At 41.7% G+C, this 70221-nt stretch overlaps 3 protein-coding genes across 7 annotated transcripts; 1 reads left to right on the forward strand and 2 right to left on the reverse strand.

The window, feature by feature from the left end:
- Positions 1-9426: 9426 nt before the first annotated feature.
- supt7l (SPT7 like, STAGA complex subunit gamma) lies at positions 9427-15341 on the reverse strand. Of its 4 annotated transcripts, none has more exons than XM_010892369.4 (6): positions 15253-15341; positions 13045-13524; positions 12209-12533; positions 11237-11474; positions 10328-10616; positions 9427-10183 (listed from the first exon to the last, which is right to left on the reverse strand). In XM_010892369.4, the coding sequence occupies exons 2-5, from the start codon at positions 13485-13487 to the stop codon at positions 10336-10338; spliced, it is 1287 nt and encodes a 428-aa protein (XP_010890671.1). In that variant the 5' UTR covers positions 13488-13524; positions 15253-15341; the 3' UTR covers positions 9427-10183; positions 10328-10335. The 4 variants fall into 4 exon arrangements, with proteins under 4 accessions (XP_010890671.1, XP_019909869.1, XP_010890670.1 ...); XM_020054310.3 differs by lacking the exon at positions 15253-15341 and adding an exon at positions 14573-14754; XM_010892368.4 differs by lacking the exon at positions 15253-15341 and adding an exon at positions 14652-14753.
- Positions 14797-26942, forward strand: slc4a1ap (solute carrier family 4 member 1 adaptor protein). 2 transcript variants are annotated; one of them, XM_010892370.5, is made up of 14 exons: positions 14797-15881; positions 16382-16580; positions 18345-18473; positions 18572-18632; positions 19379-19518; positions 19808-19968; positions 20177-20246; positions 20541-20730; positions 21039-21147; positions 22832-23054; positions 23398-23493; positions 23604-23689; positions 24535-24604; positions 25833-26942. In XM_010892370.5, exons 1-14 carry the CDS (start codon positions 14976-14978, stop codon positions 25880-25882), a joined length of 2490 nt encoding a protein of 829 aa, XP_010890672.2. In that variant the 5' UTR covers positions 14797-14975; the 3' UTR covers positions 25883-26942. The 2 variants fall into 2 exon arrangements, with proteins under 2 accessions (XP_010890672.2, XP_010890673.2); XM_010892371.5 differs by having other exon boundaries at positions 14978-15060.
- Positions 26943-27831: 889 nt separating this feature from the next.
- On the reverse strand, positions 27832-54915 carry si:dkey-16j16.4. The gene is made up of 5 exons (XM_010892367.5): positions 54240-54915; positions 45068-45149; positions 44395-44897; positions 39204-39257; positions 27832-29287 (listed from the first exon to the last, which is right to left on the reverse strand). The coding sequence occupies exons 1-5, from the start codon at positions 54306-54308 to the stop codon at positions 29162-29164; spliced, it is 834 nt and encodes a 277-aa protein (XP_010890669.2). The 5' UTR covers positions 54309-54915; the 3' UTR covers positions 27832-29161.
- Between the last annotated feature and the right edge of the window lie 15306 nt (positions 54916-70221).

The following is a 70221-nucleotide window of genomic DNA, read 5'->3' on the forward strand; positions in this document are numbered from 1 at the left end:
AGACTCATCAGACCAGGCAACATTCTTCCAGTCTTCAACTGTCCAATTTTGGTGAGCTCGTGCAAATTGATTAAATCACCTTTCTAAGAAATGTCTGCAATCAAATGGCAAAATTCAAAAAAAATTCTGGTTTCCTTGGTCAAACAAATAGACAAAAATACCAACAGGACTTTTTTGCAGATGCTTCCTTTCTTAGAAGAAAATACGTGAATGCACAAACATATGAGTCCAGAACAAGCAGATTTTATAAAGATATTGTATAAACATAGCTGAGGCTGATGTAACTAAATCTGCCATGTGGTCTCCATGGATACTATAACTGGCAGCAGAGTGTTTCCTGCCATTTTCCTTATGTCTAGAGACTAATTTATACAGAAACAACATTTCAAGTGTAATACCCTGTTAGAAAACGTATTGAAAGCACGATATTTCCTACAATCCTAGATGTTGAGCTTAACTGTCATTGCATTTCATCATAGAGTAGTTCCCTGTCATGTGTTTTATATTTTAGTAATTTAGAAGATGCTCTTATACAGAGCAATTTAAAGATAACAAGGTGGGACACCCACATATTAGCCTGGTAATGGTACATACATTTTACTCAATGAAATAGCTATATGCAATGTCAATGCTAAGAAGAAATATGTGAAATTCATACATTAGAACTTTGGAAGGTTGGACAGTGGGCGGGTTGCAGCATTCTGGATAACATGAAGGAGTTGGAGGACATATGCCAGGAACCCCCAAATGGGAGTTCCAAGAGTACCTGAATTAGGAGCTGGTTATTGGTTTAATGTTTGTTGAGAATAACAGGGGGTTGTCTGAGGTCATGCCAAAGTTATTTGTATTTTGGGACGGCCACCATGGAGGTGTCGACCATGTGGAGATCTTGGAGTCAAAAGTGTTTCCCTCGAAGAACGGAACTCCATCTTGATGTAGTTAAGCTTGAGGTGGTGGGCCTACATCCGAGGAGTGATGTCTACCAGGCGCCACCTGGGTGTCAGAGGCAGGGAAGTTGACAACTTACTGAGTGTCATCTTCTTAGCAATAATAGTTGACAGACCAAGTGAGGATATAACAGAACCAAGTGACATGATGTATGGAGAGAAGAGGAGAGGGCCTAGAACCAAGACCCAGGGGAAAACAAAAGTGACAGAGCCTCTCCATGTCACCAGGTAGGAGTGGCCTGCCAGGTAAGGGTCAATCCAAGAGTGTGCAGAGCATTAGTCACCCAGACCTGAGAGGGTGAAGAGTAGGATCTGATAGATTAAGGTGTCAAAGGCATGTAGGTGGTTGAGGGTGTCAACTCAAATACTCTCTGTATTGCCTAACATTTTAGGGAAGAGAAGATCATTCTGAGAGAGATGATGGGGGAGTTGTCAAAGACAGCAGAAGTCAGAGGGTTGATGGTCAGGGATAAGTTAATGCAAGAAGTCACAAGCGGGGGAACCTTCAGAGAGAGTCTAGAGGAGGGTGGAGAAGATAGGTTTGAGGGGGCTGGTTGTCGGGTTGCTCAATATCACTAGTTACAGGATTTATTTTACAGAAAGTGTGGGAAAGAAGCATACAAAATTCCTGTGTATTAAGAACAATGTGGAATCATCAGGCTGAATGAAAGAGGTGCAGATATCATCAACCACATAGTATAATAGAATATTTTAGCTGGCCTTATTTTTTTTAATTGGCTGGTTTAAAACCTGGGTGAGATTTGAAATTGGGAGCATCTTTCCTCTCTTAACAGATGCATTCTGACATTTTTAGACACTGGTTGTAGAGCCAAAACGAGCCCATTCCTCTGCATTAGCCAATCCAATTAAAATATCATTATTTTTTATTATATCAATATTATTTTTACACTAACGTAAGCCTCTTTACTGGTAAGTTAACAGGAGGCAGCAGGCTGATAGTAGTTAGCCTAGTGGTATTTCATGAACCCAAAAGGTTAAATCTTCAGCTGGCAAGGGGAAACATTTGTCATTTAGTCCCTGAGCATAGCAGCCTGCTAAATGACAGTGTAATATGTTATCTTTCAATACATTTAGCTAATTTTGCATTGCTAGCAGTTCTGTATGTGGCTCAACATGGCAGTTTTGTTCCTATATGACTTTATTTAGGTGTGACATTAACCTCATGTGAAATCATCACCAACAGCTGACACTCACGTTAGCACTCCCTTAATCATGGTCTCCATCAAAATAGGCCATAAACCTCACTGAACTGTCATTATTGCCTTAGAGTACACTATGTGTTAGAACTGAAATGCACCTTCTGGACCATGTCTGAATTTAAAAAAGGAGTGGAATGTAGTCAATACAATACATAGTTCTCAAATGGCCATAGTACCCAAACTGACTCTGAAGGGTGACCAGTCCTCTTCTGGCAGTAATGGGTGAAGATTATAAGAATACATGACCTTTTCGATGTTTTTACATAATCAGAAGGCAAGCAGGTCAATAAATGCAAGTGGGCTATGACCAGAGTCTGGAATTAGAAACTGTCTGCTGCACAACCAGGTGGACTCAGAAAGGGACATTCAGGTTTTGTGTGGGTTAGGGTTACCTGTGCCAAACCTGAGAGCAGATACTGGGACAGTCATTGACACAATGTGCATCTTGGAGCTTTTAGTTTCACTGCGTAAGGTATGTAAAGCATCATGTTTTCCCTTACATTCCTCTCTCTCTAAACTAATGTATTCAGACACTGAAAGCCCCTTTTGCCTACAGGTTGCCTGCTGTCTCTCCCATACAGTTCCGGATGTGTGGCCCTTGGTGATGTTGTCAAGTGGAGCCCAGGGGCGTGTTCCAGGAACTCAGTGTGTGATTACAGCTGCCGATTGCATTCAGCACAAGAGTGTTGTTTGTAATGCTCTTAATTATCCTTTTAATTCATTGTTTGCAGTGCCTTCCCATGATTTGACTAGTTCCAGGGCCATCTCAGAATATTTCAGTGAGGGGTTTGGACAGTTCCACTTCTGTATGCCCTACAGTATGAGGGAGGGTCTCTTCTGTGCGCATGTAGTCTGGAGAATTGTAAAGTTGGCTATGGAAGGGGGAGAACAGATCTTAATAAAACTGTTAAATATCTTTTTATTTTTTAATAAAATAAACAGACCTGAGTCAGGGGAATTTATTCAGCTGCAGTACGTGCCTTCAGATGTTCCTTCCCTTTTAGACATTGTAAGCTTCCCCCCATCCTTTTGACAACACCCACAACCAACTGTTCTCTACTCAGCTTGTTTACTGACCATTGTACTTGGTATTGATCTTTGCATGTTGCAGAATTGGATTCACAACAGTGTTGGTTTGTGATTGCCGACTCACAGAGGCGCTTAACTTGTGATGTTCTCTGTGACTCATGGTTGGACTCTGCCCTGTGAATAAAAATAAGCTGCAATATGCATACATTTCTTTCCTGCAAATTAAACTATGCTAAGACAAACAAAGTAGAAAAATGAAGAACTACTGGAACACTGTGCTGTAGGAGAGCAGAACTGAATGTTAGGGGATATTGTTATCAGGGGATATCAGGGAATTCACTGTTGATCTTTGCATGCGGATTGCAGGTGGAGTTCATTCTGTGCAAATCAAATGGACTCTCAACAGAAGTGTCTTATCTAGATTGAACACACCACAGACTGAAAAACCAAAACCTCACCTGTGAAACTATATAAAATAACTGAGGAGGTGAAAGCCTTTTGTGAGTCCTCATAGATTAAGGAGAAGTTACTATAGTGGGAATGTTAATAATTTAGATCTGTCTTCTTCATTCATTACTGGACTGCTGAATTTTCATTAATTAAAGGAATGGCTGCAAATGTAAAGCCACATATATGTCTGGAAAAAGAATTCCTCTGATGCCAAATACAATGCTCCATAAGTATTGCCAATCACTCCTCAAACCCTCAAGCAGTCTGTACAGAAGAAGCTGTTCAACAGACAGTGACAAAGAAGAGTAAGTCTTTGAAAAGAGTAACATAACATAAACATTTGTTTATTTAATTAGAGTTTACACAATACACAGTTATACATTTAAATGTTTTCTCCACATAGCACATGATATAAAGTTGGGTAGTGTTTTTGTGAAAGCTGGAAACAAAAATGTAAAGATAAATTCTGGGATCTTTGCAAAAACAAACTAGTTTTTATGTCTCCCATTTTAGATTGGTTATGCAATGTTTATTTGTCTTAATATTTATTTGTGTATAATCTGTAAGTACAATCAGAATCATACCTCAGTAAGCATGAAATTCCACGTTTCATATTGAGTGGTTGTGATGAGATGCTGTGAGCAATAATGAAATCAATTAATTCATCTCTGTTGTACAGCAAAACACCGGCGGCACTGCGTTTGCTGATAGAATCCAGCTGAAATCTCTTGTCATTTTCCTGCAGGATACAGAGAGAGTTGTTTCAATATTTCTCTCTTGCATAGAAAATTGAAAGGATGTGAATGTTATTTAACATTTCAAAGCATATCTACATCCTTTATTTGATCTCACCAGTTTCAACATAAATATTAACAGATCAGATGACTTAGATACATTAAAAAAAAGAAATAATCCTGCACACTGCTCTTGATCCCACTAACACGGCCTCTATAGTGGAGGCAGAGCTGGAGGCTGATGGGGAAGCATCGTCAATCTCCATGGCAGAAGTCACTGAGGTAGTCAAACAACTCCACAGTGGCCAAGCTCCGGGGATTGACGAGATCCGTCCAGAAATGCTGAAAGCTTTGGGTGTGGAGGGGATGTCTTGGATGACACGGCTCTTCAATATTGCGTGGGAGTCGGGGACAGTGCCAAAGGAGTGGCGGACCGGGGTGATGGTTCCCTTGTTCAAAAAGGGGGACCAGAGGGTGTGTGCTAATTACAGGGGTATCACACTTCTCAGCCTCCCTGGGAAAGTCTACTCAAAGGTAATGGAAAGGAGGGTTCGGCAGATACCCCATGCATTCTACATGTGTTTTTTGGATCTGGAGAAGGTGTATAACTGGGTCCCCCGGGAGATACTGGGGGAGGTGCTGCGGGAGTATGGGGTGAGGAGGCCCCTTTTGAGGGCTATCCAATCCCTGTACGTCCAAAGTGAGAGCTGTGTTCGGGTTCTCGTAGTAAGTCAGACTCGTTCCAGGTGGGGGTTGGCCTCCGCCAGGGCTGCGCTTTGTCACCAAAACTTTCATGGACAGGATATCGAGGTGTAGTCGGGGGGAGGAGGGGTTGCACTTTGGTGGGCTCGGGATCTCATCGCTGCTTTTTTTTCACCATGATGTGGTCCTGATGGCATCATCGTTCTGCGACCTTCAGCACTCACTGGTCTGGTTCGCAGCGGAGTGTGAAGCGGTTAGGATGAGGATTAGCACCTCTAAATCTGAGGCCATGGTTCTCAGCAGGAGACCGATGGAGTGCCTCCTCTGGGTAGGGAATGAGGCGTTACCCCAAGTAAAGGAGTTCAAGTATCTCAGGGTCTTGTTTGCGAGTGAGGGGAGAATGGAGCGGGAGATTGGATGGAGAATTGGAGCAGCGGGGGCGGTATTGCATTCGCTTTACCGCATTGTTGTGACGAAAAGAGAGCTGAACCGAAAGGCAAAGCTCTCGATATACCGGTCAATTTTTGTTCCTACCCTCACCTATGGTCATGAAGGCTGGGTCATGACAGAAAGAGCTAGATCTCGAGTACAAGCGGCTGAAATGGGTTTTCTCAGAAGGGTGGCTGGCTTACAAGCTCAGTCATCCGTGAGGAACTCGGAGTAGAACCGCTGCTCCTTTGCATCGAAAGGAGCCAGTTGAGGTGGTTTGGGCATATGGTAAGGATGCCCCCAGGACGTCTACCTAGGGAGGTGTTCCAGGCACATCGAGCTGGGAGGAGACCTTGGGGTAGGCCAGGACTAGAGAGATTATATTTCGAGAGATTATATTATATTTCACCTGGGAATTCCCCGGGATCCCCCAGTCAGAGCTGGCAAATGTGGCTTGGGAAAGGGAAGTTTGGGGTCACCTGATGGAGCTGCTGCCCCCGCGACCCGATACTGGATAAGCAGATAAAGATGAGAAATGAGAGACACTGCTCTTGACACAATTACTTTTTTTAAAATACCTTTGGTTCTTCATCACCTTTCGTGCCTGCAACTTTCTGTGTTTTGTAAAGCAGGAACCTGCAGAAGTAAGTCACAGCCTTGTTTGGATACAATTTAGTACACACCTTAACATTATCAGTCCTAAATGGAGGAAGCCTACACACTAGCACCCTACCCCTCCCAGAGACCCTGTCTCAGGGTTTATTTGAACAGGATCCAAAGTCTGTAAGAGCAGAACCTGTAACCAACTGAATACTGATTTTTTTTTTGCATTTCATAAAGGTCATGCAGACAACAGACAAATGTTTTCTTTTGAAGTATTGTCAAAGGCATTTTCTGTGTTGATCATTCGTTTTGATTGAAAAACCTCACTGGGCTTAGACACCGGCCCTTGGTTTCAGAATTATCTCAGCAACAGATCTCGTTCTATTATTAAAGATGATATTGAATCTAAATTTGTTGCTGGTCACAAAGGAGTTCCACAATGTTTTATTTTGGCTTTTATTGTTCACTCTTTATATCAATGGTATCTGTGAAATACTGTAATTTTCATATTTATGCTGATGACACTGTACTCTTAGCTATAGCCCCATCTCTTGCTCAAGAATTCTCAATTCTGCAGTCTGATTGTCAGATACTGCAACATTCACTTATAGACCGTAGGCTGGTGCCAAAAGCAAGTAAAACTCTGTATATGCTATATTCAAGTTCTAAAAATCTATAACTGGATGATCTCAATATCACTATATTCGATGATTCTATTATAGAATGTGTTCTTACCTACAGATCCCTTGGAATTTGGTTAGATGATCATCTCTCTGGAAAACCTGCAGTTATCAAACAGAATTTCTCATGACTGGCTAGTCCTTAAGATATCATGGGCTTACTTAGTTAGCAAGAACTGCTTTTAGCAATCACACACCCCACTCATGGAATGCCTTGAAAATCTGCCTTAAGTTTGATATTCTGGTGCCCACAAAGAATAATTACCAGTGATGTGCTGGGCGATTTTCACTACCTGTTGCAGGGCCTTCTGGTCGGCTACGGAACAACCACCAAACCACACTGTCGCGCAGTTTGTCAGAATGCTCTCTATTGTGCAGCAGTAGAAGTTCACAAGGATCCTGGAGGACAGACGGGCATTCTTCAGCCTCCTCAAGTAGAGTCGCTTCAGCACCTTTTTGACCAAGAAAGGACCATGGAGATGTGGAAACCCAGGAATTTGAAGCTGGACACACTCCACCTCAGTGTCATCGATGAGAACTGGGGCATGACTGCAGCCTTTAGATTTCCTGTAATCCACAATGAGCTCCTTGGTTTTCTGTGCGTTGAGGGCCAGGTTGTAATCAGCGCACCATGCAGCCAGGCACTTGACCTCCTCCCTGTAGGCAGACTCGTCATTGTCACTGATCAGGCCTACCAGCGTGGTGTCATCTGCAAACTGTTTAGGAACGCAGTCATGTGTGAAGAGGGATTACAGGAGGGGGCTCAGCACACAGCCTTGTGGAACACCGGTGTTCAGTATCAGGGTGGAGGAGGTGAAGTTGTCTAACCTGACAGTCTGGGTCAGTTGGTCAGGAAGTCCAAAGTCCAGTTACAGAGAGAAGGACTGATCCCTAGGTCATGGAATGTGTTGACCAGCCTAGAAGGGATGACTGTTGGATGCTGAGCTAATGTCTAAGAACAGCATTCTGGAAAGATTTATTTGATCCCCTGCTGATTTTGTACGTTTGCCCACTGACAAAGAAATTATCAGTCTATAATTTTAACGGTAGGTTTATTTGAACAGTGACAGACAGAATAACATTTATAAATTGATTTGCATTTTAATGAGTGAAATAAGTATTCGACCCCCCTGCAAAACATGACTTAGTACTTGGTGACAAAACCCCTTGTTGGCAATCACAGAGATCAGAAGTTTCTTGTAGTTGGCCATGGGGTGATGGTTTGGGGTGCCATGTCATCTGCTGGTGTTGGTCCACTGTGTTTTCTGAGGTCCAAGGTCAACGTAGCCGTCTACCAGGAAGTTTTAGAGCACTTCATGCTTCCTGCTGCTGACCAGCTTTATGTAGATTTCATTTTCCAACAGGACTTGGCACCTGCACACAGTGCCAAAGCTACCAGTACCTGGTTTAAGGACCATGGTATCCCTGTTCTTAATTGGCCAGCAAACTCGCCTGACATTAACCCTATAGAAAATCTATGGGGTATGGTGAAGAGGAAGATGCGATATGCCAGACCTAACAATGCAGAAGAGCTGAAGGCCACTATCAGAGCAACCTGGGCCCTCATAACACCTGAGCAGTGCCACAGACTGATCGACTCCATGCTACGCCACATTGCTGCAGTAATTCAGGCAAAAGGAGCCCCAACTAAGTATTGAGTGCTGTACATGCTCATACTTTTCATGTTCATGCTTTTCAGTTGGCCAACATTTCTAAAATTCCTTTTTTTGTATTGGTATTAAGTAATATTCACATTTTCTGAGATACTGAATTTGTCAGTTATAATCACAGTTAAAATAAATAAACATTTGAAATATATCAGTCTGTGTGTAATGAATTAATATAATATACAAGTTTCCCTTTTTGAATGGAATTACTGAAATAAATCAACTTTTTGATGACATTCTAATTTTATGACCAGCACCTGTAGAGCAGTGACTCCCGGTTTACGTTAGTGTCTGTTCACAATGCTTTGCCCTAACACTGGCTGTAACCACAAGAGATCTAGGTCTCAATCTGATTTCCCTGTATGAAGAAATATAAAAAAGTGAACAGATAATCAAATAGCTTAATCATTAAGCATGCAGATGTGTGCCTCCTGTAATAATTTGCCATTAAGCATTGATTTATGTCCCTTTACATTTTGAAGTAAACAACAGGCTTTCATTATGTTCTCTTTCAGCTTAGGTAAACAGAGACTTACGTAGCCACACAGTCTCAGCTGAAGAGCACAGGAAGAAGTGTGTAGAATAGGACCATTCAACCTCTTTCCTGCTGTGAGTGGGCTGTGCAGAGCATCATAAGACACGGGTGAGGAATTTATCAGGGATTGTTAAGAGTAATTCTGCTGTGTTGTGTCCTCGTGAGCTTATGGATTCCCTATGTTGAGTGTAATTACTGCTAATGACCACCATGATTGTTACATAATGACAAGCGTTAGGATGGTAATAATTACTTACACAGCTTTGATGTTAATGGCATTGACACTAGCGGTAATGATGGTAATGACTGTTAATAAGCATCTGAATTGTGGCATAAGAGACATAGGTAGTAGCACAGGGAATGAAAATTCAACCACTTGCTTGATTGGCTTTTGATTTTGCTGTTAAATGATGTGTCAAACATGAACACATTTGACATTCCCAAATAGCATTTATTCATTTTTACATTACCACAATTTTCTAGGGTGGTCTTAGCCACTACCATTCCCACTTTCACTTCTCTAACAAAAAGTATACATTTACCAAAATTATTACCACTAATTCAAAGTTCACATTCCAAAAAGGGGAGATACATTCCTTTGTAGTGTCTACATACTAAAATCATAGAGAACTACAAATAATAACGTTACAGCCTTTTTGTTGGTAACAGAAACAAAACTAAGAGCCATTAAATCATATCAAGCACATGAGCCACAGCCTGAAAAAAAAAAAAGTTTGATCTGGTTAAATTTGAGAACTATCCAATGAACTTCCAATTTGTTACCTTGCTGCAAAATGGCCACCAACTATTTTCACTAGTTATATTTTAATCAATCACAATCGCTCTGAAATATAATTGATGTGAAAGTCTCAGGTTATTAATCAAAAGACGAACAAAAGAATAACTGGTTTAAGCAAGGACATTGGAGTTCTCATTCTGTAAATCCCCTTTCAAATTCCTCGATATTTGTCTTTATAAATTGAAAAATGTTGGGACCCATACCTATTAGCGTACTTTCCTTGATGATGCTTAAATTGAGATTATTATGAATTGGGAGCAAAGACAGCACTACATCAAAGTCTTCTTCAAATTGCGCAATAAATTGTAATGTGGTTATAACCTGCCACCTAGTGGCAACAATTAATGTATGAAAAGACATGGTTCAGCACTCCACTTCAAGTGGTGATCTGAAAAAAAAGAAGAAAAAAAGCTTTACACTTTTTTTTCTTTTTTTTTAAACACACACACAAAAAATATTTACTACTTTAAATTGGCACAGTCCATGCTCTCAGAGACCCAATAGCGAATTTATAGAAAAGAGGTCTTTCTACCTCTTTTTTTATATTTTCTTCATGCGCTTCCTGGGCCTCTGGTTAAACACAGGCGACGTGCCCATGAGTGAGTCGGGTGAGTGTGAGGCGTAGCTGGCGTCCGACGCCACCCCTCCGGGCGAGGGTGCCATTGTGTCTGGCTCACTCATTGTAGACATGGGGCCTCCCTCTTCGAACACATCTCCTCCCAGGACCCCGTGGCCTGACACCTGGCCCTCCTCACCGTCTTGAGGTTCCATCTTCACCTGTGTCAGGTGCCACAAGGGCGAGCTGTTGGCCACTCCACCACCTGTCAGGTATCACGCAGGCCCAGATAAAAACCGGAACATGGTTAGTTACTGTAGACACTATGGTATGAACCAGACCTTTACAACCAAATCTCATGAAAGCATGATATTGAAGTATGAAATGAGGAAGGCAAACACAAGCATGCCATATACATTTCACACTGGAGTATCATCACATTACCCAGGTCAACCTTTGAAGACGAGAGTTTGTAAATAAGGTATAAGCTGTATAAGTATGTAATGTTAAATATATGTAATTGCCACATTAGAATGCAAATTTGCTAACTAAGTGCAATTTGTATTGTAAACTGTTGCTTTTGTATTAGAATTGCAGGGTTATTTGATTTTGAGAGAATACAATAAATAAAATATTTTCTTTGGGACCAGATATTGCCTCAGTAGATTGCTAAGTTAGACAGCTACACTGGATGGATACTGTAGCATTTTAAATTAATTGAAATGCTATTTAGTCAAATTTAACTTGCACCCAATGAAAAAGTGTCATGAAAATGCAAGTGCTATGAAAATACCCTAACCTAATAGATGATAATCTTATATAAATCACTTGATTACAGTTCACATAAATATTGTTATAGTATTATAGGAGGCATATACACAGTACCTGAGGTGTGTGGTGAATGGTCCCCTTCTAGGCCCCCGGCCAGCCTCTCACTAGGGGGCCCCAGCACCCCCATGGGTAGTGCCTGATCCCCTGAGGACGAGTCCAACTCGGTCTCCTCGTTAGTAGGGAAGGCGATGTCACTCATGGGTTCTTCCTTGATACGTGGGGGCTTGGAGTCCTCCAGGGCCTTCTCAGGGTTCACCAGACGCTCATACTCCTCCGACAGCTCTTTGCTGAGCTGGGAACAGCCCCAGGAGATGGACGAGAGTTAAATGGTCAGTAGTGACCTAACAATTGTGCAGGAAAAACCTGTCAAACAATTCAAGAACCCCCCTCCAGAAAGTAGGCATATATGTGTATTGTGAGTACAATAAAAGGCTGTTCATGCGGCATGGAACGTTTGGCCCAAATGCCTTCAATTTGCAATGATTAACATTAATCCAATGACAATTCATTTGGTTGAGGGGGTGGGCTCTTTACCACCCTTTCAGACCTATGAACTGCCCTAGGATAATATCTAACTGCTCCTTGCTAAACTAGGAATAGCCTGGGATAATAGATTTCACAGTGGACAGTGGCAGATAGCTCATGGTGGAACTAGAAATTAGACCATGCCTATTTCAAGCTTATATTTAAGAAAAATCTTTGCATTATATTAGAATACTGCCAAGGTTAGTGAGCTGACTAACTCAATAAAATTGCTTTGTACTACATAACCCTGGGTGGAGTTCATTACGCCCAATTTAAGAGTTTCATTGCAAAACATTTCACAACTAGGATATTATGCAAGTAACCAATGTTCCATTGTACAAATACAAGCAGGTCTTTCCCATTTCATTTCTCTGCAGTTTAACGAAACGCCTTGCCATGTGAAGGTCAAGTTCATGTTCAGGAGGGAAAAAAGTACTGAACATTGTCAACTCAATCAAAAACCAAGCACAGGTCAAAACAACACCATCAACATTTCCTCACCTGGAGCATATGGCTGTGGTAATCTTTGATCCGCACCTGCCAGAAGCGCTGCAGGGCCAGCACGCTTCCGATGCCCACCTCGTGGAACACCTGCTCCACAACATCCGGGAAGGGGGTGGAGCCCAGACGGGCCTCCCGGTCCACAGCTGTGCGCAGAAGCCTGCTAAGGCGCAGGTAGTGCTCATGGGCCAGATCAGTTAGGGTCTCCAGCACACTCTCCTGGGCCGACTCGAAGCCAGCGTGGGCCAGGACCGTGGCCACCGACTGGTAGAGGAGCTGTCGGCAGGAGGGCCAGCTCAGCTCAGTGACCGGCTCGCCTTTGCCCCTGCATAGGTTAAAATGTCAGAAGTACAGGACACACAATCGGACCATTAAATAAAAAAGGGATTTCACCCCAACATTTCAATTAAAAGTAAATACAAGTAATGAAAGAAAAATAATATTGTATAAGGACACTAATCAGATGAAGACAGTAGTCCAAAAAAGCATAAGGATGCCATGTGCATTCGGTGGGCGAGTGAGTATTTAAAAAACTGTAAATCATTTTGATTGTTTTATAGGTTAATATCTTTTGAGACGCACCCTCATATTTTATAGTGTCCAACTTTTTCATTTGTAAATAGTAACAGAGTCTGAGCAAGTAAGGAAATGGAGTCAGGAAGCAGCAGTAATGCAGTATTGGATGAATCTGCCTGAATGGGTGGGCACGGTCAGTCCCGTACAAGTGAGTCTAATAGCTTGAAAATAGAAGTGGGTTTTAAGTCTATTGATCTACCCAATTGGTTGGCACAACATCTGACAGTTTCAGACCAGACTGGACATATTTTCTCCCTTACTTGTAGAAGTCGCTCTCAGGGTCGCTGTGGCGGAGGTGAAAGGGCTGCCGGGGTGCCTTGCTGTCCAGGGGTAGCAGGTCATCAGGGGCTGCCGGCGGAGTGGGCGGCCGTGGCGGCAAACCCTCCCCTTCCTCCATTCGGCTGCCTCCTCCGGCACCACCGCCCTCTGAGGAGCCAGGGCCATGCCCCTGAGCATGGGTGGCTGCCAGAAGGCTGCGGAGGCGCCGGGTGTGCTGGCACAGCTGCACCGTGTGGATGGTGAGACTGCAGGGCTCTGAGGGGATGTCCAGCATGGTGGTGGGTCTGGGCCGCTGGGCTGACGGCTGGTGCAAAGGTGGGTCCTGCATCTCCACAGAGCGGAACTCCCGCTGGAGAAGGTCAAAGGAGCTGCGGCTCTGTGGGGCACCCGCCGGGCCCGGGATTTCGCCCCAGTAACGCATCATGGCTCCCTAGAAAGCCGCTTCAGCCTCTCATGTGTTTCTGGCGACAAAGAACAATAGAGCAAATTACAACAAACACATACTACAGGTGCGAGGCTCTGATAAAGTGGATTTGTTTTTATGTTCAGTACATTGCATCCTCATGAACATGACAAACATATTTAGGCTCGGGGCCAATAGTTGCTAATGGATTCGTAAACCATATTTAAGCAAAATGTTTATATGAATGCAAAGGACAATGCATTGTGTAGTTTGGTTAGCTGTCTACTAGCCCACTAATTAAAATGTTTGCTGGCATCACCCCAAACATTGAGATCTGTGATTGCAAGGCCACATTTTTATCAGCTTCCCATCTTCAGCAGCATGCTACAAATAATGGCCAAAGCGGGACAGGTAATTTGTTGCTAAACAGGTACAATCCTGTACAGTCATATGCAAAGTGGTATGCAATTACAATTAAACGAAACGTAACTGTTTAAAAAACGGTACTTACAATTGTAGGGCTTACTAGCTGCAAAGCTACTATTAGGTGAGGTACAGTACATACGTTTTTACATTCAACAGTTATTTTACTACGGTAGAGTACCGCACGGGATAAATTAATTCACTACATTACAGCAGGGGTTCTTAAACCTCTCATTGCTTGGACCTCCAGCCCTCTCGCACTGTTGCGGTACCCTTGAACTAGCTTACCTGAACCAAGCAGTCAAGGTCTTGATCATTAGTTTATTAAAGAGTGCTTGAACTGGAATACATCAAATACATGGAACGAGTGGGCAGGAATAGATTTGATGACCACTGCGTAAAAGCGAATGAAAGTATCCTGTGCGTTATAGCACAGCAGTTTTTTTTTTACTCTATCAGTCGCTAAGAATATATTTTTGACCCGAGCTGTAATTTAAGATATTATAGTTATATTCATTAGCGAGAAAACGGTCAATTTACTTTCAATTAAATCTTGGAAACTCGGACAACAATCTAATCTAACGTCGTTAGCTAGCTAACATCAAAGCTAACTTGGAAAAGCGAGACTTTTTGGGTAAAAGTATTGCTATAGCTTGATGGCCAATATAGACAACTTTTCTCACCGTAATTGTAGAGGAACAACCCGTAGGTAAAGTTTACAAACATATATGTCACTTTTAGAATAATCACTTAGCTAGTTACCTACTGTACGTACTACAGTAACTCGTTCATCTGCTTACTTATGTTCCAAACGTTGCTTATGGTCCCTGTCATTAAAAGCACCGTCGCGTGTACATGGCTTGCAACAGTTCCTCCATCTAATAAATTATTCAAATGCGCACAGTAGATGGAAATATAGACATTAATTTCGTTAAACATGGTTCCGCTTTAGTGGCACTTTATGTTCGGATATTTAATCACGTTTGCCTAAAATCACATAAACTATCTATCCAAAGCTTTTGGCGGTACCATGTCATATAGAATTGTGTTGCCGTACGTCCGATTTGAAAGCAGAACCAAATAAACATGGCGGACTCTTCAATCTCGTATGAAAGTGAACAAGATATTCTCGAAGAAATTGATACACCTGTGAAAATGGAAGAGCTTGTAGGTAATGAAAATGGTTCTGAATGTGTTAAGAAAACAGACGTCACTAGCAATACTAAAGAAACCGAGGACACTTTCAAAAAACCGACTCTTTTTGCTGCGCCTTCGTTCACTAGTAAACGAGGTCCTGTTGCGAGCAGCGCTACAAGAAAGCCTACACAGGAAGCAAATATCGACGAAGAACAACCAAAAGCACCTGCTTTGGATACTAGCGAAACGTCTGCAGATGAATATGCGGCTCAACCCAAGGCATCCACCCCTTCTACTTCAGAAAACGTCAACACTACTCCGGGTCCAGAGGAAGATGAACAATGCGGCAAAGATAAGACTATTATTATTATTAGCAGTGGTGGTGATGGTGCACCCGCTAAGACCAAGCTACAAGACGTCAAACCACCACCAAGATTTCTTGTCAAAGGACCACCTCCTGGCAAATTTAAGCCCCACCCTCCTGTGCCATACTCCGAACCCCCCTGGGCAGGACTGTCAGATATTCCCTATTCCTTAGAAATTCTTAAAAATGGTACTATTGTTGATACAGTCCCACTCACCCAACAAAGTTATTTTGTAGTGGGACGTTTACCTGTGTGCGACGTGTCCCTGGAACACCCCTCAATCTCCAGGTATCATGCTGTCATTCAGTACCGCGGGCTAGCAGGTGACGATGAGGCTGTTGGAGAGGCAAGAGGGTTCTACATACATGACTTGGGCAGCACACATGGTACCTTCGTCAACAAGAACAAGATACCACCAAAGACCTATATCAGATTGCGGGTTGGGCACGTCCTCAAATTTGGGGGAAGCACTAGACTTTTCATCTTGCAGGTGAAAACATACAAGAACAATTCTGTCATGCTAGAATATTACATTGCTTACCCCTAAGTCAATCAATCAAGCGTATTTATACAGCCCTTTTTACATCAGCAATTGTCACAGTGCTTTTACAAAACACCCAGCCTTAAACCCCAAGGAGCAAACAACAGTAGTGTTGAATTTCAGTAATAGGAATACCAAATCAAATGTTATACATAGTGCCCTTTCTACCATAAGTAGGCTGGATGTAGTAAACCAGAAGATACATTCTTATTCCTGTGTATGTAGTCCTCTACTCTAATGGTTCTCAGTCCTGGTAAATGGTGCACATTTCAGTTTTTTGCCCTAATACCACAGCTGATTCAACTGTTATCCAGCTTTGAATAGTTGAATCAGGTTTGTAGTGTTAAGGCCAAAAACTAAAATATGCACACCTTTGGACTCCCAGGGGCAGGATTAAGAATAATTTCTCTGCCATTGCATTTCTTCTAAGTTCTACCGTACATCTGCAGGGTCCAGAGTTTGACGAAGAGGCGGAGTCGGAGCTTACGGTCACTGAGCTGAGGGAGCGAACTAGGAAGCAGCGGGAGGAGTTGGAGAGGAGAATGATGGGAGAGGGGTCAGATGAGGAGGACGAGGAAGAGGGGAAAGAAGAGAGTGGTGTTAAAGGAACAAGTTCCAATGATGATTCAGGCTGTTCCTGGGGAATTGGTAAGCTTTTCTTTGTCACCAGCGAAATATGTGGTTTGGAAATGTTCAATTTGCCATTGGCACCAAATTGGAGTGACTTTATATTATGGCTAACCTTGGTTCACTAAAGGAGGGAAAGAAGTATGGCACTTAGATGGTCAGCTTCCTAAGGTGATGTGCCCCTGTACTGCTCCCCCAGGGGATGTACCCCTATCGATGGCCCCTCAATTCCTGCATGACACACTGTAACTGCAGTCAAGTAACCTCCAGAAAATAACCAAACCTGCTCAATGAGTTCTTTACGAACATAAATATTTAAACAATCAAGCTCTGAAATGGGACGGTTCTTGTCTCTGCAAGATTCTAGATGCACTTATCCAAGCCACTCACCTTTTTGAGCTAGTATGGTGGGTCAATCTAACAATCCGGTAAAAGTAAGTACACATTAGTACTTGAGTGCTTGAAGAAAAATGAACAAAGGGCTAGCCTTGGTTTAATAATAGGCGAAGGGGTGTGGAGTTATTTTAAAGCTAGAGTTTTCTAGGTTTTTGGTGTAGGGCCAGGGATTCTGCAGTGTGGGCTGGAGTCAGGTTGTCTGGGGGAAACTCATACGGGAGGATCTGCAAAGGCTGGTATGCAGGTGCCTCCAGGCCTGATGGAGTACTTCGATCAGTCAAAGAAACATATCACAGTCAATGCATGATTTCCTGCATAAAGATCTGTATCAGCATTGTCAAACAGTTCACAAGTCTAAGAGATGATCAGCGGCTGTATCCTTCACTCCAAGAGCATAGAGCGCTCCTGGATAATAGACAGTTGGCAATAACTGGGAAGATACAGTGAACTCCAAAAGTACTTGGACAGTGGCACAAATGTTTTTGGCTCTGTTCACAAGAAGCACAAGAAGAACATGTTTTTGCAGAAAAAGTAGAGGATCAGGTTTTTCTTTTTTACGTAAGAGGCTGCAGAGTTCTGGAAAATTTTATTTAAGGAAGAAAAAACTAAGATTAGCAAGTACCAGATGAATGGTAAGTAGACACAGTGGAGAGAAAAAAAGCAACTCAACTGTGAAGTGTGGTGGAGGGGCTGTTATGCTGTAGACATGTATTACTGTCACTGAATCATCATACAGCAGGACAATGACCCCCCCACTCAACCTGAATCCAATTCAGTAAACCTTTAACAGGTTGAAAACAGGTCTGAAGTCAAAAAAAAAATAATTACTTTGAAACTGAAGATTGCTGCAGTACAGGCCTGGCCGTGGATCACCCGGGGAAGATTCACCACCCAAAATCTGTTGATGTCTGTAATGTACTGTAGGTTGCAGACTTCAGCCCTGGTCAAAGGTTACAGAGACCTGTGGCCCTTGTTGACTTATCCCACCGCCCTCCATTTGTCAGTCCTCGCCAGCACATGCAAGTCCAATCGTGATGTGTTCAAGCATGTGATCTGATGGAGTCCATGACACATCAATGGGAGTAATGGCGATCAGGTGGCATCCACTCCCATCAGCCAGAGGCATGTGCGGGAATGCACTACAGCCCCCCAGTTGAAACTGGGAATGGCAGAGGCCAAAGTAAATCGCATTTAGGAAAATCGGGTCATCTAGTGGTGGCAAACCAGCTGAAACTGGATTACTTAGTGTGCCATGTGGTGAGGGCACTGTTCCATTATGTCATACCAAAATTACAATTGAATTCAACCCCAAGGCACAAATGAATTGACTTTAATCCTTGTGCTTCTCCCTTTCCGTGCCTCTTCGCCTTCCTTTCTATCCACATGTAGCCGATGAGGTGGCCCCGGAGGAGGATGACAACGAGGAGAACCCTTTCTCCACAGAATTCCAGGAGGACCAGGAGGCTGCTTACCTGAAGGACCCAAAGAAGGCACTGCAGGGCTTTTATGATCGAGAAGGTCAGACCTCGGGATTTGAACACTTAACCATTTGATGGACATTCACCTGTTGTCCTGCTGGTGGGTTTGACAACATCCTGTCATATTTTCCCTTTCAGGGGAAGAGCTTGAGTTTGAGTATGAAGACAAAAGCCACGGGACCTGGCTATGCAGAATAAAGTATGCTTTGATTTCGTTTGAGCTGTGTTAATGTGTATTGTAAGTTGGGTAGTTTAAGTCATTGATGCTTAATGGCTGAAAGCCATAGTGTATCAGACATTATAAAGGTTCTGAATCGAACCCTGAATGCTTTGTTTACATGACAATGTATATCACAGGTATGACAAAATAGTACTTTTTGCTCATATTTTTATTCGGTTTGTAATAGCAGTAAAGTATGTGGCCAATATTTCACAACCAAGGGCAGTATCTATAATCACATTTCTATCAATCAAATGTATTTATAAAGCCCTTTTTACATCAGCAGTTGTCAGAAAGTGCTTTTACAAAACATCCAGCCTTAAACCCCAAGGAGCAAACAACAGTTGTGTTGAATTTCGGATATAACGCACCCATCTGGCCTCATGGCTTAAATATAGGCAAGGGAAGTTCATTTGTATAGCACCTTTCATACACAGGGCAGTTGAAAGTGCTTTACATTAGAAAAATAAATAAACATCAGGCATACTAGAAATATATTTAGCATAAAAGACAAAGCATACAAAAAAAATCACATTTAAGATGGATAAAAGATTACAAGAAGATGAATACACTTGGGGCTGGTTTCACAGACACAGGCTCCGTCTACGACTTAAAATACCAGATCAATGGAATTGAACTTCTGCGAAACAGGGCCTTAGTATATTAATAAAATATACCAAGTGTCTAATGCAAAACAATCTTTTAATTCATCCCTTCACTCACAGGCTTCCAGTGGACGATGCTTCGGGAAAGCAGCTGGTTGCTGAGGTGACCCACACTGGAAAGAAGAAAGATGCAGCCATCCAGTGTTGCCTGGAGGCATGCCGCATTCTGGAGGCTCGGGGCTTGCTCAGGCAGGAGGCAGGTGGGATTCCTAGTGGAGCCTGCATTAGGGCACAACATACCTGATACTATCTACTGTAGTCAATGCTGCTGATTACACTGGCAGAGATGGATCTTTGACACCAGTTGACATTGAGAATCCTCATTTGGAGGATTTATTTGTTCTCAGTAGATATTTATGTCCCTTAATTCCATGTTGTTGTGAAGCTCTGAACCCCTCTGTTCGCCAGGAGTGTTTACATCGCACCGTTGTCTATGTAGCTACTGCCGTTACGTCGTACGTTCAACTTTTCATAATCCAATCCCCCAAGTTTCCCGCAAGCGCAAGAAGAAGAACTGGGAGGACGAAGATTTCTACGACAGCGATGACGACAACTTCCTGGACCGGACCGGTGCTGTGGAGAAGAAGAGGCAGGAGCGCATGAAGAGGGCCGGGAAGATCCAGCAGCGCCCTGACACATACGAGTCGCTGGTAAAGACTGTGTGCTCTGAAATCAATAAACATTACGTTTCCCTCAAATTGAAGTGTATCAATTAAACCACAATTCCTCTGAATGATTACAACAATTACAATTTCTAAAGCAGTGTTTTTGGTTTTCTGTCTGTCTCAAGTCTAGGTAGAAGAGTGACATACTGTGCTTGTTTTCTTGATTTTGTTTATTTCAACCTTATTTAACCAGGTGGCTAAACTATCAGGGGTTGAGAAGGACTTGGCAGAGACAGAGAAGAAGCTCAGTGTGGCAGGGAGAGGTGAGTGGTGCATAGCAGGAGTTTGTATGCCAAGGGAGTACTACAGCAATTTGTCCCAACTAGGCATCAAACCAAGTGTCTTGGTTCATTTTTCTATTTAACGATGGCCTAAGTTCAACACATCTGGTCTTCTATGTAACTTTTTAACTTGGGCCATCGAGGGCCAAAACACCTGTTCTTTTTTGTTTCTAATAGCATTCAGAAGTGCTTTGGCCCTCCAAGCTGACTTGACTGAGGACAAAAGACAGTTTTGGCCTTTGTGTTTCCATTTGTATGTTTTTCTCCCCTTTTAAGATGGCTCTCACTCGTCCTCCGACGACCCCTTGGATGTCTTCATGGTCGCGGTGCGCACTGAGGCGGCGCTGGATGCCGTGGAGCGCCGGAAGCTGCACGTGCATGCCGCCGACCTGCGCAAGGAGGCCCAGAGGCTGCAGCGGCTGGTGGAGCTCACGCGGCCAGCCCAGATGCCTTCCCTGCAGACAGGGTGAGAGATACACAGCAGGTGGAGAATGTGGTGTCTTGGAGGCTTCACCTCACGCTGTATCCATTCATCCATATGGAGCTGTTATTGCCTCATTCCTCTAAATCAGGGGTGTCAAAACTCGTTCCACTAAGGACCTAGTGTCTGCTGGTTTTAGCTGGTTTTCATTTCAGTTTGTGTGTAGTCATGGGAGCGGGAGCAAAAAAAAAACCTGCATGGAATTAGTTGTCATCTATGCTCTAGCTGAGGACTGCATATTAGTAGTGTATTGTGCCTTTCTTTGCATTTCTGTGAGCGTTTGTTCTCCACAGGTCTGGAAGTGGCTCGTCTGAAGTGGACAGGCCTAAGAAGCGCTCCCTGCCACTGTTTGGTGCAATGAAGGGAGGCGCCAAGTTCAAACTCAGAACCGGGACAATAGGGGTGTGTTCAGTCGCCATCTGATGAGAATCTCTTCAGGATTTCAGAGAAGTGTTTTGCAAATGATGTGAATGTTTTAAGGTTGACACTAGTTCTGTTTTTTTTCCTAAGCCTATTTTTACTGTTCTGTTATGGCATGGAGTTATTGAAGTTGGGATTTTTAACTGTTGCTATACATCTGGTCATTATTTTGTAGCAGTCAACTGTAAGTTCACATTGTTACTATAACAGTAGATGGATCATTACTAGGCAATAACCTAACTAGCAATCATTCAACCTTATAAAATCACTCATCTGCACCAGTTTTCCATAAAAACCCAGAAGGACATGGATTTGTAGCTGACAGGCCATGTGTGTCATTGCACATACATGAACAATGACAACATTAACACCTCAAAAAGCAAAATGATCCTACTTAGACAAGTAATGATCCCCTACATGATCCTACTTAGACAAGTAATGATCCCCTACATGATCCTACTTAGACAAGTAATGATCCCCTACATGATCCTACTTAGACAAGTAATGATCCCCTACATGATCCTACTTAGACAAGTAATGATCCCCTACATGATCCTACTTAGACAAGTAATGATCCCCTACATGATCCTACTTAGACAAGTAATGATCCCCTACATGATCCTATATAGACAAGTAATGATCCCCTACATGATCCTACTTAGACAAGTAATGATCCCCTACATGATCCTACTTAGACAAGTAATGATCCCCTACATGATCCTACTTAGACAAGTAATGATCCCCTACATGATCCTACTTAGACAAGTAATGATCCCCCTACATGATCCTACTTAGACAAGTAATGATCCCCTACATGATCCTACTTAGACAAGCTTAGGACACTACAGTGTTTTACAAAATAGTAATGCAGTTATTCCTAGCCTTGTTTCTGAGTGACTTTTCTTTGACTTGGAACCTAATGCTTCAGTATACACAATAAATAAAATTAAATTATATTTAATTGTATTAAATACCATTTAATATTTTAATTTTATGCAGCTTCCGGCTTATAATAAGAGTCTGGAAGCATCTGCATTTGTCCTGGTATCTTTTTGTATTTATTCTCTATAAGCTCTGTGGAGTCAGCTGTTTTGCTTATGGTGGAGTTACACCTTTAGGAAGCCACACCATTGCCCATTATCAGATTCTGACAGTGGGCTTGAAAGTTCTGCATGGCCCCGTACACTTTATTACGCTATAAATATGAAATTGCCTCCTGTTTAGGCTGCGCAATGCAATTAGCTATAATTATCTGCTTTTGTTGTTGAGGAACCCTACATTGAACAGCCTAACTGTGTCATTAGACCATAAAAGCTACTTATTTTTGGAATGTTCATTGAAATATCTGCTGTTTTTCGTCAGTTTAATCTGATTTAGAAAAGTACGGCGGAGGTTACATTATCATGTCAGAGTAGTTTGCAAGAAGGTGAGGGTGTTAATGAGTCCCCACACATTCACAAACAGACAATAAGATAGCCCACAGGATTTTTCAACCTGTCGATGCCCATGTTTATAAACAGGGCTGCTACAGTTGTTTATTTGCGATCCCATTCATAATCCTTTTTGAGTAAATATGAAGGCGGTTGTACAAGCATTCTTCATCTCTCTCCATTATTGTGTTGTGTCAGTCTCTTTCGTATGATCTCCATCTTTTCCTCTGCCTTAGAAGTTGCCTCCGAAGCGAGCCAACCTGCCTGACGAACTCTTCAACATGAAAGGAGAGGAGGAGGAGGAGGAAGAAGAGGAGGATGACAAGAGGAGTGAAGACGTGACTGTGGCCGACATGCAGGCTGAGGAGCCCCAGCAGTCCAATGACAGTACGGATTCCCCAGAGGGCTTCGGTACAGGAAGCGGGCTGGAGCATCCACCTTTGTCTAAATCCCCCAGAGGTACGATGTAGGACATGCCATTATTGGTCTTTGTCACGGGGGCTGCATTCCAATCGCTCGCCTTTCTCCAGAAATGTACTTGTTCACTTCCCCTCATGCATTTAACGGCATTAGATTAGTACAAGAAAGACTGGTGGATCCATGAGGGGGTGAAGGTGGACACTTTTTTTATCTGTATGTGCTGCTATTCTTCCAAATGCCTCTAGATGGCAGTGTTACTTAGGACAGACCAATACATATTATCCTGTACCGCCATGTTTAGCTCTGATATTGTGGCTTGATATGGTCCAACCAGATATCTCTGTTCATCAAGTGTCCCCCTCCCCCCCTTTGGTTTGCGTAGGGCAACAGTTGTCCCAGAAAAACAGAGATGTAGAGGAATCTGATGAAGCCTTGGAAGATGCACCACTTGGACGTTTAAAGCCCCTGCCAGATACAGGTACACTGTTTTTGTTTGCTTGTCTGTCCGTACACTGTCTTTCAATAAACACTATGCCCATTTCTATTAATGGTCTTTGATTCCTGGTATATTTTTGTGTCTTTCTTTAGATTTTAAAGAGGGACACGAGGAAGAGATGGTGGCCAAACCCAGTCCCAAGAAATTCTTAAAAAAGAGAATCATTGGCCCCACCAGAGTACGCCCTTTCTGTGCCCACACACATGCATTCTCACTAGCCAGTCACAAGCCAAAAACATGTCTGACATGTCTAGCTACGTCTCACTCTTATAGCTGACAGGTTTTCGTGCAAGTATTGTAAAATGTGCATAACACTGGTGTGTTCCTACCATATGCAGTTGTTGTGATAAAAATCACAGCGGTATGACGTAGTGCAACTAAGAGCTACTTTTTCGTATATTTTTTTTTGTAGCAAATACAAATTAGATTTTCAACTCTACTGACTTAATCCTCATGCTTCACGATAACACTGATTGATAAAAGCGTCATGTCACCCTCATCCTTATGGACTGTCACCACCCTCGTAACATTATCATTTCAGCTCAAACCGAATAAGCTGGATGCATTCCCTAATCATGGTGGGAGGGCCACAGAGCCTAATCATCGCATTAATCAAATTTTATTTCATGATCGTTATTCTATCACTATTAGTTGTCCATCCACATTATAAATATCTTACTGTTTATATGTAAGTCCTGTTTCCATCACAACTGTACAACTGAATTTTTTGGAGAATGAAACGTTGTTACTGTTACTTAAGTAAGCTGGCTTTTTACTAAATCCCCCAAATGTAAATCCAGTCCACTGTTGAGGTATACAGAGAAACTAGAGTGAAACATTGCGATACACAGATTAAGCTACTCTGATTATGATTGTACCAAGGTAACATTCACCTCTCTGTATCATCAGTCTATCTATAGTCCATTTGATGTGATGAGGAACGGGTTGCTTCCTACTGTTGGTTAATCTTACCCCTGCTAGGGAGAGGCTGTGTCATGTTGTTTCATGTTCCTTTGTCTCCAGCCTCCAGCCACCCTGTCTGGACAGTACCCAGAGAATGACCCTGACTATTGTGTCTGGCTGCCCCCAACAGGTATGTGTTTATTGTTCTTTAAGTTTTTAGTTCTTTAATGTTTTAATTTGAACCACGGACCACCTGGCCTCTTCACCATGTTTTGATGGGAATCCTAAGGCATAGTGGTTTTCAACCCAGAGGGGCAAAATCACAATACATCCAACAATGCTTGAAAATGCAAAAGTAATATTAGTCAATTTTAGTCAAAGCAATAACTGTCATTAGTAAAACCACATTAGAATGAAAGATGGACATGTTAAACATATGGTAAATGAATATCAAGGGAGATCCTGCGCTGTTCAGTGTTACGCAACATAAATTACCACTTTTGGCACAATGGCGTCTAACATTGCAATGACAGTGCTTACAGAAATGATCTGGGATTTATTTTGGAGAAGCATGTTTTGAATATCTTCAGTAGTTTGTTTTACTCCCAAAGAAGAATTGTCACTGCTTCAACAAAAGCTAATGGAGATCCAATTAAACAAATAAACAGTGGTCAAGGAGACCTCGTTTTGGCTCAGCTTTGTCTTATAAGCTGGGCCCTTAACTTCCTCATCTGCTGTTGTATCCATTTAACAGGCATTGCTTTCTTTCACTGTTCATCTCAGGCTTGTATTCTCTCAGTTAGGGGACATTAAAACCTACGGCAAGAGTTGAGTTTTCTCTCACAATAAAGGACTGATGATGTTACAGGACAGATCAAGGTTGTTGTCTAGCTAATGTTGTACTTGAACATACTGCACCTTGTTCCCCACCAGAAGGACTGTTTGTGTTCTCTGCAGTCCTGAGTTAGAGAAATTATGCTTTCCTTGACCTCCCTAGAATGAAGGGAGTAAAGCAGATTGATAAAAAGGAAGTAAACAGCTTATATAGCCAATTTCTGAAAAGGGAGAGTTTAGGGCACTTTTTCATCACTGGCCAAGGAATGTAGATCAAAGGCACTCTGTAATGATAAGATAAAGTTTAACATTTCAGGGAGGGGGATTCAATGTGAATTAGGGATATGTTTGCGTGCGAGTACCTAAAGAGACACATAACTGGCCGACACTGTGACGTGGGGATGGTTGGCATAGCGATTCCCCACAGCGATTACACACATTTTGTTGGTGGAAACACGCTGAATGGGACCTTTGTGGCACTTTAGGTTTTTATAGCAAGCAGTTGCTGTCTGGTCACTTCTTTCCTACTATTCATGTTTGGATTCCAACTAATATGCTTAAAACTGTGTCGTTCCCGTCTACAGGTCAGTCTGGGGATGGCCGCACCCACCTAAATGACAAGTATGGCTACTGAACAGAAGGCACACCTGCATAACCCTTCTGTCCCCTTAACTCACCTGCAGACCCAGCCTCCGTCCTCCTTCTACACATCTTTTACCAGATTTGAATTCACTGGTTACAAAAAAGTGTAACAGTCACATTGTGGAGTCTGAAAAAGACAAAAAATGGAAAAACAAAAATTGAAAACATGGATATTTGGGTGGTATTGGGTTTGTAGTTGCCCAGTGGTGCCCATTGGGTTATTTTTCTTTGATCACCATGAAATTGCCAGAACTAAGTAAATTTTTTACACTATGTAAAGGTGTGAATAAGGAGGGTTCTCATTTAGATATCAATCCTCGGATACTGCCCCTGAGCCTAAAGTGATTGGCTCACCACATGTACTTAACAAAGATAGGCTGCACTTATACGTGGTCCCTAAAGGGAATTGGCATTGGCCCTATCGTATGTCAAATGTCCATGGAACACGTACAGCATTTAGCTCATCCGAGGTCAGCTTTGTTACTTTTGACTGCTCTCACGCAGCTGAAGCCCACCTGACGTCCGAACAGCACGGGCTTCCTGCTGGGCTTCGCTCTGCCGATTTCTGGCGCAACCCTCTTTCAAAGGAGAGTGAGCGCGGGAGAGAGCATTGAAGCAGCTTTGCAGGCCATCTGGACACTTGTGTGGCATTAATGAATAAAATGCAAGCTGATAATGAGTGAAGTCAACGGTTGTGTGTCTGTCTCTGTGTGTGTGTCCTCCCCCTCCAAAGTCTCTTTCTAACCAGATCTTCATTATGAGTGAGTGAGTCAGCTTCTGGAAGGCGGGTGTATGTGAAACAGGGTTGTGTGTGTGTGTGTGTGTATGGCGAGCTGCCTGGAGCAGGATTACACTGCCTCAGAAATCCCACATAGCATTTATGTTGTTGTGCTCTTCATCCTTTCCCTCTCCCTTTGTCCTTCCTCTGCCTAGTTACCATATCCTATCCTTTTCAACTGAGGCTTTGCTGTTAGAAAGTCATGCCTTTTCAACAGTCATGTATATTGTGAAACTTTTTATATGTATTAAAGTTGTTCTTGAAGTACTCAGGCCATGTGTTGTTCAGATTCCATCTTTTAAGGGATAAGTTAAACTGACTGATTTCCCTGTAAAAATAATCTATATAAATTGCTAATGTTTGTAGCAGTTCGTTTTGCTCTATAACTGCAGTCTCCTAATTTGTAGTTGAACCACTCCAATTTTTTTTTACCCTTCTATTTTCACACTCCCTCAAAGCCTCCACCCTCCCCATCTGCCTCACTGCAGGCCTGTTTTCCACAGCCAAGCCAGTAGTGGTGCTGACGGCAGTGGATATCTCTCTCTCACACACACACACACACACACACACACACACACACACACACACACACACACACACACACACACACACAGGATCGACTTGCACCATTTGGTGAAATGTTCTGCTGTGACCCAGTAAGGAGGAGCAAGAACCTTGCAGTCTTGGCAGGCATTGATGTGATACATACGCAAGCCCTGCCTTCCATCTTACAGTGCCGAGTTGCACAGGAAGTCATTGGTGCTTGAGTTCCCCCAACTGCAGCACTTTATAAGCCCCATAAGAAGAGGCACGCAGGGACCACCATGCATTGTCACTACCTCAGTGGGAGCCATTGCACACATCCACTCCCCAAATATGTTTATACAGTGAATTTGCAGATGCCCTAGGTACTAAAGCCACATGCCAGGTGCAGGAGAGGGGGAGACAGGTCAACAATGGGAAAGAGCTTAAACAGGGGAATATTTCCTCACCGAAGATAAATGTCCTCACTTGTTTATGGATTAATCTCCTGAATTGACTGAAGTGCAATGGGATTGACATCAAATCTTGTAATCTGGGCAATTTCAGGGATGACCATGATTTGTCGATATTGTATACCTAATATTATGTAAATATTTAAGTGTGAAAAAGGAAGAACAATATAAGAATCGAGGCCACAGGGCGTTTATTTGTTCAGATGTTATGCAAGAGACACAAAAGTCACAGCGCAGCACTACATTCATTCTAGCAGAGCTTTGTTACGGTGACAACACTGTTTTGATCTCAACATGTCCTTGGGATACATTCATATGCATAAATAGTTTTTCAAAACTGTCCTCAGACCCTACAGTCAAGACTAGTCTCATGTGTAGCATAATCAATATGATAGGAATGTCATTCAGAGGCATAAAGATGAGAGACTTAAGATGAAGGTTGGTTGTCTCAGTTTCCAACTCCGTAGCATACTGTTGCGTATTACACAAAGTCATGACAGCACCGAAATGATAGTAAGACATCACATTCTACTACATTTCTTATACTTCTTTCTTACATGCTCACATACTTGTCTTTTCTGCACCATAGCACAGTGAAATTCATGCAGGAAAAGAGAACAAAGGTATTTGATTTCAACCTCTTTCTCTAAGATAAAATGCACCATATCATCATCAGGTTTGCTGGTCACACTTTTGTTAGTTACCCCAAAACAATGAATATACATTTTGCAGTATCTCAAGACCTTGACAATTCAAATAGCACAGCAAAAAAAACAGATAAGATCTACTTTACTTTCAAATGACTCCGTGTTCCAGGGAGGCCCTTTGTCACCAAAGCCTATTCATGTGTACCAGGACATTGTCAGGTGGATAATGTTGGTTTATATTTTGCTGGTGTACAGCTTGCAAAGTGTCAAAAAGCTCTTGGTTACAGATGTCACAATGAGTTGTTGTCCAGTCTAGATGCCCTAAGTTTTTACCTTTGATTGTCTTCCTTTGTAGGTGTTTCGAATGCTTTCGTTTTCCCTTGAAAATCTTTTTTATAGTCCACTTTAAGAATAGCAATCCGCTGAAAAGGGGTCTAAAAGGGAACAGGTTGTTTATGAAATTCCTGAAATGTCCAGTAAAGCAGTGTTTTTAAAGCGACTTTTGTTTTAGCCTTGTCATTTATCAGGGCCTACAGTCTGCCTGTCTCATTGTCATTATCTTACAAAATCAAGGTAAAGATCTACCCATTGTTGGTGTCTTAGACGGTTCCGTGTGTGTGAACAGTTGTCTGAGCAACAGAATTACTTGACAAAGCAGGATTACCTGAGAGTACTATATGAACCTTTAAACATGGCTTTGTCAAGTAGTCTTAAGCAGTCATTACTATTATTGTATTACTCATTCTCCTCATCAGACTTTGAAGCTGAGACAAGTTATAGTTCTATCAAGTAAATACACGTGTGTAGGTATGTATGTACGTTTGTGTGTGTCGGGGGGGGGGATCATCCCCTCATACACATGGGGGGTCTTCGGAGGGAGTCAGTGGACTGCAAGGAGGGGCCGTGCTGAGGGACCGGAAGGCATAAATTGAGGGATCGTAGGCATACCTGGGAGGAGGGCGAGTACCAGTCAAGTTCTGTGAAGAGAGAGGGAGAGTATAGTTTATAGGAGAGGAACAGTAAGACAAAGGTCTAATCCAGCTTTTATTCTCCATGGATATGGGTGAATGGGTAGAGCAGAGCTTACCAGGTCTGCCCAACCCTTTTCCTAGAGATCCACTATCCTGTAGGTTCTCTCTCCAACTCTAATTTAGCACACCTGTTTCTAATAATTAGCTGGATGAAAAGCTTAATCAGGTTAGTCATAAATGATGTTAAAGACAAAACCTACGGGACAATAGATCTCCAGGACCAGGATTAGGCAACACTGCTCTGAGCATTAGCTAGCGGTCATCTACAACCACTGCTGAAGGTAGGTCTGAAATACAGCATCTAGGTCAAAATCTGCACACAGAGCTATAACATTTTGCCGTAAAATAAAGAGATTCAACTGAATATTTCCTACAGATTTACACAACCTACCCCACATTTTCAAAGTGAATGAAAAAGTTTAGACAATATGGTAGATTAGTAAAAAAAAAACTTTTAACAAAGGTGTCTTGATTGCGTATGCCATCACAACCCAGAATGGCTCTTTAGAATCAGACTTATTTTTGACCAACATGTACTGCACCAGAACATAGTGCATTCGTCGAGTATTCACACAGTCCTTCACTTCCCCTTTTTGTTGCATAACAGCATTACTCTAAAATGTATTAAATATATTTTCCCCATAATGACAGAGCAAAAACCCCCTTTTTTTTTATGTTTTAAAAAACATAACCCATATAATTTACATAAGTGAACAATGTAAGTATCCAAACCCCTTTAACTCAGTACTTTGTTGGAAGTGCCTTTGGCTGTGATAATAGCCTTGAGTCATTTTTGTATTTATAAGTTTCACCTGTATTTGGGAAGTTTCTCCCATTTTTTCTGCAGATCCTTGCAAGCTCTGTTAGGTTTTATGGGGAACGTCGCTGCAAAGCCATTCTCCGGGCTCTCCAGAGATGTTGAATATGATTCAAGACTCTGGCTGAGTCACTTCAGGACATTCACAGACTTGTCCCCGAAGCTAGTCCTGTTTTGTCTTGGCAGTGTGATTAGGGTCATTGCCCTGCTGGAAGGTGAAACATCACCCAAGTCTGGGGTCCTGAGCATTCTGGAGGTTTTCATCAAGGATCTGTCTATACTTTGCTTCCTTTGTCTTTCCCTCAATCCTGACTAGTTGCTGAAAAACATCCCCACCATGTTTCACCATAGGTGTGGCATTGGCCAGGGGATGAGCAGTGCTTTGTTTCCTCAGGACATGACGCTTGGCATTGAGGCCAGAAAATGTGATCTTGTTTTTGTTAGACCAGAGAATATTGTTCCTCGTGGTCTACGAGTCCTACAAATGCCTTCTGGAAAACTCCAAGCAGGATGTGATGGGCCTTCTTCAATAAGTCCATTCTACTACACAGGCCTGATTGAGGGAGTGCTTCACAGGTAGTTGCCATTCGATATGTTGTTTCCATCTCCACACATGACCTCTGTAGCTCTGTCAGCGTGGCCACCGGGTTCTTGGTCACCACTGTTACAAACCCTGTGGCTCTAGCAGTCTAGGGTGGATGGGTTAGAGACCCGTAACATAAAACTCATGCAAAGTGGTGTAGTGTACATGAACAGTGGGAACAAACGACACAGACAACCAAAGCCACCGTCAAACATAAAACGTTTATTATAAACACACAGTAAAGGGGTTAGGGAAAAGGGGCTGAGCTGGACCCAAGAAATGAAATAATATAGTCCAAAACACCCCTAAACTGAACTTGCCTGCCTCAAGATCCGCTTAGCTGACTACTAACCAATACAAAAATACAGTGGGTGGTCCGCTCAGTTCTGACTAGTGTTTTTAGACTAAGTTTTCCTACGGGTTGTATGCCCAAAGGCGACTTGCTAAAAAAAAACATTTTCCCAGGGACAAACAAAACACACAGGTTGAACTAGGACTAAACAGCAAACAATGGACTACAGAACACCAAACAAAAGACCACAGGTATACATACTGACATGAAACAGGACAAAGTGAGATGTATGTGCTAAACTAAGTGATGTATGAATGAACAAAGTGTCTGTCTGTCATGTATGTCCTTGTGGGGTAAAGCAAGAGAGTCTCTCAGGGAGAACCAACTGACTGGGTTTTTAAACCAGGCATGTGTGAATGCGGGTATCTGCATTTGTAACAACCACCCTGACCAAAGCCTTGCTCCTCTGATTGGCCGGTCGACCAGCTCTAGGAAGAATGTTGGTGGTCAAAACCACTTCCATTTAAAAATGATGGAGGCCTTGGGGGCTTGTGTTCCTGGGGACCTTCAACGCAGCCGAAATGTTTTGGTACCCTTCCTCATATCTAAAATAAATACATTTGATCTTTCTGTTTATTTAAATTTTAAAACATTTGCTAAAATACATTTGCTAAAAAAACAAGGCGGTAACGTAACAAAGCGTGGGAAAAGTGTGGGGGTCTGAGTACTAACCCAAATGCACAGTATGGTTGGAAATAACTGGTGCAATGCAATCTTTAACCCTTTACAGACTGGTGATAAATTAAAGTGTCCCAGTTGGGTGTTGGGCCACCACGAGTCACCAGAACAGCTTCAGTGTGCCTTTGCATAGATTCTACGAGTCTCTGGAACTCTACTGGAGGGACGGAACAGCAATCCCTTCTCGGTGTACGGAACACACACACTCTCCCACTTGTTGATGATATGGTGCAGGATGACACCACAACCAGTGCCTATGGTTTCTAAATTACTGCACCCTAAAATGTGCATGTGTCTTTTAATACGGAGTTCATGCTCTGCAAATTTACTATAATATCCCTCCGTGTAGTTCTACTATAATATCCCTCTGTGGAGTTCTACTACAATATCCCCCCCTGTGGAGTTCTACTACAATATCCCCCCCTGTGTAGTTCTACTATAATATCCCTGTGTAGTTCTACTATAATATCCCTCTGTGTAGTTCTACTATAATATCCCTCTGTGTAGTTCTACTATAATATCCCTCTGTGTAGTTCTACTATAATATCCCTCCGTGTAGTTCTACTATAATATCCCTCTGTGGAGTTCTACTATAATATCTCTCCGTGGAGTTCTACTATAATATCTCTCCGTGGAGTTCTACTATAATATCCCTGTGTAGTTCTACTATAATATCTCTCCGTGGAGTTCTACTATAATATCCCTGTGTAGTTCTACTATAATATCCCTCTGTGTAGTTCTACTATAATATCCCTGTGTAGTTCTACTATAATATCCCTCTGTGTAGTTCTACTATAATATCCCTCTGTGGAGTTCTCCACGTACGGTTCTTGCTGACACAGTCTGGTCGCATCCTGCGTTGACATTCTCAGTCAGTGGGAAATAGGTGCGCTACATTTTTTCCTAACATACTGTATTGCTGTAATGCACAAGCATCCCAGTCATCACATGTCTGACCCTATTTACTGATGTCTTTCCCAAAGATCTAAATGCAGATGTAAGTTTAGTCACTGTTCCAAATGAAACACTAGCCAGTTGAGCAGTCTCTGTGACTGATGCAGAATTAAGTCAGGACTGCAATTAGATTCTTAAAAAGCCATTCAGATATATTTACTAATTACATTTTTGTAACTGTCCTTCCAAAAACTCTCTCTAACCAACAGCTAGATATTCACTCTGAAATGTTTATTTTGAAGCGATAGGTTAGACATACCATTGTTCAATGTGATGTACTGTTTTCATAACAAGAATGAAAACAGAGACCGACAGACACTAAACAAAATCTGTACAGTAACCAAATTAGGACAGTGACTTCCTCCAGCCAACTCCCACTGCAACCTGTATGTAAAGAATACACACATACAGGTGCAGAACATTATTATGTGTATAAGTTGGTAATCTTTAGTCTGGAGAAAGATCCTGAAGAAGCAATATTTCTGAATAGCTCTTTCAGCTACAAGACTGAATCCACATTCAAGTACGTCCACCCTTTACACCAAGTAGTCCCTATGCCATGGACTACAGATATGGACTATAAAACAACTTCATAAATTCTCCTCCAAACGTGCTTAGCATAGTTAGTTTGTATTCAGACCCAGAGGTGAAACGTTTCACGTCATATACCTCGGATTCTTCTGCAAATGACAAACGCTTCCAAATCACAGGGCTAGTGCACCGGAAGAAGTACATGGGGAGATTATGACATTTCAAAATGTTTCAGACAATCATTTTCATGCATAAACGGGCCTGGTGACATTGTTACACTGCTTCCTGTACTGAAGCCCTTGCCAGGACACTCACTCTTCTCTGTTGTGAAGGACTACAGGGTCTGTCTAAAATTAGCTCCAGTCATTTTCCCCTTGACAGGAAACGTCAGGAAATGGCTTTGTGTGATTTGGCAATAAGGCAGCACTTTTTCCAGCCCTACTCAAGGGGTAGTGGAGGCTCCAGGTCCAGGACTTGTGATAACAAGCTCTACACTGAGGCAGACAAAATAAAGATCAGAAAATAAGACCCCAACTCTGCACACGTAAGTACACATGAGTACAGGTCAAAAGTTTCCACCCACCTACTCATACAAAAAGGTATTTCTTTATTTTTACTATTTTTCACATTGTAGAATAATAGAGAAGACATAAAATATGAAATACATAAGGAATCATGCAGTAACCAAAGTGTTAAACAAATCAAAATACATTTATATTTTAGAATCTTCAAAGTAGCCACCCTTTGCCTTGATGAAAGCTTTGCCCACTCTTGGCACTCTCTCAACCAGCTTCATGAGGTAGTCACCTGGAATGCTTTTGAAACAGTCTTGAAGGATTTCCCACATATGCTGAGCACATGTTGACTGCTATTCCTTCACTCTTCTGTCCAAATTATCCCAAACCATCTCAATTGGGTCGAGTTGAGTTTGTGTGATTATAGAGGCCAGGTCATCTGTTGCAGCACTCCATCACTTTCCGTCTTGGTCAAATAGCTGTTACACAGCCAGGAGGTATGTTTTGGATCAATGAACTTTTGAAAAACAAATGATGGTCTCACAAAGCGCAAACCAGGTGGGATAGCTTATTGCTGCATATGATGGTTTTCTGTATACCAACCCTACTTTGTCATAACACAACTGATTGGCTCAAACATTAAGGAAAGAAATTTCACAAATTAACAAGCCACACCTGTTAATTGAAATGCATTCCAGGTGACTACCTCATGAAGCTATGAGAGAGAATGCTAAGAGTAAGCATTTGTTGCTACATGATTCGGTTTTATTTCCTACTTTTGATGTCTTCACTATTATTGTGTAATGTGGAAAATAGTAAAAATAAAGAAATACCCTTGAATGAGTAGGTGTGCAAACTTTTGACTGGTACTGTACGTAAACCATGGAGCAGTCTCAAATAGAGGCTAATAGACATTTCATAAAGTAACACAAGACCAATAGTCAAACAACTGTATACAGTATTTTGAGGTAAACTGTTTTTAGATGTTTCACTCAATTAACAGGTTTGCTGAACTTTTCATTACATTATCCTGCATGGCCCCAAAAAAGGTGTTGTCTTTTGCTGTAGACCAGGGCTTCTCAAGCTTTCTTCAACCAGACATGACAAAACTAGCACATCTACCACTATTCTTATTTGTGCTGCAAAGCTTCTATCCAGCAACAGGCTATACTTGGATAACGCTTAATCAGTTCCAAGAGTTATTTGACAATAGGTTATTTGCTCACCTACAATCCCTTCCCCCGTTCACTCCCCTCCCAAATTCACAATGTCCAATAGGTGACGGTCTTGCCTCTTCAAATATCTCCACAGAATGTACAGGGTAGTCAAAGAACTGTGTCCTCCTCAGATGCATATTTTACAAAGTTATTTTTAATCACATACTTGCTGGAGGTGAAAGAACTCCCTGGCCAACAACCACAACTGAGCTCATAGGCACCCAACTTGACCCAAGGAGTTGCTGGAATGAGACAAGACAAGGCAGTCCTGTCTGGAATCCACCCACCCAACCCAGACAGTGCTGACCCAATTTGTGCCACCCTCTGCTGGACCCCAGGGTGCTGTCATTATGCAACGACCGGGATTCAAATACCTGGTCACTGTACTGCGAGGCACTGCATCACTCGGGGGCGCTTTCTCACCTCACTTCTGGATAAACAACTCATGGAATGTGTGGTTCATGAATGTGCTAGAATGGCTATTAATATTGCTTTAACTACAATAGCTCACACTTATAACATTGGAATTTGAAAGATGTCATGAAGAGACATGATGGCTGTGTGTTGGCCATTTTGCTGGACCACAGGCTGCGCAGATTTACTGGTAATTGATTACTCAACAGGAATGCTAGGGGGGAAAATATGTATTTTTATGGCAATGCCGGAAGCCCAGCAGAAAAATGTCTATGGCCTGGAACCAGTCCATGGCCGGATGGCTGGGAAACCCTGTGTTACAACCACCGCAAAGCAGATTTAGCGCTACCAAACTAAGACAACAGTATGTTTAAAAAGGACAAACCTTTTGTTAACAAAATTAACTTAGATATTTTTGAATGGGTCATCTAGGGGGGACTCTTACGTGTTTTTGTCATGTTAGAGATCTCGAGGTAAGTGACATTTGTTGAACACATAATTGGCCAGGAGGAGTTTGGAACTGAGGTTGGCTCGCTAAATGACAGACTCATTTAGCGAGTAAAAGGGGACCAATCTGTCACTGAGGTATCTCCCCTTCAATCCCATAATCTGACTATATAGTTGATTAAATGAGAAAAATAACAACTGTAAAAGGCCACAGAGGTGCAGCAGGTTTCACGTCTCTTAACCCCAGGCTTTTTCCATCTCTCCATCAGTCTTCCTACTATTCTACTCACAATCCCTCCTACCTATTTCACCTCCTCTTTGGGGACTGAAACCAGACTCTTGGCAGATCAGTCTGTGGGAAAGAGCTCTCTCCCCTCTCCGCCTCCTCTCTACGACTCCCGCCTCTTCCGACGCAGAAGGGAACTTTCAGGAGTATATGACAGCAGGAATTCATGCTTATTTGGTGCCCCATCCATAGACCATCTCTCTGTAACCACCACCATCCCCATGAAACCTCAGGAGGCCCCCTGCACTGTCATCCCTCCCTCTTTTCACCACTAACACCCATCTCTCAATCTAGCATCACCCCTGGGCCCATGCCAGGAAAAAAAGAGGGAATTAGGCGGAGAAAGAAAATGGGGAGAGGGCAAAAGAGCAAGTGAGACAGACCGGCAGGGAGAAGGGAGAGAGACTTGTTGCGATCCTTGAAGAGGAGAGAAAAAGCACAACGAGCAGGGGGGCAAGAGGGTGGAGAAAAGAATGGGTGTAACAGGAGAGATGGAGAAAGAAAGCAAGCAAGCAAGCAAGCAAGCAAGCAAGCAAGCTCCCCCCCCCAAATCTACTGAACAAGAAAATACTGTGCCTGGAAGTGAGTCATAAACAACGAGAAGATTTTGAACGTCATCTCTGTAGCAGCGAGGCAATACGGAGAGCAGCCAGTCATCTAAAAATGGAAAATGACTTCATTCCCAGTGATACACCACAGGGCAACCCCTCCCCAAACACACACACACACACACACACACACACACACACACACCCCTCCATCTCTCATCTTCTTCCACCACATTGAAAGATGAGTCTCAATTACATCATTCAGTCTGCGCCTAGACACAACGAAAGTAGTGTTCACTGATTGAAACTGATTTCCAATGGCTGAGTAAACCTGTACACTGACTATCAAAAACATTGTATTCAGAATTTATGGTGTGAGAATCTGTGTACGTGCATTCATATTCTTGTGAATACCACAAGTCACAAGTATATTAACCCATGATAAATCAGTGAGGGAATGTTAGGATGCACTTCCAAGTATAGTATGACAAACTTGTGCGTATGTTTGGCGTGTGTGTTGTGGATGGCAATGGTGTGTCTGTGTGCACAAATGTGTAAGGGCCCATATTTACAATAACCCGCACTGACAATCGCAGTCACTTTCCCGCCACACTGCGTGTCCTTCTGGACTGTCTGAGTTTGTGCCAAAATGCCCAGGAGCCTTCATCTCTGCTCAACACCCCCCAGCCTACCTCCCCCACCCCTTACACAACACAGGGGACAGGCCTGCTGGTCACACATGGTGTTCCCAAAACATCACAGAAGGGTCTCGGCACGGTGAGCATATTCTGAGGTGTACCCAAGCGGCGAAACAATAGCAGCACACAATTTAATTAACTTCAGTTGTACGGTCACAGTTTATATAACTTTAATATTATTTAATAGTAATAAAATACAAATGAAGTTTTTTAAATATGTAAAATGTGTAAATTACTTCAGGTATACAGCATTGAAATAAAATTAAAAAAACTAGCATCACTTGCCTTCGAGATACCCTTGCTTTCTTTGGTTCAGAAATAAGAACAACAGCCAGCAAGGATAGTATTGAGGTCATTCTTAAATATATATGTATTTAAATTAGGATTTTCTGAAGCAGCAGATGTTAGATAAGATCATCAGATCTTAATTAAAAAAGAAATCAGTTTGAAGAAGTTTTAGATCAATGGTGAGGACATCAATTCACCAAAGACAACATTTCATTTGAACACTGCACTGTTGATTTACTGCGCATTCCGAAGTATTTTCTGTACATTAAAAAGCTTATTTTGGTTCCTCTTGACACATGTCCGCTGATGCACATCCCATCAGGTGCTTATGATCGTTATTACACTGCTCGCACAACTGGGAACTTAAGTCGTAACCTACATTATAGTCAAATTTGTAATCTCTATAACTCCAAACTGCTTGAGTCCGGTTCCACTTCTTCTTTCTTCAGTGTAACCCTCTAGATCCAGGACAACAGGTGATGAGGACAGAAAACCACTAGGCTCCAGACATTTAAAGTATAAGTTGAATACCCCTGCTCGAGAGGAGTAAATGCTTGTTGTTTAATATAGACGTACTGCTTTCTTGTTAGAGTGGAAGTGTTTTAGCATAGGGTCATGGGAACCAGTGCCGGTGTCAGATGCTATCCCAGCATGCATTTGGAGCGGCATCAAGGTATTGGCGGCAAGACAGACTGGGTTTTTCATAGTACTGTATGACCTTTCAGCCTTATCACGGATGTAATGAACATGGCCATCTTGACTGGGTATTATGACTCGGCTTGAAAGGATAAGAATGAAATCTTCCATCCATGATTTTCAAGCGAATTATTAAATATATGTGCATGAAAAAAAAATCTGCTGAGGTTTCCACCAGGCTTGCTGGTTATAGATGGAAAAACCTGTTCATAATGACATAGTGCACCTGTAGTTTGCTGTAATTTTCCAGATGAAAAACAAATTCTGCGCCTCACATTGGCCACATCTTTCACCCAGGGTAGTGGGGAGGCATTGTCAGCAGCAATTTCCTGGTCCCAACCCGATCCATTGACACTTGTGCAGCCTGGGTGCCTCCAAAGCTAAAGGAGGTCATCCGATGTGAGTATAGCTTTAATGAGAATGCCTAGTATGAATTCCTGTGAGAAAAACTTTCCAAAATCTTCAGCTATCTTAATCTGTCAGGAGTTTTGAGACAGGGACAATGACACAGTTGGTTGGGGAAGGTGAAAAACAACAACACAAAAATCTATCACTGCCAATGCTATTGCAACAACAGAACACTTGCACAATCTGGTCTTAGCATGTGCACTCTGGCCAACGGCTCGCAGATATAGTGCAGTGGGCAAATGGTGGTATTACAGCAATACATGTACTTTCTATGATCTATTTCACAACAAAGAATTCTGGTATCTTACTGACTTTTATGCCGTTTCCATCAGACCTGTTGTTTTTTATGACATGGACATGGCTTGAGAGAGTTTTAGTGTGTATTTGGGCATATTGTTGTGTTATTGTGTACGATAAAATAAAAACTCACCCGTATCTTTATGGTCCTTGTTTTTCCACCACTATTCTTTTTCAAGAGCATTTTCTGAGGGAAGCAAAGGAGAAGGACTGATCAGCAAAAATACCTTTTTGGACCATCTGTATCCTTCAGCATCATTTCTATCTCAAAAACATGAATTAAAATGTACATCATAATACATATCACAAATGCAGCCTACCAGAAACCCCATCACTTAGAAGCAAGACCATTTCTAAACTGGCAGACAATGACCATAAGTAAATTCAAAATAGATGACATCACAGCAACTGACCATCATGAGTCAATTAGGAATTGTAATGAACAAAGTGACCAGAGTCCAGCTATTGCTGGGTCAAACAAGCATGAAAAATTAAGCTTATGTAATATCCTGTCAAATAATATTTTCCAGTCCACCCAGCAAAACTTCTCTGGTTGTTGACAGGGGTACTTAACAGTATTTTTTTATTCCTGTTGTGAAGGGAGTTGGTGTGGCCCTGACAACCACTGCCAAACTCTTTCACACAACAAACAAATAATGGCCACATTTTTATTTATTATTGTTTGACAAGCCCACCATTTCAAATGTCTTTAGCAAATAACAGGCAGTGCCACTTTCAGACATTCTGTCAATAGGTTCCACCATTGCCACGGCGCTAGAAAATAGCATAGGATATGAGTTCCTGTAAATAAAGTAGTTTCTTAACATTTGTGTTAGCCTTTTATTAGTCACTGGTATCAGAATGAGGTTTGTCATTCAATCAAATTGAAAACTGCATTGATTCAGAGTGTTTCGAACTATTACTAGTTAAATGCATCACAATGGTATAGGGAAGCTCATGTGATCATCCACCTGTAACGTAGCTGTTAGAAGGCAGGACACCAGCGCAGGTAGAACAGGGAGGGGACTTTAAATAAAACCAAAAAATAACTAAAACAGAAACTACACACAAAAATGGAAACAACGTTACATATGTACAAAAAACCAATAACGACTGACACAATGCACCTCAAATAGGGACAGTGATCAGGAACACAGGTGAGGGCAGTCACTACAAACAGGTGTCCGTGCTCCAAATGAGGGAGAGAGGACATTGGATCTCACTGGCGTGGGCGTGCCAGGACGTGAGACCACCAATAATGTTGTATGATTTTAAAATGTGGATTTATTTTTTATTTTGCTTAAATTGTTCAAAAGGTAGTTCTTTCACATCCGTAGAAAGAAATTAGAAAACACTCTGACCCTAGTTCTATTAACCAAGAACAATTATCAATGCTTTTGTTATAGTTGCTCCTGCTACCCCATTTTAAAGTCCACTTGGGAAAATTTAAACTACTAGTAGTAGTATGATTTGGTGAATAACAATAAAAAAGATATCATTCTTAATACTGTATAGGCATTTCTTTCATTTCCAGGATGGTCACCAAAGGATGTTAAAAAAAGATTAGTGTTTTACTCAATGCATATCTGACAGACTAATCATTTTTGGCTATCCAGGCAAAAAAGACATCTGCCACACATACAATTGTTTTCTACTGACAATGGGCCATGCCACATCAGAGCAATTGGGATCGGATTAGCGTGAGTGTGTTGGATTACTTGTAGTGACAACAACAAAACAACAGCTGTGTGAGAATATTACAATGTAAATTATGTTCCACCATTATGTGCAATGCTGATTTTAGAACGTATCACGTCTCTAAACTGCTTGAGCTACAGTACCGGCCTGGTACTGTATATCCATCAAACTGACCACTTTTTCAACCTGTGTTCCTTCCGTTTAAGCAGCCCATTGCACAGTATCTAATGTAAGTGTTGCTACCATTACTTTCTAAAGAGTTTTGCCATCTGCCAGATTGCAGTATAGACTGACTTAGCACAAAATGAAGTGTTGGCTCTTGTGACAAATATAGGGTACATCTGTTCAAGGGAGAAACTAAGTGTGGTCCACTGTAAATACATTTGTTTGTGTTAATGAAAACAAGAGAGAATGGCTGATTCAGAAAATGGGTTCTCAGACATTTGAGGCATGAAAGACGAAACAGACGTTGGGGGGGGGGGGGGGGGGGGGGGTTTAGAAGGTAGGAGGGGGCCCTCTAGAAATGAGTTTAAACTGGGAATTTGTCCGCATCCCAAACTGCACCCAGGCCCCTTGGGATGTGGACTTGAAGTTGCCTAGCTAAAGGGTTAATGGTAAAGTATTGTCTGGCAGCTACCTCTGAAGGCCCCCCATATTGTATTCCCTCCAGAATCTCCCATTCCACTTGACCAAGCTCTCCCTAACACACACAGACACCTATGCACACAGCAATACACTGACACACACATAGATGCAGATTAGACAGAAACACACAACCTCCCCCCCACACACAACCACCCACCCGCCAGACATTCTCGCTATTGCCCGCTGTCTCACTTCTGTTCCCTTTCTCCCTAAACACCCATGGACATATGGACCCCTCAAACCTTCCTGCATGCACAGGCCAACAGACGCTCTCCCAACCTTCTCGTACGGCCCAGTTTGGCTACTAGATTTCAACAAACACCAGTCCAGCTTCTTTGTGACTCATCGTTATTGTCACTGTTTTCTGCTGTTTACTTAATCCTCTCCTTCTGCCTCAACCCCTCCGTCTTTCCACAGCTCACTGGCTATTGTGAGAAATGGGGGCAGACATCTGCTGTCCGTGCCTCCCTCTCCTTCAATCCTCCGGACCACCGAGGTAGCGAGCACGAAGGCAGTGCTATTGTGCCCTGTTTTACCTAATCTCCAGCTCAATGTATTAAAACAGTCGACATTCTGGCTGGTGGCACAAGGCTACACTACAGATTTCCATTGTACAGTATGAGTGATATAGCATATTTCTTGGTCAGTTGTGATAAAAACTACTTCACTGGTCAATTGTCCATTTTGAAAACATTCACGTAGCTCACTTGAATCCATACCACATGGCATTATATACTGGGGGCAGGTTTCGAAGACACCGTTAAGCTTGACTTTCTAGGCCTAGGCCAGGCTTCATAGGTGTTTGCTAAATCGGACCATAATGTTATAAATATTCCAAGGTGAAAAAAGGATGAAATACGCTGTTGAAGTGTGGTGAGTCATCTAAGAAGATCTGAGGCGTGGTCCACAGACTCCTTGCCCAAACAAAAGTTGGATTATTGCATTGACTGCCAAGAGCAAAAGAATGCCCCGTAACTATTCAAAAAGTTTTAGTCCATGCAGAGATCCACTTCTGTCTGCCTAATAAGATTGCATGTATAGCAGATTACAGGAAACAGACAGCAATATACACTGATCAGCCATAACATTATGACCAATGACTGGTGAAATGAATAACACTGAATCTCATTATCATGGCACCGGTCAGTGGGTGGGATATATTAGGCAGCAAGTGAACATTCTGTCCTCAAAGTTGATGTGTTAGAAGCAGGAAAAATGAGCAAACGGATCTGTGTGACTTTGACAAGGGCCAAATTGTGATGGCTAGACGACTGGGTCAGAGCATCTCCAAAACTGCAGGCCTTGTGGGGTGTTCCCGGTCTGCAGTGGTCAGCACCAATCAAAAGTGGTCCAAGGAAAGAAAAGTGGTGAACCCACGACAGGGTCATGGCCGGCCAAGGCTCACTGATGCACGTGTGGTCCGATCCAACAGAAGAGCTACTGTAGCTCAAACTGCAGAAAAAGTTAATGCTGGTACTGATAGAAAGGAACACAGTGTCAGAACACACAGTGCATTGCAGTTTGTTGCCGCAGACCGGTCAGGATGCCCATGCTGACCCCTGGAGCAATGGAAGAAGGTTGCCAGGTCTGACGAATCACGTTTCCCTTCACATGACGTGGTTGGCCGGGTGCGTGTCCATAACTTACCTGGAGAACACATGGCACTAGGATGCACTTTGGGAAGGAGGTAAGCCGGCAGAGGCAGTGTGATGCTTTGGGCAATGTTCTGCTGGGAAACCTTGAGTCCTGCCATTCATGTGGATGTGACTTTGAATTGTTCCACATACCTGAGCATTGCTGCAGACCATGTGCACCTTTTCATGGCAACGGTATTCCCTGATGGCATTGGCCTCTTTCAGCAGGATAATTCACCCTGCCACAAAGCAAAAATGGTTCAGAAATGGTTTGAGGAACACAACAACAAGTTCAAGGTGTTGACTTGGCCTCCAAATTCCCCAGATCTCAATCCAATCGAGCATTTGTGTGATGTGTTGGACAAACAAGTCCAATCCATGGAGGCCCCACCTCGCAACTTACAGGACTTGATCTGCTGCTAACATCTTGGTGCCAGATACCACAGCACACCTTCAGAGGTCTTGTGGAGTCCATGCCTCGACGGGTCAGGGCCGTCGGGTCATAATGTTATGGCTGATCAGTGTATATTTACTTTTTGGTAGTCGAAAAGGAGCATTAGCTAGCATTGCTAATTCCAAGAAACTTGGGGGCAATTCGTACTGAAAATAAGCACATCCAAACAACCAAACAGCATAAACCCAAGGGAACTGGGTCATTCCTAAACTGCCTTTTAGTCCCTGACACATTACATGTGCATACCTTCATTACACACTTCGGTTCATAGACATCTACACAAAAGTATGTGCAATGTTTCAAATAACAGTGGATTAACATAAACATGTAATCTTTGTTTTATCCTGAGAATGCCCATTTTGGAATGCTGCATGTGATGTTTGCCAAACATCTGTGAAGATTTTAACCCCAAGTGTTTTCCAAATACCAGTTATTGTAAACCCCTACCTCTTTTTTTTTGTAGCAGTTTCAGTGTTTTCTGATGGAGATTTGAGCATGTCAAGCATAACAATTTAAGTTAGTTAACCATAGCTATAAATGATAGAGACGAAAACGCACTGTCCATTGAAGCAGTCCAATCAAGACTGTGACACACCCTGAGATTGAGACTAAACTTTTTAAAACTTCGGGTATTCTAGTAAATATAATGGTTATTTTCCTGAGATGGGAATTATTTTTATTTTTTTTTACAGTTGCCGTTTATGACAACTCATCATCATAGAATGTCAAAATTAGGAAGAATAAATTGTTCATTTTGACCAAACTTTGAGTAGCGTAAGATACAGAGCTATACAAATGACAGAATGCTAAGCTGATTGCAGGATAAACAACTAACACTGATTATGCTAAGCATAGCTATTTTAGAATACTAGACGCTACGTAGTGACGCTAACCTGTTGCATTTTCTCCAGGTCCAGACTCGGCCTACCCAACTCCCCACTGTAGCTGTGCCTGTTTCTCCTATAGGGGGCCGCTGACTGGTCAAAGTGGGTCAAGATTATGGGCCTGGCAGCGGGCGGCACCACCTGGAACTGAAGCCGTATGGGGGGTGGGGGCTTGAGGCTGCGAGGTGGACTGGAGCTAAAGAGCACTGGGCTGGGGGAGGCCGCCAGGCAAGTCCCTGGCTCCAAGGCTGTTGCAACTGGGCCACAGCCGCACAATTCCCGCACTTCCTCATCGCTGGAGGCACTGCTGTGGTAGTCGCCATGGCACAGCGTCCACTTCCTGCCATCTCCAACGCCACGGCTGATTCGCTCCAGCTCTTCTTCAGATGAGTGACGGTCGAGATTGGGATCTAGAAGGAGGCGTAGGCGACGGACGCGTGCCGGTGAGGGAGGCCCCTGGTTGTGTTGCTGGCTGGTGGCCAGAGGTGTCAAGCCGCAGTTCCGCCGCCTCTCTGACAGGGGATGTCAAGAGCATAGGTCAAAGTCGAAGAAGAGATGGTGACAAGCTTACTGGTGGTGACCAGTGTGTTAAGTGAGCATATTTGTTAAACGAGCATCTTGTACACATCCATTTAGCAACACAGAGCACTGGAAACTTGGTTTAGGTTAGTGGGGGCTGTACCTCGGTCAATCTGTGCAAGCTCCTGGTTCTCCCCCTCAGAATCGTCACTCTCTGCTCCCTCCCCACTGCCATGGTAAGAAATCTAGAAGAAATCGAGTTTAAAGTTAACATTGACAATGGTAAAAATATAGCTTGTCCCCCAACCTCTCATGACAAGAGTTGGAATAAATTTAGCATTAGTATAATCCACACTTTTGGGCATTACTCTGCTTTCATATTTCATCTATAAATCTACTAGAAAGCATTTATCAAATCTACACCATTATTTTACTGAACACACCTCATATCTGTACAGCTAGTACATCAGCATTAACAAGCACTGACCCAACTCAAAACTAAAATAATTGCATCTAAAGACCGAAAGACACATTTTGAAATATTGTGCAATGCAAAAAGGGTCAAGATTAGCCCAACTACGTTTTGGATGCAGTGTGCCAACATCTCAACTCTGCCAAATCTCCAAGACGAAGTAGGTTACAGAAAGTTTTAATCAAGGTTTGGTATGCTCTTACTAGACAGCCTCTTCAGTGAAATGTAAAGTCTTGGCACCGCCAGTGTGGCCACAATGAAACAGAATCATTAGATCATCTTTTCTGGTATTGTCCACTGGTGGCGTATTCGAGTCCAGAAATAGTTGTTATGTCATAATAACAAGGTGCGGTTAGACCTGCAGTCTGTACGGTTGGGGATTTCAGGGACCACATTCTGTCAATAGGAAATATCATTGTGCTCTTGGGTAAGGTGATTATTTTTGTAGCAATTATGGCAGAAGCGTTGCAGATGGGAAGGTTTCAGTCCCTTGTGAGACACCGTGGTAAAATGGTGAGATGTCAGAAAGGTGGTTTTCTAGGAAAGGTTGATTGATCTGTGGACATTGTAATTGATACCAGGATAATGTTTTGCCCCATTTGTAGGACTCAGCACTTGTGTGAAGAAGGACATTTACAAGCACTGTTAAAGAATGGGCTGTAAGATGCAGTATAAGTTGCATGACCTTTGGTCTGCCAGTCAGGGGAGGGGAGGGATGAGTAAAATGTGGTAGAAAATATGCAAAAAAAGTATCTGTAATATTAAAGCTGACCTAGCCCCTAAAAGAAAGAAAACAAAATATTGTTGCTACCATTACTAAGTCCCAGAGTGCCCCTTTAAGAGCAGTCTTCGTCTGAGACATCTACAAAAACAGGAAAGAAACCTAGCAGACTGCAGCGCTAAGAGTTAAGTAACGCGCCACACACGGTAATTACCAAACTGGGGCCAGGCCGAGCAGCTGCCATCTGTGCTCGCACAAGCACGAACACACAACACCTCCCCTTCGTACTAAAGCTTCAAACAGTGAGAAGGAGAAAAAGAGAAACAAAAAGGAACCAGGGCCTCAAGTCTTACTCAAGAAAGCATGGTACACTTCTATAAATCCACTGATTCACTCCTAGAACATCTTCTGAATACAACAGGGGTGCATTCAGAGTTCACTGACATTGTTGGACATTTGTGACACTTGGATCACTGCATGGTATTCTCACATCCCAACCAATGTCAGTATGTATACTAACATCTAGCTAATAATGTTAAAAATATTCCTGCTACAAGCTTAGATAGGAAATCAAATTACAATATGGCTATAATTGGTATATTTTGTTACAATTTTAAGCAGTGAACGCCTCAGCCACAGTGAACACAGCATACTAATTTCACTACCATCGCACCTGCCATCTCCATGACATCACCCAACAGCACCACATGAGCTTTTGTGGGAGGCAGATAATATCTTCACCTGGGACTGTTTGTGTTTGTGCGCGTGCGTGCGTAAGTTGTGTATTGCTGTAGGGTCCAATCTCATATTCAAAATACCCAAAGCACCAAAAGAGATGGGATCAAGTTAGATTGAATTCCATTCAGGGATGCTTGGCATTGCTCTCCCCTTGCCCTTGTCTTAATGTACCTCTTAGATGTAAGATACTGGTCTGAGCTAAAACATGAGGAAGCTGGCATTTTCTTACAGTCATATGAAACGTTCAAGGCATTAAGACAATCTATCCCAAACCACCCCAATGACTAATACAGAGTCAGGACCTCACCCTTCAGGACTGGTTGTATGGGATAATCAACTTCTACAATCAAGGTGTTAAGGGCTACATTCAGGTTAAAGGTCAAGGGTGTGTCAATCTCAGACAACTGTTTGCAGCAACAAGATGAGCCAACCTAACAGTGACATTGCATGTTGATCTATATTTCATAAGGGTAGTTTGGGATGCTGATGTTTACAGTTCAGGAGGTCAGGTGAAAGAAAGGGCAAACAACACACAATAGCAAAATAAAAAAACTCATGCAGGCCTTTTTGTTGCACTTAAAGGGCATACATGCAAGCAACCATGTGTGAGTGTATGATTTGGGAACTGGAGCAAGGCTACTTATCACACCTAGCATCCTTTAATGTTCTGCTACTTTGTCTTCGCAGTCCCAATGACTAATAAGTGGGTGTATGGATTTAAATGAATGTTTGTTCTCTCAGACCATGAGACATGATCTCTGTGTTAAGCATGGAGCAGTTGAGGTAGTGTGTGTGTGTGTGTGTGTGTGTGTGTGAGTGAGTGTGAGAGAGAGAGAGAGAGATTCTGCTCAAGAAAGCAACTCACTCGCAAGATTTGCATGCGCTGTGCAGAGGAGCAGAGCTGATTTGCTTACAATCTTACCAGGGCACCATTAGGCACGATAAAGCTCTTACATCAATGCCTATATACTAGTGTTGCTATACAAATGGCTCCTGATTGCTTGTTGAGCATATTGCTTACTGAGCATAAGAAATGCACCAGCAATCTGGATTCCTGAGGACCACCCTTACCCTTGAGGTTACTGTTAACATTTAGCAATCACATCATTATGTGTGTAAACACAAACGCCCAATCCCAAAGTAAGCATGAACAACACCCTGTGCCTTATGCAGTTAATGGAAATCGGATAGGTGCAGGTGATATTGTAAAACAATGGTATCCAGCCCATTATTGGATATGAAGGCTATGAATCTAAATCAAAAGTCGAAAGGAAAATGACCTCATCCTTTCCTCATCCATCATTGTTAAAACAGACAAATGAGTCAAAAGGTGGTGTTGTTCGGTTGCAATGCCAGAAACCATGTTTGGCGAAAGTGAAACACCGCATTTGAACAGAACTCTTACCAACTCTAAAGCAGAGGTGTTGGCATTATAGTTTGGGGCTGCTTTGCTGCCTCAGGTCCTGGCCATGGATTCCCTTATTGCACCAGAGATTTTTTGGGGAGAATGTCAAAAAGCTGAACCTTAACAGAACAATGATCTAAAACACACAAGCAAAGCTACAACAGAATAGTTCCAAAAGAAATGGAGATAATGGAGTCAGGCCAGATCTCAATCCTATCAAAATGCTATGGTCATTTGGCAACATTTCCTCCCAGTTGATGTAAGAGATTGATAGACAAGTACAAGAAACCATGTATTATTTTGCACTATGAATTGATTTGAATGATTTTTGATAAACAAATCATTGCAAAGTATAATCTTTCAGTGTCATTGTTAAATTAGGTTACATTCATCTGTCAATAGTGTTGAAGTGAAGATGACATATCCATATGCCCAAATATGTAAAAAAATAAATAAAGAAGAAAATAAAGAGAATACTTTCCAGACTGAGTACTTGCTTTTTCACAAGATTATATACACATTAATGTTACTGACAATCATTTGATTCACTCTGTCAATCTTTTGCCATTGCATAGGAATGTACTGTATATTGAGCAGTGGTCAAGTCAAGTGAGAGTTGGTGTGTGAGGGTGCGTGTTCCTGTCCAAAGACATACCTGGTGTATAAATTAGCAAGGTCTTAAAATAGGTGGAATTATGTAGAGAGCCTTCATAGCCTTCAGTTCTCCAATAGTTCAATACTATCTGATCAACATTATGTACAACAGCAAATAGCCTATATAAATCTCTAAGACGGCATGGCGGTGCCATCTGTCACCAGCTTGGCATGGAGGCTGCCCACCTGGCTGTGTCATCGTTGATATGTCCTGTGTTCATGTTCTGCACGGGACCACGTGTGAGGTGGGGGTTAGTGGCAGTGCAATACGTGTGAAGACTGCTTGTGACCTCAGGATAATTGCAAAGAGGGATGGTATAACACTTAAAGCACTTAAACACAAAGGGACAACATGTAACCAACTGAAGCGAATGCCAAATGTAAACAACGACATGTTAAATCACCAAACACCCTGCGCGCGCGCACACACACGCGCGCACACACGCGCGCACACGCGCGCGCACGCGCACACACACGCGCACGCGCACACACACGCGCACGCGCACACGCACGCGCACCATACGATAGGCCTTAATATCACATACCAACCATCTGTTAGTCACAGAAAAAAAACATCATCATAACCATGTTCATTCATTAAGGACATTACAATGCTGTTACAGCCACACTAAATAAGTAGACAATCCAACACAAAGACATTATCATAATTGAAACTTCATTACAAAAAAAAACGCCCAACTTATAACTTCCCCTCTGCTGCTTGCAATGCACAATTCTTTATGGAAGGTTCCCATTTTGTTAAAAACTTGGCTACTTTTTATAATCTGTTAGCCGACAGCGTTTAAAGAACAAAATAAAGTGTTACAAGCAGATACAGCAGTGACATGACCAATGAGGTAGCTTCAACTTCCAACACACCCAGTCTGTCCCAACAGACGCCTGAACGTCCATGAAGTGTGCCAAAACAGTGAAACGTTCAGGAAATTAAATGTCACTCTTGCAACACAGTTCACCTAATCGAAATTAAAATGGCCACCTACCCTAGAGTTTGTTTTGTGTGAAGACATTTAGGCTAAATCAATAATATACACATCTAGCTACAGCAGTCAAGCCTTGACATTGTCTGTGACCTTATAAAATATTGAATCTTCTATTAGCCATTAAACCCTTATTTTAATTACAGTGAAATACCTAGTGTAACAATTTAGAATGTACGGTAAAACTCACTCCACGGTCCAAAATGCTGCAGATGGAGCCAAACAAGAGGTAGCTTTTGAAAGGCTCAAACTGTTGTAATGTTGTCAAGGTGGGACATAATAGAAGCAGAGCCTCAGGTTTGAGCCATGTAAGCCAGACGAGGGGAAGGTGGTGGTACTTGCTAAGCAGTAGAGCAACATCCGTAAGTGGTGCAAAGTGTTGGGATACACATTTGGGCTCAGCTCGGCAGCTCGGGCCAGTGTTTTTGGTGATTTTAAAAAGGGGAAGGATAGCCTTTCTGCAATAGCCTAAACAATGTAAGTGTTATGGAGGCTTATGTACTGTCTCCACACAGAAATGTACAGTATTTGGTTGGTTCATGCCAATGACAAGGTTTCTAGAGTACCGTGAAGTTAGGAATAACAGCGTAGCTGGAACTACATCCAGTTGCTTGTTCGGTTGGGGCATGAATTTACAACAAACTGATTAATCCAGAGAAGCATCTGTGCTGGTGAGAACAGCGATTTGACTGATCTTAATCTGGAGTCAATGAAAGGGCAAAAACACACACGTTTGTATGACCATACCTGAGAGGACAAAATGTATTCCTATTCAAAATCCTTTTCCTAACCCCTAACTCTAATCCTCGCCCTTACCCTAACCTTAACCCCAAATCATAATCCTAACCTCAACTACACTAGTAATAACACGCACCTGTGTGCATCTAGGAGGTGCCCCTGAGCATTCCTAACCTATCCAGGCGTGAGTATCCCAAGCGTGGCTGAGGGAAATCCCTGCCACTCACTCAGTGTCACCAAGCAGCTTTCTAAGCTGGATCAATTGTTATCTTCGAACGCACCAAGTCACACACGCTGGGTGGTTCACATGCGTTGGCTTTATATAGGTACAAACTAACCCTCAGTGCACAAACACTCTGTCGACCTGAGCTCAAGGTGCCAGCTCCTTTCTGATACAGAGTACGACCCACACAGTTCCCTGGCAAACCACATGTCCGCAAGCATCTTGCAATACTGAAGTGAGGTAGGTGCACACAGACATACTTGCGAGTTCAAAAAGATTGTGGCTTAGACAGACCGACACAAACGCTCCAAACGAATGCATAGTCCAGTTGCTTCTCACAAACATATGGCTGACAATACCACACGCAGAAACACACACACACACACACACACACACACACACACACACACACACACACACACACACACTTGCTCACTCTCATTGCTTTCTTGTCATGCTCACATGAGATGATGGCCATTTAACTGGCCCTGTAATTGTCTTCATTAGGCTAAGGTCATAAGGTCGGGAGTGGAACAGGGCCTATCCACCTCAACGACTACTATCTTTGGGTATCCTAAGCTACCGACCTGAAAAAACATCCCTTTCAAAGCCTCCAATGTAGTCATTTCCTTACATAGTATTAAGGCAGTGGCATGGAGAGACATTTCCATTTTTATTGGTGTTATCTGCTAAATAAAATATTTTGAAATCCACAGCTAAAAGCTATTACTTTTTTTGAGATAAAAAGTTAGTAATCTGAAAACTATTTTAAACCACTTTTAAATATATTTTCACCAAGTATTACAATGAAATTCACTGCTCTCAGAGTTAAGTAAAAGGCACACGTTTCTATGAAATTACATGAATGCATGTTATTACTAAATATGTATGCAGGACACTGAAGTGACATGGAGAAGAAGCCAATTCTGAATACTGAGAGGCACCCCAGGAGTACCCAGTCAGTGACTTCTGTTGATTAGCAACTACTTGCTAAGGTTAGAGTTAGGTTTAGAATAAGGTTTTGGGTAAGGGTTAAGGTCAGGTTCATGATTTAGGTTAAGGTTAGTGTAAGGGTTAGTTGATATTTAGTTAAAATGTTAGGCCTACTGACTGTCATTAGAGCATCTACAGAAATACTTTTGTTACTTTCAAAATAAAGTGTAACCCATATTTCTAATATTATATGTAGGGCAGCATTTGTTTTTGGATGCAGCTGTAAAGTGATCCTAACTACTCTTTGAAAAGGTCGTTTCCGAAGTTCAACGAATTAGCAGGGTCTCTGATTTTCTAGCTTCAAGGGGAAGCTGGTCCCACCACTGGGGTGCAGAGAAAAGCTTTGACTGGACTGAGTGGGAGCTGTCCTCCGATAGGAATAGGACGGTTTAGAGACAAAAGGCAGAGTTTGAAGTTAGGGATGGGTAGTATCTCTTGTAACTCTTTAGGCCAGCGTTTCTTAATCCTGGTCCTCCGAACCCAAAAGGGTGCACGTTTTTGTTTTTGCCCAAGCACTTGATTCAAACTAAAGACTTGATGATAGGTTGATTATGTCAATCAGGTGTGTGAGTGGTAGTGTAACATATGAGTCAGGTGTGTGAGTGGTAGTGTAACATATGAGTCAGGTGTGTGAGTGGTAGTGTAACATATGAGTCAGGTGTGTGAGTGGTAGTGTAACATATGAGTCAGGTGTGTGAGTGGTAGTGTAACATATGAGTCAGGTGTGTGAGTGGTAGGGTAACATATGAGTCAGGTGTGTGAGTGGTAGGGTAACATATGAGTCAGGTGTGTGAGTGGTAGGGTAACATATGAGTCAGGTGTGTGAGTGGTAGGGTAACATATGAGTCAGGTGTGTGAGTGGTAGGGTAACATATGAGTCAGGTGTGTGAGTGGTAGGGTAACATATGAGTCAGGTGTGTGAGTGGTAGGGTAACATATGAGTCAGGTGTGTGAGTGGTAGGGCCAAAACAAAAACGTACACCCCTTAGGACCAGGATTAAGAAACACTGCTTAAGGGAATTATCATGGTGTTGTGGATGCAAGTGTAGCTTCAACTGAAAGTGTGTGATGGAACGGGGTGACATGGGGAGAACTTGGGAAGGTTGAATCCCATGCGGGTTGCAGTGTTTTGGATTAGATGCAGGGGTTTGATGGCATAAGCAGGGAGCCCTACTAACACACAACAGTTGCAACAGACGCCATTTGTCTGATTAGTACCTGCACTGTGGGAAGCAGCGCAATGTACTAATGGTCATACTCAAATGGTCACACTAAAAGCGTGTTTTTCTTAACCCAGGTCTTGCATTAGTCACATCTGAAGATTTCAATTTAAAATGTGTAATAGTTGCAGAAAATGGCTGCCATGCAACCATGAAGTTTGAATTGTTTGCTAAATAATAATGGTGGTTGAGGTGAGCTACATTAAAATGTAGCATTGTGGCACAAAATGGCTGCCGTGTAACATTATAGTGGGTGCAACTGTCATTCAACTTCATCATATGGAATGCATTAAAGCACAATAAATGGTCAGTGTTTTTAGCAAACTGCGGTTATGGAAGCCCAATGAATTGCTGTGCTGTGCCTAAGAAAACCCTCTAGAGCTCTCTGGACTCTGAGACCGCGTAGCTGAACAGCTGTTGGATGGGGACATTGTGAGTGTGGTTTTAGCAGGCCAGGGGTTTTGAGTGTGTATGTGTGTTTTTCAAAGAATTCTGGGCAATTTAGGGTGGAAACACTGCTGAAATAGGCATCCACATACACACACACATAACTAAAAGCCAGATTCCCCTTTTCAGAGGAGAACCAGACGTGTAATAAATTAAAGCAGGGTTATTGTGTGTATGCGCACATAAGAGTAATAAAGTAAAATGTAATTTGTTTAATACTAATGTTACCAAGAAATTATCCGAAAAAGTGTGTTAAGTTATTTTGCGGGCAACAGTTATCAATTACTGTGTAGCTGTCACTTTCACCAGATGAGTTTGTTTTCATAGTTTGGTATTATAAATGCACACCTCTCGAAAGTTTAAATGCTTGGTTAGTATTAGGAGTGAAAAGTATACAGCCCACATGCTGATCTTTGAGATATTATGTTGTGTGTGTGTGTGTGTGTGTGTGTGTTTGTGTGTGCACATAAGTTTATTTCAAAGTAGCCAGGTCATTCACCTAAAACCACATGCCCAAGCAAAAACATTCAGCAAAAAGAATTAACACAGAACGATATACGGGTTAATAACCAACCCAAATCAAAACGTTCCTGCATGACTTAACTGGTTGATGCATTCTTAATTTAGTAAAACATGACACAGTCAAATAACTGTTGCAATGTATCTTGATGACATACTGTGACGATTGTGGGACGGTTAAATTCGATAATTAACAACTTCGCTTACCTTGAATTGAAAGGGATGTATCTCGTTAAGTGAATGTCTTCTTAGCTTCTTGGTCAAAGTCTTCAACATCCTGAACTTTGACAAATATGGCTGAACTATCTTCACCAATTTCTGTTACAGAATTTCCGCTGGTTTGAAGCCATGCGACAACTACAGTGCATTCATTGAAATATACAGCGATTTGTACATTAAAAGGCACTTAACTTTCTAAAGAAAACAGTCACACAGATTCACACACTCGCACGCGCGCGCGCACACGCACAGATGACACAGTAAACTTCTTTTGAAGACGAAAATCAGCCCTCAGCATCCGACTGAAGACTAACTCTGTCCAGGTCAATGTCTTGACATGATAGCGACCAAAATCCGTTATTTGTGACAGGCTGGATTTTAAATAAAACAGAGTATGTTATTGTGCGTTCATCTTGTTAGCGACGTAGCCGGTCCTGGTAGCTCGTATCCCAGGTCACAAATTAATAAATCATAATAGTTTCGAGTTTTTCCTCCTTAGCTTAAGAACAATTGTAGAAAAAGCACGAGATCTACAGCCAGGCTGTTTACTCAACTTGTTCACATTCAGACACGCACACAGCACTCACTCTCACATTCACATTCACATTCTCACACACATACACAAACACATACACACAGGCGAATACATGCTCGCTTTCAAGAACACACGCACTACGTTTCTTGCTTATGGATCCGGCTTTGTCATTGGCTTTTCCACCAAGTGATGTCATTTTTTTCTCAAGAGGAAAGGGGTGGCTGTCTGTTTCTTAAAGCCGTATTGTTAACTTTGAACGACATTCATATTTGCTAAATCTCTTGAAGAACGGTTGTTTTTATTTTGAACTGTAAAGAACTTCGTTGTACTTGACTGCAAATAAAATAATACATTACATTATACAAGAAAATATTTAAAGTAGAACAGATTAAAACAACAATAAAATGGCCTACAATAGAATAGAGAACTTCATTAAAGACTTTTCCGTTGCATTGGTGATTAACGCCAACTCTGCTTATGACGTCAACTTCTAAAGTCTGCTAAAAGGGCCTGTTATCTGCAGTTAGTGCTCATTTTTTACTTATATAGTGCATTGATTATATTTATGCATTGATTTTTGTAGACCATAAGTTCTGAATGGCTGATGCATTTTTACTGTTGGACCACATCAGAACCTAAAATGCAAGCTTGTTTTGGATTTCTCGAGCCCCATCTCAAAACTTTACAGAAATGGGGAGGTAAGAGATTCTGTGTTATTGTTTTAGCTACTGATTGAATATAAAGAATGGATAAGGGGGATTACCAAAATTGTCCTCTTTTATGTACAAATTTGCCTTAAAACCTTATATGTTGTGTTAACAGCCCGTGAAGCACACGCTAGTTCCTTCAGGAATCACTTTGTATATCATGATTTGAAATACCCATTGAACAGCAGTAAATCATTCAGTGTGCCTTTGCTGTAAGAGAGTGAGTGCATTAAGAAGGGGGGTGTGCGTGCATGTGTCATATATAACTGTCTATATATTGTCATTAATGTTCTTACTGCAACTTGGGGATGTTTCTGGTTATGTATTAGCTTGGGCTGTAATGGATTTGTTTCTTGTCATACCAAATCGCCAATAAAGACAACTGAACTGAAACTGGAGAAACGGTGAGTGAGATGTGGGTAAGAAAGACAGAGAGGGGTGAAAGAGCGTAGGATGGAGCGAGAATCAGGTATAATTGGCGAGAGTGGAGTGATCCGATTACAATGACGTCATCTGTCTAGCATATGAAAGTGTGTGTGTGTGTGTTTTGATATGTTTGTGTTGCTGCGCTGGATTGGCCTCAGGCTTCTTGGGAAACTTGCTGCTGTGGACTATGCTGAACACTGTCTCCTATTCCACCTATCAGAGTATTGCATATTGACAAGGATATTTTTATATTTACCATTAAGGCAAAGTTACAGGTTATACTGACATGAGCTAATGTACTGTATAAGCTAGTGTGGTACCTTTCAAACCATAATCTGTTCTGTAATCAGACATATTGATAAGTGATGCACATGTGTTAGTCGTCAATCACTTAAAGCCCCAGCCATGACCGCATTGATGACCTGGTAGCTACAGTACTGAGGTTATTCAGAGAAACCTGGGTGGACAACTGTGATAATGTGTTATAGCATTCCTAATGAGCCAGGGTCAGGCCCAAGGGAGGTGCTAATGTTGAAAGTAGGCTACTCACAATTCTTACATGGAGCATGCATTTCCAGTCACAGATAGCAAATGTTGATAGCCTTGAAGTTAGGTGCAAGCCAGCAGTGCTGAAGATGTACAATACCTGACACCATCTAGCATGGTCCTGTTACTCTTTTTGAGACAGATGGCCAGTTCCTGGGGGCCATAGTTTGGGGAATGAACCTGTTTAGGAGACTGACCTGTACTACCTGCCTGTCCTAAGACTGCATACTTATCAGAAGGGTGGGTGGTCAGTGTTGAAGATGTCAACAGTGATTGTACCTGATTGTTCCTTGCCCTGAAGTCAAGAGGTACCTTGACTGATGGAAGGTGGCAGCCGATGCCCCTTTCTATGAACCATTAAATGTGTTGCGATTTACCACTGGCTTAAGTGATCACCTGGTCATTTGTGCTTTGTTTCACTGGAGTTAAACTGACCTGTTGTTGGCTGTCTCCGTTCTGCCTGCGCCTACTTCCTACCCCTGCACATTTACATTAGATAAACCAAGCTTCTTTATCATGTATTGCACAGTTTGTGAACTCTACAAACAAGGTTTCCATTACAGAATTAGAGTAGGAATGTTGATCATATACTAAATATATGTTTAATTAAACACATTAGAGATCCCCATGTAACCAAGCGATTAACTTTATTGCGTGTATTAATGGAAGCCTAAAATCACTGATGAATGTATATTTCACTTTGGGTTAAACTAAACATTGGGTCATGAAAACATCCCAATTATTGCTGACAGATAGACAGGGATAAGACCAAGTTTATAGAGGTCATAATGCTTTTTTTTGTCAGTGAGATGGCAAGTCTTGTTCTGTCCTGCTCTTTCGGGGTAAGGGCAAGGTCTCTGTGTTTCAAACCCCATGATATGACATGCAACTTTATAACACTAAATTTGCAGATGCTACCTTTTCAATGCCAGACTGGACTTCTTGGGGATACTGTGATGCTGTTGGGGTGGTGGGGAATGCATGCTACCCTTGAAATGTTAAATCCTGTTTATTTCATTACCTGGTTTTATGCAGAATACCTGCAAGAAGAGAGGAGGATGTGGCATGCATCTTTTTTCTGGGTCATGACAGGTTTGAATGAAGCGTTAATTGTCCTTTGATATAATATTCATAAAAGTAACCCATCTAAAGTCCCACATTATGTTACACTGTAGGTAGGAGGCAGGACACAGGGGCAGGGAGAAGAGTAGATTTTAAATAAAGAACCTAGAAGTAACAAAAACAGAAACTACAACATGAAAACAGAAAAAACGTTACATGGGTATGAAAAACAAATGATTACTGACAAGATGCAACAGGAAATACTTTAAGGCTCTGATTCTTAGACTAATCTGGTCGTAAGAGGGGATTCCAATTGCATGCTGGATCAGAACTTAGATAGACTTTCACCCCGCTGTTCTCCTAACACTAGCAAGTTGTTTTCTGTTGAAAGTTAAGATGAAACTTTTCCTTAAAATCAATGATAATGCTAGTACTTCCCCTTCCTAAATGTGAGAAGTCCTTAAGGCTTATCTGAGGGGCTGTGACATATCATTCCAGACATCCAAAAGGAAACAAAAAAGGGATCATTACATCGTCTCAACTCAAATTAGTAAATTCTTTATTTATACAAAACAAGAACAACTGGGTAGGCAAGAGTGTAAAAACTGGGAAGAGCTTTCATCTTCTCCCCAAATATAATTCACAGATTCTTTAAGTTTTATGAATCCTTATCTATGCCGGATAACTAACTAAGGCAATCCCCAGGGAATGCACCCCCATTTTTGTTTATTGGAACTGCTTTTTAAGATCACTGTTTTGGGCAGTTGTAGACACTGTAGGGTTATCATTGTGTTTGTTGTTGGAAAGCACTCCTCTGTTTGGGAACTCTAAACCTGTCTACCACCGAGGCTGCACGTATTGCCTGTTTCTGCTACTACAGTCCAAAGAGTTCAGAAAATCTGATTAAAAAGACTTCTCTCCTACCTCCATAAACTGAACTCTCCTATGCCCCTTTTCTACCACTCATGACCGGGGCCATTTGGACATAGTGACATCAAAAAACAGTGGCACTTTTAAACATCAAAAAACAGATAATGGTCATTTAAATGAGTGTACCTTTCTGGAGGAGTGGAATCTCACCTTCCTGAATCAAAATAATTCAGACACTCTTAATATGGACATCTCTCTATGAGAAGAACATGGAACAGGTGATATCCTAAACAGTGGCAAGAAAACCTTGCCAGCAGTAATCCATAGGATGAAAAAATGCTATAATATGCACCTGCAAAAATGTTTTGGCAAGGCCAGTGAGAAGGGAGCATTGCTGCCAATCCACTCTATGGGTCAGCTCATGGGTGGGCAAACTAGTTCTTAAAGATCAGATTGGTTTCATCCCTAACAGAAAGTCAGCTTCTTTTCAATACTCTATTGATTGAAGTTATCTAATGGACCTTGCCCTTAAACCTGTCAGTGTCTAGGCCTTTTATTCAAGATATTTCTTCAGGCATTTGTTATGCTTTATTTGACACACATTTGGAAATAGTAGAGGAGAGGGCACCTTGCTGTTAAGATTCAAACCCATGCAACAGCAGAACATTCACCAGACCTCCAGATCACCCCAGGCCACATGGATGAGTCCTACATCTTTTTTATTTCACACATTTTTATTTCCAAGATAAGGTAACTAATAATTATTTGACAACCTTGCCAAAGGCATACAATTGCAATAGGACATGAAAACATATAGTATATCATAAATAATATAAAAATACAAACACACAAAATACAGCATGAAAATGAACATAATCATAAGTTTTTACTATATACAGGGAGACATACTATATACAGATTTGCAGGTCCCTTAAACAGATATAAACTAGATTAGTCTAATTCTAAATTTGTTTCAGTTACTGACATCAGGAAAATGTAATGTATGTGTGACCATCGTGAGGGATCTACCAGAATGCAGGTTACCTTTGGGTAGCCAATGTTGAGGAGTGAACTGAGTTAGATGGGGAATTTGCCTAAGTGGGACTAGTAAACAAGTTTGTACCAGTGAGTCCGGCGGCCTTTATATAGCAAGGGCCAGTTGACCAGAGTGTAAAGGTCACAGTGATTAGTGTTTAAGAGGCTCTGGTAACAGTGAATCACAATGTGATAAAATACATCGAATTTATTGAAAAGACAGTAAACTATATTTCCTTAGTCAATGATTGTTATGATGGTTATATTTACAAGGGTGGAGTTGGCAGCGTTGGTGAAAGAAGGAATCGGCTGCATTTCTTAATTTTGAAAATCATACAACATGCTAGCTTAAATGTAGCTGGGCCAGCCAGTCAAACTTCATATTAAATTAAAGTGAACAGGGTTAGAGATTCTTGCAACAATTCTTGCAAACAAATAGTGTTACATAATACTGTTAAATATATTTAACCAAAAGACAGTGTGTTGATAATTTTAGGAAACAAGCAAAACAAACAGTTTGTCTCAGAGGTAGAAGAAGGAATTAAGTTATTTTAGCGTGAAAAGGCCCAAAGTTATTGTTGAAGCTCTCAACAATTCTACATTTGTCATAACCCTAGTATACACGGGTTCATGAAGGGTGGGGTGAACCTGGTATGGTGTGGGTGTTGGGGGGGGGGGGGGGGGTCTTCTGTGTACAGAGAGAGAAAGATACATTTTTGTCAAGCTACAATTCCCTCTACACTGAAAGTCATCCCTGTTCTAGCCACTGTATCTGCCCCTAACCCAGACTAAGCCTACTGCTGGTGATTTTCCATTGGCCATGTTTGTTAGTTCATGACTGAGCTTAATTTGCATCCAAGAATCTGGCCTTTAATTGCGCTCAGAAGTTCATAACAAATGGTGAAATACAGCTTAACACCAGTATCGTGCTGGGCACCTTTTTAGAGTCCGCATTGATTCTGACAGAATCTACAGTGACACTGTCTAAAAGGTAAAAGGTTGTGTTAAATAATGTGTTTGTTTTGGTTCTGAGATTGCAGGTTACAAAGCAGCTAAGACCAGTTAACATTTCCAGTGTGGCAAAGTCCTGTTGACAGCAGATTTGTGTGTGTGTGTGTGTGTGTGTGTGTGTTTTCTATAAGCTAGTAACACCTCCGGTTGTTGACCTGGTAAACTTCCAAGGAACTTGGCTTTGGTCTGTGCTAGTTGTTGAGATCTGATTGGTGCCTCAGCTGTGTGAATCCATCAACATAATGCTCAAAGACAAGGTACTGAGATCTGTTTGTTGTTTAACTACTGTATACTTACTAATGTGTACTTTTAAAAAAAATTCTACCACTATCTATTTATTTTAAGCATTGTGTTTGTTGTTCTAATTTTTTTAATGTTTGATTCACTCAAAATAATAGATTTCCCAAGTTTTATTAAGAAAATATTGCCACAAGAGGGCAATATATTCCTACTTTTGGTTAAAGTATGAGGTCAACAAATTAAAAGCCTACTATACAATATAATGAATAGAAGATATCAAATGTGCACGAGTTACATAAAAGGCAATATCTGAAGTGTTGGAAACAGTTGTGAAATGCAATTTTGACTGAACTACACCATTACTATTGTAAGTAGATATATTATATTGACATTCAATATCCGTTATCCATCATTTGTAAATCATAATACTGAGGAATGTATTTAAAATCTTGTCCAGATAGTGTACAGTTCATTGTGGTTTAAGGTGTTACTCATGCTGAGACTCGAAGATGTGACTTATCTGCTCCCTGCTGGTGACAATTTGATACTGCAGGATTAATTCATGTAAGTCAGGGGAGATCAAATCTCACCCTTTGAGATTCATATTATTTTGCAGTTTGCGCCTACATTGTGTCCCAGGTTTAAATCATTCAATGAATATGTGAGATTAATGAAGAAGGAAAGCTTTGATGTTCTTATTTGGATTTGTGTGATAGAATAGGTACCTTATTCTGTATAGTACCTAGATTGTAAAACACTGATATCAGGGGAAAACAATGGTATCTAGAGAATAGATGTCATCCTTATTGATTCAGATATCATGCTTTTTACAGTTCACAACCTGGTCAACAATATGCAAGACCAGGTAACAATATGTTAGCCCAGTAATTTTTGAAAACCTGAAATAGGATAATTTCTTTTACATTGAATTTTTTTCATGTATTTTACTCAGAAAAATGATGTTGTATGTGCTGGTTCAATTTGTGAGAAATACAGTAGTGGTCTTGTGAGAGTATAGTGAATAAGTAGTTAGGTCCTAGATTTGTTTGTTTGGACTCCTTAGAACATTGTTCAACCAAAGAGTTGGATCGGCAACACAAATGACCCATTGACTGCCAGGATGTGATCCATTAGATAGCCATGTTTCAACCAATTCCCTCCTAGAATATGTTGGCTTTTTGACCACACCGTCCTTGACAAAACCTTATGCAAGTACAACCAACACATCCATTTCAGGACGAGCAAGAATTATTTACAGACAAACTCGCACTGATATTGTAAAATTGGAAAAGAACACGAAGGCAAACGGGAGGGTTTTTATGGAATAATGATGTCAACGCTTTCCTCCTTTGCTCGCAGCAGTTCGTTTGACAGTGTTGAAATAGCCGATGACAAAGCGCCGGCCTGACCCCGCTCGGCGTCATTTCTGTTTTTATGTGTTCATGTAAACTCCAGCCTACTCGGCCAGGAACCCTCCTGACTTTCCACATGCCCTGAGGCCCACACCACCCACTCCCTGAGACCTCCCTCTTTCCCCTTCAGTTCACTACTCTCTGCTCCTTGCTTCCCTATCCCACTGACCCACTGGCGGAAAGCGTGGGCCATCCGCGTCGGAGTCTGCTTTTAGAACACCGGGGTGCTATTTTCTCCCTCGCACTTCAGTAACAGGCAAGCTTACGCAATACCGCTCTCTGCCTTTCCACAGTGAGGTGTAGCTTGTTTACACAATGGTGGACTGGGCTGAAGGCATTGTGTGGATTATGTGGACTCGCAGGAAGCAAGATAAATAAATATAGATACTGACTAAGCCTCTCAACACCAGGCTTGGCAAGTGTAAGTTTTCGTATCAAAATGAATTCTTCTAAAGTCAACTACTGAACAAAGGAACAGGCTTTGTTCAGTACAACTGAATATAACTTTTTGAAGCAAAATGTACTAGGATATCAAACATCCGGTTTCCTTGCCTCAGATGCCTAGATATATTCTCAGACATTCTTATGCGGTATTAGACAGGAAAGTGGGGAAAGATAGAAAGCACACCAGATTTAATCTCATGCTGCAATTGCCCAGACCATTGGACCATCACAGGCCACTTGAATGTCCAAAACCTTTGGTCATTACTACATACATATACACACCACCATTTAAATGTTTGGGGTCACTTAGACATGTCCTTGTTTTCCATGAAAACATATATAAAATGAGTTTGAATAGGAAATATACTGTAGCATAATGAATTGGAAATAAAGTCATTAGAAGTAATTTGAAAGAGATGGTTAGAAATAATTATTTTTTATTAAAATAATAATTGTGTCCTTCAAACCATTTGCAGCAATTATAGCCTTGCGGACATTCTAGTTGTCAGTTTGTTGAGGCAATCTGAAGAGATTTCACCCCTTGCTGCCTGATGCACCTCCCACAAGTTGGATTGGCTTGAGGGGAATTCTTATGTACCATACAGGTAAGGTTAGGGTTAGGGTTCCCACTCTTTCTATTCTGTTTGTGCTGGTCTGTGAAGGGATGTATATGTATATATGTAGATATTCCCTAAAAAAATCTGCTGTTTCCAGCTGCAATAGTGATTTACAACATTAACAATCTTTACACTGTATTTCTGATTGATTTGATGTTGTTTTAATAGACTAAAAATAGACTCCTAATTGTTCTTAAATCAGCATTTCTACATGGATGGCAGCCATTCCATTCCAGTGTGTGTTAAATTCCAACACAGGCACACCTCGTTTTACTTATTGAGGTACTGATTAGGTGATTACCTGAACCAAATCTAATTTAATGTGGAAAAGTATAAAAACCACTGCTGTGGTCATTACTATCCTCTTGCAATAGAACCAGCTGGATGCCAAAAACAGTGCAAGTAGTACCTCAAAGGTAATTTAAATAAAAAAAATATTATTCAGCATGACAAAAGAGTTGAAAAGAAAAGCATTGAGTGAGGAAAAGAAGGGTTCAATTCTGGCTTTACTGGCAGAGGGATACAGTGAGCGTCAGGTTGCTTCCATCCTGAAAATTTCAAAGACAGCGGTTCATAAGAACAAGGTCAAGCAACAGACATTGGGGACAACAACGCTACAGACTGGCAGAGGGTGAAAACAACTGTCCACTGACCGAGATGACCATCAACTCATTCGAATGTCACTCAACAACTGTAGGATGACATCAAGTGTCCTGCAAAAATAATGGCAAACAGCAGCTGGGGTGAAGTGCACGGAGAGGACGGTTCACAAAAGGGTCCTAGGGGCAGTGCTCAAGGCATGCAAAAGCTAGGAAAAAGCCCTTCATTAATGAGAAGCAAAGAACAGCCAGACTGAAGTTTGCAAAAGACCATAAGGATTGGACCGTAGAGGAATGGAATCATCTTCTCCGATGAGTCAAATTTTCAGCTTTGCCCAACACCTGGTTGTCTAATGGTTAGACAGAGATCTGGAGAGGTCTACAAGCCACAGTGTCTCGCACCCTGAGAATTGTTTTTTCCAGCAGGACAATGCTCCATGCCACACAGCCAGGTCAATCAAGGTGTGGATGGAGGACCACCAGATGTCATGGCCCAATCTCCAAACCTGAACCCCATTGAAAAATTCTGGAATTTGATCAAGAGGAAGATTAATGATCATCAAACAAAGCTGAGCTACTTGAATTTTTGTGCCAGGAGTGGCATAAAGTCACCCAACAGCAATGTGACAGACTGGTGGAGAGCATACCAAGCGGCATGAAAGATATGATAAAAAATCTGGGTTATTCCACCAAATATTCATTTCTGAACTCTTTGTAAGTTAAAACACAAGTATTTTGTTGTTGGAAAATGAATATGAATTTGTTTTCTTTGCATTATTTGAGGTCTGAAAACAATGAATCTTTTTTTGGTTATTTTGACCAGTTGTTATTTTCTACAAAATAAATATTCTAAATGACAATATGTTTATTTGGAATTTGGGAGTAAGGTTGTCAGTAGTTTATATATATATAAGGCAGAGACCAGAATCAAAACCGTCCTGCAGATATTTATACAATATACATTATAGCTATGTTTTTATTGAGAGACCAGGACAATTAGTGACACAGATGAAGAGGAGGTGGTGTGCTGAAGGATGGATGGAACCCTGCTCTCCAACAAGAAGTGGCATGTTTGTATGGACTCAGGACGTTCACCAGTGGGCTACAGCTCTGCACTTCAACTGTCATTGTTTATATCATGAATTTTAATTAGCCAATTGTTTTTACCAGTTTTTTTCCCCCAAATTCGTAATATCTGATTTGTGATTAAAGATATATTCCGTGATTTACCACCACTGTGGAGGTAAAAAGGGTCGGTGAAAGTGGTCTACCATGTCCAATCTGTGCTAGCGTGTGTCCCATGTCATCAAAACCACTTGCTTGGAATTTCATCACTAGCTGAGCTATTATTGTGATTGTACTTATAGGTATAGGTTATGCCCACATAACAGTTGATGTCGAGATATGTGTCTTCTGAAAGCACATCCAATGCTGTTCTGGATCTTATCATGCTGCTCATTTAGCAAGGAAGTGTAAATCAGAGTCCTCACATGTTGGAAGGAACACACTCTCTGGACTTCTACCTCGACTGAGTCCACCAATGCATGCCCAAGCTGTCACAAGGCATCGCTAGAGTGACGAGGCACCCATATTTGGTCACTAACCCACCACTAACCCACCAAACCCACCAAACCAAACCCGGACAGACCGCAATTGTGTTGTCCTCTGTGGAACCCCTGAGCTAACTCAACGGCAGGTCTTGCAATGATGCAGATAAGTGCCCAAGCTGTCATTGTTGATGAGGCTGTATGTAATGATGGTGTCTGAAATCACAGGATGTCAACTGATCTTTGTCTCAGAGTGTGGGCGGCTGATCTGCTAGTTCTTCCCCATAAAGACTGAAATAAAATGTATGACTGAGGAAAAAGCTGCGTAGGTCATGAACTTTACCCCATGAAATCATGGGGAAACAAACTTAAAAAATACTATTTTTCCAAACATAGTGAAGAAATCATTGAGTCCTGTAGGTCAACAATACAATTATAATGGAATAAAATAGGCATTTGTCCTTAATGATTGAAGAAATGTTAATATTGATGGAGGAAAATCAATGTATATTGCCTGTACTGTCTGTTAAATGTCAAAAAAGCAGCACCATCTCATCAGGTAAAATGTGTGATAGATAAAATACATTATTATAAATAAACATTATTCAGATTGACTACACAGAAAACGTTTGTATGAACAGAACAGAATTCCAACATGTACTACTTCATTACTCATTGCCAGCAGTAGCTAATTTTGTTCAGGGGTTACAACCTTCCTAACTTTGCTAACTGTAACTTTATTATGTTTTACTGAATGCAGATTCTCATTATGACGTAAATAACTCTGTAAATAAATTCTGGGAATGGAACCTTGAGCTTTCCACATCCCTTCCCACATACCAGGAAATTATAAGAGTGATTGATCCCTACCAAATATTTGTGTGTGTTTGCCTATGTGAATCCAGGTCAGTAAAACCTCCACTTTGACCATGTAATCGATTAGAGGAGTTACCCACTCACACTTATTTTCCTATACTTGTGAGGACTTGCTGTCCCTAAATTTAACCGTAACACTTACCTTTACCCCAAATCCCAACCCTGAACCTAATCCTAACCTAAACTCCTAACTCTAAACCGAGCCACTAACCTCTAACCTTAATTATAACCCTAAACCTACTTATATAAATCAAACTTAATCCCAAGCCTAAAACATGTTTTCAATAGGACCAGCAAAAGGTATTAACTTTGCCAAGGGTTACTACTGTAAAATAGTTTTTGGTTCTCACTAGTATAATTGTACACAACAACTTGCACATAAACACACACTCAAGGTTGGACATTTTGTTTCAGAATCAGTAGATGGCAGCAAAGTATTGCACCAGTTGGCATTAAAAATGTTTGGAGATAAAAGATAACACGTTATCATATTCTTAACATCACATCTTTTATTGCACAAAGTGCTTATAAACATTTTCCAGGTTAAAACTCTAAAGTGTCTCTTTGTATTGTCATTCAGCATATTATGTAAATGTATTCAACCTTTGTTGTTAAATACTGAGTCAAACCATTTCCTCCCATCCTACGTCATTTGGTAATTCTCTTATGAAATTCATTTTTTTGTTCTCCTTTTCCTAAGTCTCAGTAGGTTTTTTAACAAATTCTCCCAAAATGTAAATCAAGTTCTACAACACATTCCGTAAAAGGTTATACAACATAAATATGAAACAGTAGGGGAGGGCATAGACTGCTTGGTATTAGCAGCAACTATGTTGCAGCCTGCCAGAAAATTAGGGAAAGTCTGACTGACCAAACCTGTCTTATGACATTGTAATTGAATGTCATTACCATTATTATTATGGTCTTCTTTTCCATTTCTTCTGATGTTATTCTATTTATTAGTGTTGTTGGTTTAATGATGTTCTATTGTGAGTCAGCATTATCTCTGATATGTTTGGCAATGTGTAATTTTGTACATTATGCCAATGAAGTAATTTGTATTTAAAATAAATTAGAAAACAGTGGGACCTAAACCTCTCTGATGATTTAAAGTGATGAGAAAAATATACTGTTTGAAGAGATACTGTTTGTAATGAGAGACAGAGAAAAACAATTTTTAAAATAACTTTACATATTTATTGGCTTTATTTTTCTAAGATAGGTAAAATTAGTGAGTGAGGCTAAAGCAGAGACATAAAAGAGTGGGAGAGAAAAGAGAAGAGACAGAAGAGAAAGAGAAAGAACTGGCATTCAGTACATGAAAGCCAACAAATCATCCCAAGCTTCCAATTAGCTCATTCCTTCCCTTATCTACCAAATAACTATTCACCAGTGTATTTCTGTAAAAGAGAATGTGTTCTCAGTAAACTTACCTGTCAAAATAAGGGATACCTCATGAAACAAAAAATTCAATAGAGCAATAGAAATAAAAACAACAGCAAGAGGGAAAGGAAGGAAGATTGGAGAGGGAGAGACCAAGAGAGAAAGAAAGAAGGAGAGAACATAGAGTACAGTCCTCATGTTGAGAGGAGATGAACTTGTGTAGTGTCATTGACTGGGCGGAAGGAAGACTAGCTCACGTAGACAAGCCCCACTGCCTGGCTGACTAATACCTGCCAAACTGAACGGCGGCAGGGGGCTCAGGGCGATACTTCCTGCGTAACCTTGCCATTGGCATTTCTGCTGGGTTGCTAGGCGACCAGGCCACATGGAAACAGAAGGTGTCACTCGTTACATCAGTGCTGAATTTAGCAAATAGTAAAATAGCTCTTGTAGTGTCATGGTAAGGTCTAAGTTACTAAAGATAGTGGCGGAAGTGAGGGGCAGAGAAAGGGATGGTGAGAGAGAGATGGAGGATGTATGCTAGAGGCTGAGTTTAATATAATGGAGTGTGCCCTGTTCCTTTGGAGACATTGCTAATCTGTTGATATTTATGTAACAGTGTACGGCCAGCACAGTAAGAGATGGTTATTCAGCTTTTATTTTGCTTCTTTTTTTTTTTTTCTTCACATTAAAGCTCATCTCTTTAATAAAAAAAGATGAATCATAAATGTGCCTGTGTCCATTTCCCCCTTTCTCTTATTCATCCCTGTTTCTTTCCCCTTTAACTCCCTTCCCTGTCTCATTCTCTCTCCTTCCCTCCCGAAAATCCCTCCCTGGCTGATGGGCTGTACACAGCAGTGGATTGCGGCGGCCCACTCAGCCCTCTCAGGGAGCAGAAGGCCGTCCTCTCCCACTCGGTCTCTGCGTCATGGAACAGAGAGCCCTCAGAGACGACACAGAACAGATGGAGGAAGAGCACACCTCCCCTCCATTGTTTTAACTATGGATGTGTCCAAAATGGTACCGGTTTCCCTATTTAGTCCACTACTATAACAGAAGCCCTTTAGCGTCTAAAAATGTAACTTCTTTGGACCAAACCAGATATGATATGATCAGCTGTAGTGCACTGTATAATCATATTAATAATAATACATTTTTAAAGCCCATTACACCACAGAGCTAATTGATGATTGAATCTTTTGAGGGTTTCACCTTGCCTTGAATTGAAGATGAAGAAACCCAAGCAGGTGTGTATACATTAAAACAGATGTACTGTACTTGGTTTAAGTTATTTTTCCAACTAATGCTTAGTCCATTCAGCTGTGTGCAACAAGAACTGCAATTTGCAATTATTGTTTAGAATATTACTTGTTGCTCAACCACCAAAGCTTTTTTCAAAACATTATAAAATATATTGATCGTCACAGCTCCTTAAATAAGCCTCTCAGCCCAAATCCGCTGACCTGTAGCATACGGAGGATTCAATTACAGAACTCAACATCTCAGGGCTCACTCCAGTTGGAGTAACCATGGCGACCACGCAGATAAGCAACTGCCCAGAGACATGGCTAGGGTCATAATGTCTACATTTTACTGCCACCTGTTGCTGCTGTTATTATCCTTTTTTCTAACCAATGGATATCATCCAACAGTAGAAAAACCTGTCAGTTCTGCCCTGTAGAATGACATTTTAAAATGACAGCTACACTCAATCACTGTATGCTCACATTCTAGTGGTTTGTAAGGAGCCTTTATAATCTGATCTGATGCTCATTGGATTCCACTCAAAAAGGAGGACTGCAGCAAATGGTTGACTTGAGTAAGATAGATTGAGTAAGACTCTACAGGGGGTAGCTGGGCAGATCTACGCTCCAGGGTCTAACCTTTTGGTAGCACTGCCCTTTCTTTATGTAACAGAGACAGGGAAAGTGTTGATGCAAAGCGGGGAATGACAGCTACATAAGCGTTTTGTGTCTGTGTGCATTTGAGTCACTTTGATACTTCCTCAGATACAATTAGGTGACATTAACAGCTGAACGGATGTGATATTTAGAGCTCATAAAAAGAGAGCTGAGGGTCTATGTTGAAATTGGGTATTTATATATTGCCTGACCCCCCCCCCCCACACACACACACACACACACGCACACATCTTGTAAAAACTGCACACATCTTCTAAATTAATGCAGTTAAAACTTTCTTCGTTCTAAAACCCAATATGGTTCACAGAAGCAGATGTCTTACATTCCTGATTTGTGGAACAATTCACAATTTGTTTTTTCTCCAACACACCATTCACCAGTGGAACTTTTTATCCTGGCTGGTTTATGATCACAGGCAGTCGGGCAGTTACTGGGCCACCACAGCTGTGGGCAGCTCTCTCTCAGGGAAAAGAGACCTATGGTTGTTTAACGTCCTCAGAGGCTGCGGGCTGCTGGAGTGTTCTGAGTGTTGAGTGGGTGGAGGTGCTGGGGCTAGCGGCGGTGCTGAGGCTGGTGGTCTGAATTACCCTTCTGGTGACGCAGGTTTCTCCTCCAAGCACTTCCTGACAGCTGCTCCCTGCCTGCCGGCTTGCTTACGACAATAGACTCTGTCCAACAGCATCACGTCCCTGTTTCCTGAACGGCTAGGGTTAGAGGTTTTTCGTTGCCACTGTGGTA

Source organism: Esox lucius, chromosome 15 (genome assembly GCF_011004845.1).
Source record: "Esox lucius isolate fEsoLuc1 chromosome 15, fEsoLuc1.pri, whole genome shotgun sequence".
Lineage (NCBI taxonomy): Eukaryota > Metazoa > Chordata > Actinopteri > Esociformes > Esocidae > Esox > Esox lucius.

Bases quoted from the DNA above. Each gene is read 5' to 3' on its own strand.
- slc4a1ap (XM_010892370.5), top strand. From the start codon at position 14,976: ATGGCGGACTCTTCAATCTCGTATGAAAGTGAACAAGATATTCTCGAA. The intron at 19,519-19,807 runs GTGGGATTCCTA...CAATCCCCCAAG, and splicing joins CTTGCTCAGGCAGGAGGCAG to TTTCCCGCAAGCGCAAGAAG. The intron at 19,969-20,176 runs GTAAAGACTGTG...TTATTTAACCAG, and splicing joins CTGACACATACGAGTCGCTG to GTGGCTAAACTATCAGGGGT.
- si:dkey-16j16.4 (XM_010892367.5), bottom strand. From the start codon at position 54,308: ATGTTGAAGACTTTGACCAAGAAGCTAAGAAGACATTCACTTAACGAG. The intron at 44,898-45,067 runs GTACAGCCCCCA...ATCCCCTGTCAG, and splicing joins GCTTGCACAGATTGACCGAG to AGAGGCGGCGGAACTGCGGC. The intron at 29,288-39,203 runs GTGAGTTTTTAT...CTCTCTTCACAG, and splicing joins CAAGGACCATAAAGATACGG to AACTTGACTGGTACTCGCCC.
- supt7l (XM_010892369.4), bottom strand. From the start codon at position 13,487: ATGATGCGTTACTGGGGCGAAATCCCGGGCCCGGCGGGTGCCCCACAG. The intron at 12,534-13,044 runs GTAAGGGAGAAA...TAACCTATGCAG, and splicing joins CCTGAGAGCGACTTCTACAA to GGGCAAAGGCGAGCCGGTCA. The intron at 11,475-12,208 runs GTGAGGAAATGT...GGCTGTTCCCAG, and splicing joins ACCACAGCCATATGCTCCAG to CTCAGCAAAGAGCTGTCGGA.